Raw genomic sequence first — 72,089 nt, 5'->3', positions numbered from 1 at the left:
GCACTGGCAGAAACTGGCTGGCTCACCTCTATGGCGTGCAGCGTGCTCTTAATAATCTCCCTAGAAGGTCTCTGGGTGGGCGGACCCCATACGAAATGCTCTTTGGCATCAAGATGTTCGTCCCTGACCTTGACGGTCTAGACTCGGTGGTTCGCGCCACTTCCTTTGACGCAGATGAACATTGCAATGTTTTACAGAATCTACAAAAGACGAGAGACACTCTTGCAAAGGAACATTTGCCCTCCACATCGGATGATGCGTTGCAGATCCCGGTAGTTGGCTGGCTACCCCAAGTTGGAGAACTGGTTCGAGAGAAGATCGACAACAAGAAAGAGTTTGGTCCCTCCTATCGAGCTCCGGTCCCAGTGCTTGGAGTGAAGGGCACAAGAACAGTCATTTTACCACCACTTCCAGGTCGTAAGGAAAACAGGTTTATTTCTATTGACAATGTCAAGATACACAGAGTGGCCGATTCTTCTTAGCATGACACCGGCTGTTTCCTGTCCTTCCATTGTGAGAAATTCAATTATGCCCACTGCTTCTAATAATGAACCTGAGGTGGCCATCGAATTACCTGCTGTTTCCAGTCCCTTATTGAATAATTTACCAGGAACTAACCTTGATGAGACAGACTATACATACCCCACTGATTTGTCCATGCCTGACCTGCAAGCTCGTTTAGCCACGGAATCGAGATTTTCATTTGACTCTGCTTCCCTTGCCTCGAAAAAACCCTCTAAAATTGCAGTATATGCTAGCCTGTTTAAAAAACATTTTTTGATACCTCCTTGGATATACATTTGGCTGGTCCTTTTTTCAGTTTACCTTTTTATGTCAATTGGTTTTGTGTTTTATTTTTTTCGGATTATGAATGGACACTATGTCGAGGAGAGAACTTGCATTACTCATTTGAATGGAACTTTGGCCCCACTTTCCTCTTCACATTCTACACACAGATTAAAAAGAGACTTGACTTTGGTTAACATCACAGCGTGGCCTGTTCTGGATGGAATCGCGTGGGATGCAGTTCGTTTTCAGATTCATGGCCCAACGGAAGTCGTTAATGTCCCTAATGTACTAAGAGTTAATATGGGGGATGTGGTGAAACAAAACATTCGTTCTGATGATTGGGATGTTAATGCTGTGGAAAGTTTGTTTTCTGATTTGAAATATTATGCTGCTTTTGATGCTGAGGATTTATATTTAGAATCTGCTAATTATGGTGAATTGTTCTGTTACCAACATTATGGCAATCACTTCTTACACAAGACATCTTCCCGAAGGGATGCGGTTAATTTTACTCAGTGGGAACATTGCCCAGCACCAACACAAGGGAGTTCAGAAACGTTTCTTAAGAAGTATACTTATTTCACTGACTTTAATCAGTCCAATCCCGAGTCCTTTTATTTTAAATTTCACAAACAGCCACTGTCCAAGGTTCGACTTACAAATACAAAATTGTTATATTCAAAGGCCTTCCTGGATCAATTAGTTACAGGAGGGTATGAGTTATGGAAGGATACCATAGACCTTAAATCAGTTTGGGGCTCAAGGGCCTGGCAGGTACAAGGCACTGAGGCTTTGCACCGTGCATGTCTCATCCCAAATCATATGTGGTTTTTAAATGAAACCATTTCCCAGACCACATGCTTTGGTTTGGCTACATCTAAAAGGTTAAACACCCCGTCTTTCCCGGAGTTGGAGGAATATGAGAATTGGAGTAATTTTACTAAATTGTCCATTAGAGAAATACAGGCTCTGCTTCTGAATTCCTCCTTTAACATTTCCAGTATGAATCCCAAGGGTTGGCTGCTTTGGCACCGTAGTGCTGATTCTTGCCAAAAAAGATTTTTAAATATAACTGACGGGTTTAAGACTGTTAGATCTGATCCCCGTTTTGATTTGAGTCATACTGTCACCTCTTACTCTGTGGGCAAGTTGTGTCAAGCTTGGCTGAAACATTCAACTTTACCTGCGGTTAAGTATCACCTTTCCAAACTGAATGCAGACGTGGATTTGAATGATTTCATTAAAGGCCCAGCTAATGGCAGGTCGAAAAGATGGTTATATGGGGTTTACAATGAAATTTGGAAACTCTCACAGATTGAGGCTGCTTCACGCCTTAGGGCTATTGATCAGGCGAATCTTGAGAAAGTGCTTGCAGTTGTTGACAATAGCATTAACGTGCTTTCCTCTAGAATTTACACATTAGATAATATTGTGTCGTCTGTTGTTGATATTGTGCATGATGAAGTGTCTGTATTATACCATGGTCAAAATCAATTACGGTCAATCATGCAGTTTGCATGGACACTTCAGACTCTGAAAATGGGTAAAGTTCCCTGGGGATACATGAATGTTTCCTCTTTATTTGCACCGTTTAATTTGACAGACAAACAACGCTTGCTTTCAATGCGTGATGCTTCCTTTTCTATGCTACATATTGAAAGGTTGGAATCTTTACCTTTTTCTGTGGCAGAAGCCACTGCTGCTACGTGGCTTATCCACGGTTTAATAACACTGCCTTTTGCTTTATATAAGTTTTCAAATTGTATGAAATATGTGCCAATAGGTCGTTTTGAACCCTTAGGTAGCGGTTTTCTTCATGAGGTCTGGTCACTCCCATACACATACAGATGTTTCAAGGATGAACAAGAAGTTTATCTAACAGGGGATGAGTGTACTGAGACGCCAGATCATTCTTTAATGTGTAGACACATACAGTTACACGGTTCATGTAACAAGGACAGACCGAATATGGCTTGCGTTTTACAGGGCACGCCAGTTCCTGCTATCATCCCCACGTTTAAATTGTTAGAGAATGGTAGTTATTTAATGCTCAATAATGAAAACTGTTGTGGTTTAATTAAAGGTATAGCTTTCATAGTAACGGTTAGTGAGCGAGTTATTTGCTGCAGAAATGTTCTTTATCCTCCCACACGTGAACATAGGGAGTCTTCCATTTGGCCACAGATACCGACCTTGGGAGCAGAATTCAGCGGCATGGCTAGAATAAGAGCTCTATTGTCCCAGAAAGAGGTGGCCTTGAGCTCGGCCCGTGAAACTTTCGTGCTTCACATTGCTAACACCCGTACGGAGGTTCAGGCTCTTTTAAACACTGATTTGCCTTTGCATTTCGGAGCCATGGTCCGTTCTATCTTTAACGCATCCTCCACAACGGGCCTAGCACATTTTTTTAAAGTTGTTAGCGGTGGTCTCGTGACTTCCTTTGAGAAGATTTTTGGAGTCATCCCTGCCTTCTTCCATTCTATTTTTTCATCCTTATTTGGAGGGTTCCCGTTTTTGCTTGCATTAGCGGCTGGCGCATTGGTGGTTTTCTGCCTTTTTAAATATGGATGCCCTTCCTGTGCAAGACCACGCACAGCTACTACTGACGCGGTTTCGCAACCGCATGCTTGATTACTATGGCACACTGCCGTTAGCGACTCTAAGCACGGCGTTTGGATTATCTTTTCGGTTCTCCTATTTCACCTGTGTCCAGCCTGTATTTCGCTGTCTGACCTGTGATTTCCTTTGGGCCATTGATTTGTGTCTCTGCGGACCAGCATCTTCTGACGTCGATTTTGATCAACTGATGAGTCCTATCATTGCTCACGAGTTGGTTTGTTCTGACGAAAGGATTATGGCCTTGGCGGTGGCACATGGACTAATGGGTCCCTGGGATGTGTTGTCAGCAGCGCAAAATTTCTTGGAACTAAGTTTTCTTGAGAACCCACCGAGCTGTCCTCTGATGGTTATAGAGGATCCGGTGCTGGAAGATCACGTATGTTCCTTTCATCTTTTAAATTGGATGGCTGAACTGTTTTCTGATGAGGACAGTGACTTCCTCCTGGAGGCTGTTGCAGCTTACTTTTCATATACGATCTTATCTTAGACACTGCCTCAATTTGACATGCTGATTGATAGCATTTCCTTGACTTTATTGACTTTTGGTCAAGACATTTTATTTTTCCTTGCCTATTGGCTTGAGCCACATTATATTTGTGGGCTATTTTTTTTAGCATTAATTTTTATAATTGAATCTTTATTCATGCTCGTTTATAAATGGATTCTGCTCTCATGTGATGGCACTTCTGTTACCTTATTTAGTCCGTTCTCGGATCATGGGGGGGTGTTGTATAGCTCCTATATATCCTTATATCGTGTTAAGTTAGCATAGGTACATTTGAGATTTAAACGCCATTTTTCCTTTCTTGCAACTTCTGCACACGACCCTTAATTGTTGACTTAGCTTTCAACCTAGTGGTTTGCCGTGGTGTATGTGAGAATAATATGTTATTGCTCTGATATCAGTCTTGTTTAATAAACCATGTCTGCACGGAGAGTGCTGAAGTTTCAGGAGCAACACGATATGGAATTGTTATGAGGTCTGATCTCCACGCTTTCATAGTCATAACACAAGTGCAGCCTTTGCCAACTTGGGCTTGAGGCGGGATTGATATTGCTTTGCACGAGAATTGTTAACACACTTGATGCGGTGCACATGCAGAGAGAGCTGGTGTATGCTGATGTGATTCCTTCATGCTAGGACACTAAGGTATGGGCCCGCCCTAAAACAACCCAAAGAGACCTTCTTAGATAATAATATAATATATGTGTTAGGGAGGGTGAGATATAAGTGTTGTTAACTCTTATTCATTACAGCATGTTAACATGCTGTCACCATTCGCTTTTTATGTCTTAGTAACTATGCTGATAATTTTGCTACTGATAATAAGTATACTTGTATTATCAAAGATACTGCGCCTGAGAAGACGGCATTAGTAAATAAACATTTCAAATGCACATGTGTCTTCTTTACTCCATGATCTGGTTTGTAATGATAATATAACGAAAGAGTGTTCATGAGTCCCACGTACCCTGAGGTACTGTAAGTTCATGTTCTGGTTTGTCTAAACATTGGGTGTTTGATATGTCCAATGAGACACTGTAGCTAGCTCGGTAAGGGGTGAGTTGGTTGCTAAGGTAAGTTTTGGAACATCCTAATTTGCCGAGGTTCCACTCCTCTGTGCACAGTTCTGTGTGAGTACAGAAACCCTGCAACAATGGATTGAGTGGGAGAGATACCAATACCAAAGGGAGGGGTGAAAGTTTTTTTTTTTTTTTAAGTTTTAGGACATGGCCAGTGCTGGCAAAGCCATAGTCCTTTTATTTGTTATGGCAAGTGGAAATAGAGGAAACACGAACAACGAATGTATGAGAGGGTTGGTAACAAGATGGACAGCTGGAGGAAGGCAGGAGGGACAAGCAACAAGGCAGACAGTGGGTAGGAACAACCAAAGACAGAGGGGCAAACAACAACATGGAGAGTCCAGGAAGGCGTCAGACAACAACACGGACCGTGAATGGAGGCAAGCAACAACCCTGTAAGGATAAGCAACAACATGGAGAGGGTAGGGGCAAGCAACAACACAGGTAGTGCTCGTGGCAGGCAACCACATGGACAAATGGAAGGGGCAAACCACAACATCAACAGTGGTAGAGGGCAACCAACAACACAGAGGGGGACTAAAGTACAAGGGTAAGAGAAAGCAACACCAAAGGAGAGAGAAGCACATGCGGGAGAAGGCCTGCAAAGACACACACTCTTATGGACTACTTAAAAACAGATTTTTTTTATTTCAAAAGTGCAAGTAGCGGAAGGATGCAAGTAATTGGGCCATGCTACAGGCGTGAGAGAAATCAATGGTAAGCAGTGGGCAACAGTTGCTTGGCATATAGTAGCTCACAATGATTTTCACTGATTAGAAGTAGATCCCACTACAGAAAAGGTTGGAGACCCCTGGCCTAAACTGTGAGTGCTGTACAGTGATGTGCTCTGGGTGCTGTAGCATAGTGGGTGCTGAAGCATATCTGTGCAGGTGTTAGTATGCGTTTAGAGTATAGCGGGAGTGGGGGGCAAAGTACCGTTATGAAGACTCGGGATGAAAGAGTGAGTGTAAGTTTTGAGTTTATTGCTGTGGGCGCTGTAGGATACTGGCCGCTGTAGCATACCTGTGTAAGTAGTGTTAGTGTGCGTTTATTCTGTACATGGAGTGTGAAACAAACTACTCATCCCTATTGGTCTGAAGAGTTGAATGTAGTGTTTTAGGAAGCAGGAATAAAGGAATAATTGTCAAGAATATAATGCAGAATGTTGCAATGCCAGAGAAGGAAAATGGTAAAATGAGTTGTGTCTAAGAAAGTGGTTGTGTGTAATAAAGGGATGGAGTTTGAAAATTATATAGAAAATGTCTTTATTTAAGTGCCATAATTGGACCCACTGGTGCAAGAGCTAGCGTATCCAGCTGATGCAAAGTTCAACCACTTCTGCTGTATTCAAACATAAGCTCCGGCATCGGTGAATTGTATATTACATTTTACAGTCGCATCTGAAATAAACAATAGCTATTACACTTGAATGACTGCATTCAATAAAGAAAATAAAGGTAGGATACGATTACCACATGTATCGTTTAAGAAAAGAAAGAAATAAAAAAGAAATTGCAAAATGTAGTCATGAAACGTTTTATGTACCTTGGCAGTGCTTTTTTGTAACAGAAAATTATCAACAGTAGAATAGTTAGCAATCTGTTGTACAGTAGATTCAATGTGGTGCATGTCAGAATTGGTACTAGTTCTACCCACATTGGAACTTTGAGGATGAATACAAACATTTCACTTCTGAGAAGCACATTCAAACCGTACATTATTGTCTTCAGCTGTTAAAAAAAAAACATTCTTGTGTAGATAGCTAAGGCATCCAGCTTAGACAAACTCCAATCGGTTCTGCTGTAGTCAAATCGAAGTTCCTGCATCAGTGAAATGCACATTGTATGTTACAGTTATATGTGACCTACAGAATAGCTATTAGACATTAATAAATACATTGTATAATGAAAATAAAGGTAGTTTATGATTACCACACTGTGCCAACCAATTCCTAAACAAAGTCGTCTTTTTACATTTTTATCGGCAGGTTTTGAGCAGAGGCTGACTTTGAGTAAAATTGTGTGAAAGGGCTTTGTGAATAACAGTCAGGCAGAGAGGTGAGTGCACAAAAAATAGACATAGTTTCTAAATGGGTGTCGGGTTTAGGTTAATTTTGGAAGTAAATAGCGTATTTGCATAGGCCATACATCACCCATTCCTGGTTAGACTGGAGACGTAAGGGGCAATAATGAGGATAGAGTTCAAATGTCTAAGTATACTTAGAAAGTTATATCAAAGTAGTAGGATTGAAGGCCCACATGCATCAAAGTAGATTGCATTCGCAATCGGTATTTTTCTAAGAAAACGGCCGTTTGCGAATGCAATCTACCAGTCTGAGATGCATCATTTTTTTTTTGCATTTTCTGTATTTTAGAATTCGTAATTGACTCTGCGAGTTCTAAAATGAGTCGCAATGGATGCGATTCGTATCTTAGAAGGAAAAGTCCCCATGCATCATTGTTAGGAAGATGCAAAAGCTGTGGAAAACGCAGTTTGCATTTCTAAAAATAAGAACAAGTCAGAGATGGTGTTATTTTTTCGCTGCCATAGGAAATCTTATGCTGTGGGCGTTAGGGAAGTTGTGTAAGCAATTCCAAGGGACAGATTGCTTATTCAAATGGATTTAATAATGTGACATGTCATATCATGGGCTGTTTATTTGCGACCTCTGACCTTTTGGTGAAGTTACATGGAAATTGTGTGATATCTAAGAGAAATCATCGTTTGCACACATTTGTGTGAATTTTTAAAATGTATGTTGGTGGATGTTGTGCCCATTCAGTTTTTGGATGTTTGCTGCTGTAAGAGAAATCATTTTTATTTCTGTAAGTGTGTAGTTAACATTTAAAATGTTGTTGTTTTTCCACATAATATTGTGCAATACTGTTTGAAATCCATATTAGCCTGCACTGTTATTCATTGCAGACCACATGTTGTGAAGGCCTTGCTGATTGCCTGGTCCACTACATAAGGCAGGGTTTTGCTGCTTCCACTGTTGCTGTCTGTCAGAGAGCAAACAGGAGCCTTTCACAATGGCAGCACTTTTCTTCCTTGCGCGTCGCCATAGATTGAGAATAGGTGCAGGTTTGAGGGGAAGGCAGATAGAAGAGAGAATTTTTAGAGTTAGGATTACCTTGCTTGGTCAAACTGAAGATCAAATTTATGATAGGTACCGGCTTACTGGTGACTTAATAATTGATTTAATTAATGATTTGGATCCCATGTTGCAAAGGGAGACTCGCAGGACAAATGCTATCCCTACTCATGTTCAAGTCCTGTGTTGTCTACACCTGTTAGCGTCTGGTTCTTTTCAGGGGGTGGTAGCTATTGCTGGTGGTGTATCCCAGAGCTCTCTGTCCAGATTTTTCAATTCTTTTTTGGATGCAATGTTAAGTAGAATTGGTCATTACATAAAGTTTCCTTCTTCTCAACAAGATTTACAGAGAACTAAAGTGGATTTTTATGGTATGGCACAATTTCCACATGTGATTGGATGTGTGGATGGGACTCATGTACCTATTTGTCCTCCCTCAGAAAATGAGTACATATACCGTAATAGGAAAAGTTTTCATTCTCTGAATATTCAGGTGATATGTAACTCCAAGACCATCATAACTGACATAGTGGCAAGTTACCCAGGGAGTGCCCATGATTCTTACATTTTCAAACATAGTGCAATACATGCCAGACTTCTAGCAGGACAGTTTGGAGATGGCTATTTGCTTGGTAAATATTTTTTTTTCCATTTCAAATTTACAACTTTCCCTTCTATCACACTTACCAAGTAATACATATCTAAAGTAAGTGTTGTTTTCTTTTGGTTATAGGTGATAGTGCCTATGGAGTTAGGTCATACATATTGACTCCATACCTGAACCCAGCAAGTAGAAAGGAACAACATTACAACCAATCACATAAATCAACGCGTAATGTAATTGAGAGAACTTTTGGTGTGCTTAAATCAAGATTTCGCATACTACATAAGACTGGTGGTAGTTTGCAGTATAATCCAAAAACATGCTGTAAAATTGTTGCAGTCTGCGCTATGCTACACAACATGGCAACAGAGAGAGACATACCTTTGGAAGAAGAAGACATGTTACCACCAAATGACAATGATCCCCAGCAACCCCCAGCAAGACAACATGGACCAGAGGCAGCAGAAGGACGGATAAGGAGAGCAGAAATTACACAGAATTATTTCTGAGAAGGTAACATGCTTTATTTTTATTTCTCCATACATAATGAAATTCTGTTGAATGTAACCAAAAACAAGTAAGGAATTTTCAAAGTAAATGTCTTTCATTATTCAAAAAATGTACCAGACCTCTGTCTCAAAAAATTATCTTGCTCTCAGTCAATGATTAAATGGAAACATTTTTACTGGAAAACCTCCATTGAGAAATAACTTGCTTTCATACTATTTTTTACGCCCACGAACACCCAAAGCCTTTGAACTTTTATTTCCTTCATCCATCACCATCTGGCATCCTTCCTTAGCAAATCTAATACTCCGTCTTGACCCAGCAAAGGTCCCTTCTGGTGGATTAACATTTTTCCCACCCATAGCACTGTCATCCTTTGGTAAAGTAATTGCAGGTATATTACCACTGTTAGAAGCATGCTCTAAGGAAAGCTCTCTCACCATTCCCCTTGTTATTGCAACAAAAGAAGCATTAATTTTTTCATGTATTTCTGCATTTTGCTTGCAAATTTTGGATGCAGAATTTGAAATTCTTGTTAATAGTCTGTTCTGAGCATGTAAGCTTGTCTGTTGCCTAAGGTGCCTATGAACACTTTGCTTATGTTGCAATTTCATGACTGTGCAAATTGATTCCAGAGACTTTGCTATACTATCCATTTTTCCTACAGTAGCCTCTTGGCTATGTTTGAAATCATCAGCCATCTTATTTATAGTGCTGTGCATGCCTGCTATGTTTTTGCACATAGACATCATTTTTCCTTTCATAATTCTAATGTCTTTTCCTTGCAGACGCTGTATCTTTAATATTTTGTCCTCTACAAGACTTCCAGTGGTGGACCCCTCCTCAAACATGGACACTGTTGAGGTTCTTGGACGCCTTCTATAAAATTGACTTTGCCTCCTTCGCCTACTAGGCCTGGCATTGGTGGCTGTTGGTGTGGGGTCTGGTCTTGAAACTGCATTTGTTTGAGTACTTTCCTCCTCTGATTCAGTTTGCAGTAATTGGCGAACTCTATGCCTTTCATTTACTGTCTCATTTGCTGTAGATGTACTTGGAATGTTGGCATCCTCATTAATTTGAATGTCTAAGTTACTGAAATCTCTTAAATCTTGCTCAATTAATTCTTGAAGCAATTCTGTTAGAAAAGTGAAAACAGATATTTAGAGTGGAAATTGTTTTGCTGTGATTCACAAAGAAAATAATTTTGCTTGATGGTTATTCTCTAAATAAATTTTGATTATTTACTAACATATCTGTGTTTCTGTTTTTCATTTGAGAAGAAAAACTTTTAAATTTCATAAAATGTTATCAAAGAACTACATTAACCATGATGCATTGCTCTAAGCAATCTAAGTTCCCTTTCATGAGGCAAGTAGTGCTCTAAATGTAATTTTCCATGCTTGGTAATGTTGCAAGAATCTTCCATCTCATGCCTTTACTATGTTAGATGAAAACCATGTTATTCATAAACCCTCTTACATTTTTAAACACATGTTAACTTACCTTCAGAGGGAGTGATGAGATCAGACGTGTCTATGTTCATGACACCAACAACTGCCTCAGTCAAAAGTGTCCCTTCTACAAGGTCTTCCAAAGGGGTTGTTGGTATGTCCTTGGGGGGACCACCTCCAGTTTTGTTTGCAGATTTTACTCTTACAGCAATCTTCTCCTTAGCGCGACTGCGCAAGTCATACCACCTCTTCTGTAAATTGCAGATTTCCCGGTGAGCCACTCCAACTGCATTCACCTTGGACTGAATGTTGAGCCACACATTCCTTTTCACAGCATCAGGCACTTTATGAGACAGTTTTCCAAATAACTGTTCATGCCTGTCAGTCACCTCCTCAATGAGAATTTCAAGCTCTTTTTCTGAAAATTTCACTTTCCTTTTCCTGGAGGGCCCCTCTGCCTCTTGGTTTTCCATGTCCTTCCTTGTGAAAAGCACAGACTGCAGCAAAAGCAACCTTCCTCCCAAGGCTCTGAGATCAACTGCCAGAGCTACATTCAAAAGAAACCTCAGGTGTCCCTGATTGCCTTCTTTGGCTTTCCAGTAATCAGAGTGCATCAATTCATCAACTGTGCTGTTTTCGCATTTTGCGAAATCGCAAAATGCGATTTCGCGTTATGCGATTTCGCAAAATGAGGAAAAAAGCGCGATTCGCATTAAATTGCGATTTTTTGCGAATCGCAAAAAAAATGCGAAAATGTTCATGCATACCATTTTGCGATTTCTTATTTGCGATTCCTTAAAAATCGCAAATAAGAAATCGCAATCTCCCACTTTGATGCATGTGGGCCGCAGTGTATTATAAAAATTGTAAAGGAAAAAGTAAAAAAAGATGCAAAAAAATCATTCAAGAATAATGTGAGTTTCTTACAAGTCTTGGAGATTCCAGTCCAGAAGTTCTTCAGTGGCTTGAGATGCTTAATGTTCCAAGACGCTATTGTTGCCATCATGTGAGAAAAGGGAAGCGATCCAATTCATATCCTCTAAGGGGCAGTAATGTTCCTCGAATGTTGGATCGGTAATTTGAATGGGCAGGCAATCTGCAATTTTGTGAAAGGTCGCACGTTGCAGGAGATATTTCGCGGGTGCGCATAAATCCCATTCCGCTGCGATTCCTTTTTGCATTGCATTTGCCATTGCTCCGCTGTCACGTTCATTGTTTTCAAGATATTCCATTACCTGCTGGATATCTGGAGCGATTGTTGAGATGTTGGCAAGCAATATATCCATTTGCCAGTTGAATGGGCAAGTTTTGCAATCAAACGATGTTTGTAGGCATATTGCATAAGAGTAGATAAATGTTATGTTGTAGGTAGCTCCGATAATAGATAGAGGCAGGTAGCCGAAAAGTTTTTCAGTTTTTTTACAGTATTAATGTAGCTTGGCTTAGAAGCGTATTTTGTCTGACATAGTTGTTACCATAGAGAGCGTAGCCATTTCTAGAAGTAGAATTAGTAGTAGGATGGCCGCAAAGAGGGCGATAATTATGGGCACTGTTCCTGTTATTCCAGAGATGATCGAAAGAATGTCTGAATGTAGTCTGGTATTAAAAAAAAGAACAGTTTGAAAGTGTGTTAGAAGGCTGTAGGAGACGGTGTTAAAAAAGTGTGCCAGACCTTGAGTGTGATATGTGTTGAAAATTGTGTAACAATTCACAAAGTGTAATTGGCGGTTCGTATTTAAAAGGGACTGTATTTTATTTGAAGTTCGAGGTATCTGCAGTCTATAAATTTCTTTTGCAGAAGTGAGGGAGACTTCTGTTCTGAACAAAGGTGCGTTTAGTTTTGTTTGTTTCTTGAAATGTGTTTTCAAACTAGGAATTAAAGGCCAAGTTGAAGTTTGAGAGTTAGTTTGTGTGGGTGGGAATAGATATTGCCACAGGAAGTTACTGTGTTTGAAACAGTAAGGACATGCGATATGCCAGCTCACATTCCGTTGGAGTGTATGTTATTGAGAAGCAGATAACTGTTGTTAGAAAGTTGTGTGAATGTTGGTGTGATTGTGGGAGTTGGCGTCCTTTTAAGAAAGGATGCAAGATTGGTGGCTGTACGCTTAGAAGCGTTGTGTAGTTGGACATTCTTGGATAGTAATGAATGACTGCCATTGTGGTCGCACTATTCACCTGTGAGAAAAACATTTGTATGCTCTTTAAGACAGCGATATGTAAATGGAATAAACCACTGCTCATGAATAAACGCGCTACCTTATATAATGACATTCAACATGACAAACAACATGTGCACGTAGCAGACACAATGACACTACATACTGTGGTAACCGTGGCTAGCCATGTATACAAACTAATTATGGCATGGCACCTCTGCCTCGCTATGCAGAATGTGGGGAGAGATGAGAGCAAAGTATGTGCGAAGGTGGCAAGTCATTCTCGATTATAAAAGTATACAATACAAAGTCTTGAGGGGATGTGCCGGACAGATTTGAGTGTGCAGAGCACAGACATGTACATGTCAACATACACTGATGGTCTGTTGAGTGAAGTGGACAGTAGATGCAACCATGATAGTACAGTCAGTAGGGAAGATTACGGAATGGTAGCGCGTACGAGCCTCCCCCCCCCCAATGTTTAGGGAAGTGGGCTGACTCGGCGAACGCAAGGCTAGCGTAGGGTATGAATAAAAGGCACATTTCTTTGGGTGTGGTTCTCTTTGGATTGGCGAACGTGTCTGCCAGGTCTGCGCAGCTTCCACCGCCACGAGGCTGACGTTGTGAGCAAAGGTGGCTGCGTGAATGATGCTCTCAGCGTGCTGGTACCGAGAAACTGTCATGGTCGCTACAACGCATATATGCCCCACAGTTCAACGTTCGACACTGCTGTATGTGAAAGAGGGCCCACCACATGCCAGCGGAAGGTCCTGGACCGAGGTCTGCGAGCTTGGAAGGCTCCTGAGATTAACGCTGGCTACCCTGACAGAGGCACACAGCGCCCAGCCTGAGGCCCAGGAGCGTGGAGTGCTCTGTATAATAGTAACACAGTAGTCCGACAGGTGCCGACAGTGGAACGGTGTTTTTGATACCATAGTGGACGATGCTAGAACTGTATCTGAGAGTGGAGATGAAGGTACTCCTTACGACCAAGTGCAAACAGATCTGGGTCCCAACCGTGGAACGGTGTCTTGATCCCACAATGGACGATATTAGAACTGCACCTGAGAGTGGAGATGAAGGTATTCCCTTCGACCAGCTGCAACCAACTCTAGGTCCCAACAGTGGAATGGTGTTTTTGATACAATAGTTGGCGATGCTAGAACTGTATCTGAGAGTGGAGACGAAGGTACTCCCTTCGACCATCGCAACCAATCTTGATTCCATAATGGATGATGTCCGATAATACCTGCTGCTTGCTTTTCACAGAACTCCCTCTGTTGAGGTGCATCACACTGTGCTTCTGTAGCTAACTGCTGTATAGGATTATTGGGCTTTGTTGACTGTAGTTGCTGGACTATAGCACGGTACAGCAGGTCCGAACAATTAAACGGGGTCTTGATTCTATGATTGAGGATGTCAGAAGTTAAAGTCTGTGATGATTTTGGTGTACCCCCTCCGATCAGGTGCAACCAACTTCAGGTCTGAACAGTGGAACAGTCTCTTGATCTCACAATGGACAATGTTAGAACTGCATCTGAGAGTGGAGATGGAGATACTCCCTTTGATCAGCTGCAACCATCTCTGGGTCTCAACAGTGGAACGGTGTCTTGATCCCATAATGGTTGATGTTAGAACTGCATCTGAGAGTGGAGATGAAGGTACTCCCTTTGACCAGGTGGAACCAACTCTAGGTTCCAACAGTGAACATTCTGCTTGATTTTTACAGAACTCCTTCCGTTGCGGTGGATTAGACTCTGTGCCTCTGCAGTTAACTGCTAAACATGATTATTAGGCATGGTTTATTGCAGTTGCAGGAGTACACAGCGGTACAGCATGTTCGAACAGTGAGAGTGGCGATGGAGGTATTCCCTTCTACCAGCTGCAAACAACTCTAGGTTCCAAAAGTAGAACAGTGTGTTGACTCCACAATGGACGATGTTAGAACTGCATGTGAGAGTGGAGATGAAGGTACCCTCTTCGATCAGGTTCATCCAACTCTACGTCCCAACTGTGGAACTGTGTTTTGATCCCACAATGGATGATGTCCGATATTACCTGCTGCTTGCTTTTCTCAGAAGTTCGTGTGTTGAGGTGCATCACAGCCTGTGCTTCCATAGGTAACTGCTGCACATGATTATTGGGCTTGGTTGACAGTAGTCGGTGGAGTATACTGTGGTACAGCCGGTGCAAACAGTGAAATGGGGTCTTGATTCTCTGGTTGAGAATGTCATAAGTTAAAGTCTGTGATGATTTTGGTGTACCCCTCTGATCAGATGCAACCAACTCCGTGCATCTGAATCCAACAGTATGTGGCTGGGAGTTGTGAATGACCACTGGATTTGGTGTAGACTGCGGTTCACAGGGTCCACAATTTAGATTGCGTGTTGATTCTTTAATTACATAATCCAGTAGTTAAGTAATTAGAACGTCTATTGAAACATAGACAGTATTGTTTTAGTATAATTGCTTCAAGAAGTTTTTTTTATATCAGTTACAGGTTTAGTGAAATGACCAAATTGATCTTGCAAGTCCAAAGGAACAGTGAATAGTGTTGACTGTGGAGAGATGAAATCCCAATTCGAATTGTTTTGATTTATTCATTGTAGAGATCTCTGTAATGTATGCTGTTTTATTTTGTAAAGAGAGAGTGAGAAAAAGTATTGATGGTTGTGTGTGTGAGTACTGCTTTTAACTAACAATGCAGATTGTAGTGTTCACAATTCAGATCAAGTTGCTATTGTAGATTATGCAGTCCTGTAAGAGAAGAGATTGCTGTAGTGTGCTCTGTCTGCACCACTTATACGCATCATTGCAGGCTCCACACACATTTTCTTTGCTTCGTGTATTGCAAACTGTAGAGCTCAAATCAATGCTACGTGACTGTGGGCCCTTTCTGAGCACTTTCTCTGGCCTATACGGCAGACTTCAGTGTTTACATTTGACATTGAGTCGATATTGTAGATGATGCAGCCCTGTAGGAAAAGACATTGCTCCAGTGTGCTCTGTCTGCACCACTCATACACATCATTCCGGGCTCTGCACACGTTTATTTTGCTTTGTGTATTGCAAACCGTAGAGCTCAAGTCAATGCCACGTGGCTGTGGCCCCTTGCTGAACGCTCTCTCTGGCCTATACTGCAGATTTCAGTTCCACATTTGACATTGAGTCAGTATTATAGATGATGCAGTTCTGTAGGAAAAGACATTGCTCCAGTTCGCTCTGTCTGCACCACTGATATGCATCATTGCAGGATCTGCACACGTTTTTTTTTCTTTGTGTATTGCAAACTGTAGAGCTCAAGTGAATGCCAGGTGGCTGTGGGCTCTTGCTGACTGCTCTCTCTGGTCTACACAGCAGACAGCAGTGTTCACAATTCACGTGGCTGTGGGCCCTCACTGAACGCTCTCTCTGGCCTATACTGCTGACTTCTCTGTCCACATTTGACATTGAGTCGGTATTGGAGATGATGCAGTCCTGTAGGAAAAGACATTGCAACAGTGCGCTCTGTCTGCACCACTCATATGCATCATTGCAGGCTCTGCACACATTTTTAGGTCTCGGACTAGCGTCCCACGAAGTGGGCGGAGTCCGAGATTTTATGTTTTTGCAGTATAGGGGCTTGAACTCACCCCTCTTTTCCATTGGCTGGCCTCGTAAATGCTGGCCAGCCATTGGAGGAGAGGGGCGTCACTCAGTTCATGCCCCGTGTTGACGCAATTCGGGGGCGTTTTTGTCTCTTTTTTTAAGCCCTGCCCCTTTTCTAGTGATGGGCGTTACACCCTCCCTCTCGCCGAGGTCCCAGTCTATTTCTCCTGTAATGTACCCTTTGCTACCTCTTGTATTTTGTTTGCTCACAATTGTCACTTTTGCCTAATGTAACGTAACGTCTGCTTTTGTAACGTGTTCACTCGTCTCATGGATTATTTCTGTTCCTATTGTGAAGCGCTCTGACCGTGTGACTATTGTGAAGCACCTGCAGTGACCTGAAGGGGCCGCCGCGCTGCCCGTGGCGACCCGGAAGTGCTTCTCTCCAGGACCCGGATCCAGACCTCTCGCCGAGTATACTCAATAACAGGACAGCACGGTAGCCATTTTCTTTGATCGCATTATGGTACCCAACTACGCCCCAGCGGGATTTGCCACTTTGACAGGCTTTCCCAAAACTCTGCATTGCCGGTAATTGTAGTTGCTTGTTTCAAATTACAGGTTTAACGATTCCTCTGACACGTCACTGCCTTGTTCCTTTAAAACTGACCTGAGGCAGTTCACCGATGCCCTTTATTCGGGATCTCAGGCCTTCGGGCCTGCGCCCACAGGAACTAGCTAACCCCTCTCCACCGGAGCTACTAATCACGCCGATTACTCTTCCGACCAGTTCAGCACAGAGAGTCTACAAAAACCAAGACAAACACACCTTCCTGCTCTTCTTTAATGGGCGGCGTGACCGCACAGCGTTCTCTCTACTTAACAGACTAGAGAACTAATAGAAAGACGTGGTTTATTTCCTGTGAACTGAATCCAGGCGCACGGGACCGACAAATCTACGCAAGCCGGGCACTCACGAAGTCACTTTCAGTTAGTGTCTTTCTATTTTTGAGCACGTGCAGGTGTATTGTGCTTCCTCCCAGTGGTTTTCGAAGGAAATAACTTAGTTGGAAATAAATATCTGGCAGCAAACAAAACAACCCCAGATGGTCAAGTACACTCAGGCGGTCGCGGTGAAAACCTTCTCAAGACCCCCTGAGGTAGCGCTCATCATGGAAACCACACTAAAAGGTTCCATGCACGCCATAATGATGACGCTCGGCAGCAAGCGAAGTACAAACAGGGCAGTAAGACATAAACAGTTTGAATGTAGTCTGAAAAGTGCAAAAGGCGGCTCTAGTATGCGTCATCCAAGAAGCCAGGAAACATTCACTTTTATTTGAAACATTTTTATAAGGAGAACATTTGCTGCAGAAAAGATACATACTGCGAATGGTATCTCAAGACCTTTTATCAACTCTTTTATCGCGGGAAGACAGGAATGAAGCACCAACTCCTTTTCGTGGCTCTTCTCCATCGCTCTCCGCGCAGCCGTGCGGGATGTTCTGCCTGAGAGGTAAGTGCTTCTAACACTCTCTTTGAAGTGCGCCGAGTCGAGTCCATACTGAGATCGCAACCCCAAACAAAAACACCGGACAACACAAGGGGCAGGACCACGAACCATGAGATAATTTCCCCTCTATTACGGGGGCCTTAGAGCACAATTGAAAACTTATCACCGCCTCCCCCCTCACCCCCAGCTTAGATTCTGACACCATTAGACCAAACTCTGCAGCCTACGAAGCAATGAAACACTCCCACAATAAACAACACTCTTTGACACCCTCATATTAAACTTCCTCATCTTATTACCCTTCCCCAAGCCCGAAACTAGATTGCAGCTCCATATAACCACATATCATATGATGACAAGACATCCAACACATATATTCTAAGATCAGACTTTTCCAGCTGGACACTAATCCTGTGCTTGAGACTACACCCCACCAAACTGAACTCCATATCCTTATAAAACACCCGGTATGGCAGCATCATACCTCACATTTCTATACCAAACTCTCACACTGTAACTTCCACATCTGCCATAAATGCCCAACACCCTAAAACCATTCTGCTCCCAACTTGACACCACTCCCACCCTGAGATCACAATCTCACCATGAGACCTTAACCTACGTCAATCTTTGCGGAACACTATCTGAATGCTGTATTTTTCTCTCTCCTGATATATAGCTGCAATTCGTGATACCTGATATATAGCGGCAGTTACATATAACACATATATTTAATGTCCAGTATTGCAGATATTTACGTAAGGGTATTTGTAAATACATATAAATATAAATGATTTGCCTTCATTCGGGCTAAGTCTATAAAAATCACCATATCAATACAACGCGAAAACAAACAAAACTGTCAGTGGATTTCCACTGCACGTAAATGCCTGGGAAAAAGTTATCTGCGGTTAATTTGATCGTTTTATTGGCCGTAATTCGTCTCCAGTTTATTCTAGTATTTCGATGCAATTCAAATATTACGAAAATAATATAGAAAAAAGGCCAACGTATTCATAAATACTTTCATGTATTAAGTAGTATTTGATGTTTGCGTTCATTAGTGATTTATTGTGATTAGTGTCAGCAAAATGGTGGAAAAAATAGCCAATCAGCAGCTTTCTTCTTTCTTAGAAATGAATAAACTGCTTCGTAATTCCCAGACCGGCTTTCGCTCAGGGCAGGGTACAGAGTCCGCCCTATTAGCAGTTGTAGAGGAGGCAAGGTGCATTCTAGATTCAGGGGGATCATCGTTTGTGATCCTCCTGGATCTGAGTGCTGCGTTCGACACGGTGGACCATAAGATCTTAATCCATCGTTTGAGCAATCTGGGAGTGTCATGTACAGCGCGGCAATGGCTCACATCTTTCTTGGAGAATCGTACCTTCCAGGTTTGGGAGGGATCAGCACGCTCCAAGATAACCGCTCTCGAGTGTGGGGTCCCACAGGGCTAATCACTGAGCCCTACCTTATTCAATGTTTATATGGCCCCCCTCGAAGATGTAGTGAGTCCATTTGGGATCAAAATAGTCACGTACGCCGACGACACCCAACTGGTCGTCGCGCTCTCCCAAGAAAAACACTGCGCGGAAAACCTTCATACCTGCCTCTCAGAAATCCACTCGTGGATGAATGGCTCACGTCTCAAATTGAATGGGACTAAAACAGAGCTCATGTTGCTAGGCCACCATATAACATCCCTACCAAAGTCCATCTGGCCTGCCTGCCTGGGACCTGCCCCAACCCCAAAAAATGAACTAAAAAGTCTGGGAGTATGGCTGGAGCAGGACCTGACATTTAAGACACAGGCAAAAAAGACAGCGGGCACCTGCATAGGGTTACTCCGTTCGGCTCGAAAAATACTCCCCCTACTGCCAGAACTCTCAAGGAGGCTACTCATCCAGGGTCTGATTTTATCTAGACTGGATTATAGTAACGCTCTCCTCCTGGCAGCCCCTGAATCTACAATTAACACTCTTCAACGAGTCCAGAACTCAGCAGCGAGACTCTTGACTGGCACCTTACGCAGATCGTCAGCCAGACCGGCACTCAAAGCCCTTCACTGGCTACCAATTCGTGAAAGGGTCAAATTTAAAGCCCTATGCATTGCTCACAAGTCCCTACATGGGAATGGCCCCCCTATCTTAGAGCATTTTGTTCGCCCATACAAGGCCACCAGATCGCTCCGCTCCAATCATGCCAACTTGGCAATTGTCCAGAGAGTTAGGCAGACGCGGACTGGGGGTCGCCGCTTCTCAATGAACTCAGCGACCTTGTGGAATGCTCTTCCACTCAGGATTCGGATGGAGCCGAGCCAACCCGAAGTTCCGAAAGCTCCTCAAACCCTTCCTGTTTCCCCTAGACCCCTAGCCGCTGGCACTGTCCCCGGTATCCCTTGTTCTATAGCGCTGGGATGCTCGCGGGCAGCCATGCGCTTTATAAATTTAATTTAATTTCATTTGATTTCAATTATATAAAAACACGCCTATAGTTTGCGAGTATGGAGAGAGATAAGCAGAGTGCAGTAAGTGAAATATGCGTGCTTTTTTTTTTATTTACATAAATGAAATATTTGTAGAACCGCGTCAAACCGCCCGCGACTTAGCCCAACATAAAAGTGGGGGCAGAAACAAGCAGAGGGCAAAAAAAAGATATATGTACAGGGTATATAAATTGTCCATGTAGACATTACTTTTCAAAGACCCTTTAAATACCACTTTGACATTGCGGTTATTTTGTATTTTTTTGTGGCTAAAAGAAAAGGTAAAAGAGAGAAGAAAACAGGCTTTTGAAGTTCATGAGAAGTATCCTATGTAAGGCAGGTTTTCTGATATTGATTGAAAAAAGTCTTAGGTAAAACAGCACTTTTTAGGTTCTCACTATTTTACAGCCAGTCTGGGCCTTTTGTATGGAAAATCGATCTGCTGAAATAGCCGCGGTATTTGCTCGAGTTGATTGCTGTAAAATCGAGAAATCCATAGTCAAAGCTCCAGTCTAACATAACATAACAGGAGCCTGGGACTGTGGGGGGAGCGTTGGTATTTCTGCAACACGCACCCCGGTCAGTAAAACAAACCCGGGCCTGGGACAGTGAAGGAAGCGTGGATATTTTGCCCACACGCATAGAGTTAGATTTGAAAGTCCGGAAGAGCTCGCACAATGACTTTTCTGCGCATCCGAAGTTCTCCAGGGCCGGCTGCAGCTCGCTACCCCCCTCTTGAAGGCAGAGGCACAGCCCGATTCATGCGCCCTTTCATGAACCCTATGCAGCCTGTTTCATTCTGCTTTGGGGGATGAGGGGTCTTTTGCTTATAGCCCGGCGAGTGTGCGTCTTCCTGGAGTATAAGGCTGCCTGCTAATTGATTTAGTATTGGAAATAGTCAACGGCAGGGCCGTTTGTGGCTCTGTCTGTGTGTGTGTGGCTCTGTCTGTGTGTGTGTGTGGCTGTGTGTGTGTGACTGTGTGTGTGTGGCTGGCTGGCTGTGTGTGGCTGGCTGGCTGTGTGTGGCTGGCTGGCTGTGTGTGGCTGGCTGGCTGTGTGTGTGTGGCTGGCTGTGTGTGTGTCTGTGCGTGTGTGGCTGTGCGTGTGTGGCTGTGCGTGTGTGGCTGTGCGTGTTTGGCTGTGCGTGTGTGGCTGTGCGTGTGTGGCTGTGCGTGTGTGGCTGTGTGGCTCTGTGTGTGTGGCTGGCTGTGTGTGTGTGTGTGCCTAGCTGTGTGTGTGTGTTTGGCTAGCTGTGTGTGTGTGGCTGACTGTGTGTGTGTGGCTGGCTGTGTGTGTGTGTGGCTGGCTGTGTGTGTGTGGCTGGCTGGCTGGCTGTGTGTGTGTGGCTGGCTGTGTGTGTGTGGCTGGCTGGCTGTGTATGTGTGGCTGGCTGTGTGTGTGTGGCTGGCTGTGTGTGGCTGGCTGTGTGTGGCTGGCTGTGTGTGGCTGGCTGTGTGTGTGTGGCTGGCTGTGTGTGGCTGGCTGTGTGTGGCTGTGCGTGTGTGGCTGTGCGTGTGTGGCTGTGCGTGTGTGGCTGTGCGTGTGTGGCTGTGCGTGTGTGGCTGTGTGTGTATCGCTGTGCGTGTGTGTCTGTGTGTGTGTCAGTGTGTGTGGCTGGCTGGCTGTGTGTGTGTGGCTGGCTGGCTGTGTGTGTGTGGCTGGCTGTGTGTGGGGTTCGCTGTGCGTGTGGCTGGCTGGCTGTGTGTGTGTGGCTGGCTGTGTGTGGGGCTCGCTGTGTGTGTGGCTTTCTGTGTGTGTGGCTCTGTGTCCGCGAATACTCTCTACTACTCTCTAATGCTCACCTATTGCCATTGTAAATGACAATACCATTTATTTATGTTTTTAAAAATGTTTTTAAAAAATGTCATGAGCAATGCCTATAGCTCTACCTTTAATAATGCCGAGACCATTGCATTGTAAATGCTTGTTTTTTAGTTTGTGTATTGCAAACTGTAGAGCGCAAGTGAATGCCATGTGGCTGTGGGCCCTTGTGACCGCTCACTCTGGCCTACACTGCAGACAGCAGTGTTCATAATTCAGATTGAGTCGGTGTTGCAGATGATGCAGTGTTGATGGCAACAGATATTGCTCCTAGTATGGCCTGTCTATAGCATGCATTATTGGTGGCTGTGCACATGCTGAATGCTTTTGATGTGGTTATGTGAGTGCAATAGAACTGATGGAGCCTTTATGATATAATCTTTTTGTGTATTATTTCAGATCTATTGATTGTGTCTCAGTATACCACAAGTTGTTGTTCTTTTACGATGGAATTATTTCTGTATTATTTCACATCTACTATCCCTACCTTACTGCAGCATAAATTATTGATTCTTTTAATATTGAATCTCTGTATGTGATCCAATGATTACTGTTGTAGTTGATGCTAGCAGCAACCATTCCCTGAAGGCTGGTTTACACTAACCGCACACACATCCAGCATAGACGACACTGGATATGTTACCATGGTAATAAAAAGGAGTCGCGCGTATGCGCCCATATCCACTTCCACTATCTATCTGTGTCCGTGTGTTCATTATCTATGCATGATACTGTCTCTGGGCCATACTATATTACGTTGTGTTGTGGACAGCGTATGCAACCATGTTACCTGTGGTACTGGAGAACATTTCGGTAATGTAACTTTTAGGTGTATGTGTATCATAGTTGGAAGGCTACTTTACAGAGCATGAATATTAATGAAAATGATGGTTGCATATTGTGTGTAGTGTAAGATGTGTATATTGCACAAAGTTTTGAACAAAGCTCTCTAAGCAGAAGAGGTGTGTCTCATGAAATGCAGTACAGATATAGACTAAAATGTGTGGCGTTTTCAAACTGTTACAATGGGAAATGTTATGAACTAATTAAATGCTTTTTTATGGTTACATGGCAATCGCGCAGCCAGTACGCAATGAGACCGCACCCGATGAGATTTTGAGAAAATATATTTACCTCTAATATAAGTTTATTAGAGTTAGAAGTATATAACTGTTTAAAATATTTTTAATTATCGCTTGCTCTCATATACACTTTAAAGTTTTTGGGATATAGTTTTGAGACAAAAAAATGAGAGAATGGTGTATGTGGCGCGACATTGTACGTCTATGATGGAACACAGGGCGAGGCAGCGTGCACTCGTCACATACGCAACACGCAGCAGGCGCGACCCTATACATGCATGACGTAGCGCGCGGCTTAGTAGTGCGTACCCGTCGCATTCCAAAGTAGCACCTGGCGCCACCTCATATGTACATGTTGTTACGTGGGACGCGGTGCCACAAACTCGTCGCATACGAAATGCGCATCATTTAAATGTGGTGGATAGGATTCGCGTGTTGATCGAGCTTGGTAGATTACTGGCACGAGACTATAGTTTTCTCAAAAAAAGTAAAAGATATACATGTTTTGTGGGGGCGATATAAAAGATTACATCATTTATAAAGTTTATAAAAAGGATGTTGCAAAATATTAAAAAACAATTTGAAAAAATATAGGTTTTGTAAATATTAAAATATGAAATTAACATTTAAAAAAACTTTGAAATTCACTGAAAAAACCATAGGTTTTACAGATGTTATAGTTAAGAATTAGCATTTAAAAAACCTTAGAAATTCACTGAAAAAACCATAGGTTTCAGGGACGTTATAGTTAATTGGACATTTGACTCATAAAAAAACAGAGAAATTCACCTGTTATAGTTAGTTGAGCTAACTATAACTCGCCCGTCTGCTGATGACGTCACATATTACATCACTCATTATATGGTCAGTGACATCACTCATGACATGATGACATCTCCAATGACATCACTCATGACATCATCCACGTGATAGTCTGACAGACCTCTTCACACTGTAATATAACCTACAAACGCTACAATACGCTAAATACAGACTACCGTTTTGAAAAGCATAGACACACCAATACCAGATACTAGATTTCCATCCACTGATTCCTATCTATATATTGTGAGCCAGATATATACTGATACAGTCACTCATACATGGTGTCACTCATCATTACATCAGTATAATATCCACTCATACACGTATATATACATATACACAGTGCTACTGATCCATAGAGTTACTCACACATCTATTCAGTCAAGCCAAAAATCAATCATAAACCCAGGTACTCACCTATGCAGATATATACACAACACCTGCCTTATTAATACACACATCACTTTCCTTATTTATATAGATACTTTCACATACTTACTCTCTTATACAATCACTAATACATGTATACATTTGTCTATGTAGACACTCTTCCAATCACTGTCTTTCACGTAGTCAATTATATACCCCAACACTCACATACAGTGTGTAAAAACATATATATTTACTCACATATATACAACTGAGACATCAATTCACTAATCAACACACCTGTTCACACAGTCGGCTATCTAGACAGCCCTTCTGAGATGCACTTTTGAATCTATAGAACTAGTGAATCGGCCATTCAGACATGTATACACAAATTCAGACACCACCCACGTAGGCACTCAGACCCCATACAGATACTCATACAGTCAATGAAAAACACATATACACACTGATGTAGCTACTCACCAACCCACACACCTGCTTACACACCAAGGGAGACATTCACACAGTCTAGTCCCTAATCCATGCATTCAGTAACATACATTCAATCAGTGACTTATAGAGTCAGTCATGCATCTACTAAATAATGTATTCAGTCACTTTTACATCGACTTATTCTTGAATAGATCTTGGCATTGATATATATGAAAAATATCTAAACTTTACAGATATGGATGATATCATCAGTGATGTCATGAGTGATGCCATTTGAGCGGTTATCAGTGATGTCATGAGTGATGTCACTGACCATGTCATGAGTGATGTAATATGTGACGTCATCAGCAGTGCATTGGAGGCGCGCGAGTTATAGTTAGCTCAACTAACTATAACAGATGAATTTCTCTGTTTTTTTATGAGTCAAATGTCCAACTAACTATTACGTCCCTGAAACCTATGGTTTTTTCGGTGAATTTCTAAGGCTTTTTAAATGCTAATTCCTAACTATAACGTCTGTAAAACCTATGTTTTTTTCAGTGAATATAAATATATATAATTACCTATATATAAATAAAAATTACCTACTGGCGGTCACCGGTTATAGATATAGATATATACACCTGGCATCATTGGCATGGTTTCCCTTGACTTTTTGCCTTCATACTGCCATGACTACCTGCCAAGTTAAACCTCTTGCCAGGCCTAAACCTTCCTTTTTTAATGCACATGTCACACTAGGGAAGGCCCTGGAAACCCAGAGGGCAGGGTGAAGTGTATTTAAGAAGCAGGATATGTACTTTTAAGTTTTACATGTCCTGGAGGTGAAAAACTCTTACATCAATTTTTCACTTCTGCAAGGTCTTTAGCTTCCATAGGATGACATTGGAACTACATTATTACATTTTATAAGCATCCTAATTTGAAATCCTAAGTAATGATGAACTTGGGTTTTTTAAATTACAATTCTGAAAATGCCACTGTTAGAAAGTTGGCATTTTTTTTGCCTTAGCCATTTGGTGCTACAGCCTGTCTCTGATCACATGACTGGGTGTATTTGGCAGTTGGGCTTTGTGTATTCCACCTAGAAAACCACACACAATGGGAGCGTAGTGGTGACTGGATGGTATGGAGGAACTAGACCCAGACTCAATTACACCTGAATAGGCTATGTCCTGTCCCCGCACAAAGGGCGGCCTTCTCCCTGTAGTTAGTCTGGAGCCAGGGCTGACAGGTCAGGGCATCTGTGCACTTCAGGCTTATCTTTGAAGTCTCCCCAATTTCAAAGGCACTACTGGGTATTAGTACTGGACCACCACTTAATTACACTTTTGGACCTGTGGATACTCTGTGAGGGAAAAATTACTGTTCTGCTGCTGAAAGGACTGCCACTCAGCTGCACTGCAACTCTGATGGACTCATGCTTTCCTGTGCTGGTCTGCTCCCTGCTGACCTTTTGCCTGGGTGAGAATGAGAAGGACTGGACCTGCATCACTTGAACCCAGAACCCAGTGTGAGTGCAAGGGCTAGTTGGCTGGCCTCCTGATCTAAAGCCTCAGGGACAAAACAGGTCTTCAACCATCTTACGTCTGCATAAGGGCTCTGCCAGCTGTGAATCTACCCTGCCAAGTGGTGTCTGCCTAGTCCTGGACCCTTGGAAGTGGGCTTCAAGTGCTTACCAGCAGAACCAATGCATCTTCTCTGCTGAGTGGTGAATTCTCTAGTTGAATCGATGCATCTCCACGGCTGACCGGCACATCCTTGAACAGACCAATGCATCACTGCTGTTGCATGGATTAGGCCTGGTGCAGAAGTACACATCACCCTTGCAGTCTTCGGAACTGACGCATCGCAGACAGCGTGGCACATCTGCAATCCAGGTCCTCGCATCTCTTGTCGACGACAGCTCAATGATGATGCCAGCCTCTGCATCACAGAATTGCAGCTCATCAGATTCAACGAATCGCCTCGGCTGCTCGTCGCATCCTCAATACCGGGACTTTGCATCGCAAGCCCCATCGACAAAATCCTCGATGATGACACAACAGAACCTCGCATCACAGCCTTGCCACATCACAGAACTGATGCATCACCTGGGCTTCTTTGCCGCAGATCCACCCAACGCTCAGCAACCAGGATTTAAGGTACTTTGTTCTGCTGGCCTAACCTGGTCCCTGTAGCCAGCCCGCACTCCATTGCAATCAGCCTGAACTTGTGACTTGTGATTTTGTCTCGGTCCAGTGCGACCAGATATCCCTTGGTGGCACTTTATGCTTTTTGGCTCAAATTAATCATAAAACTTACAAATTCAATATCTCTGACTGGATTTTCGTCCTTTTGATCTTGTTTTATTTATTAAAACATAATGTCTTTTTCTAAACCTGGTGTGGGATCTTTTTGTGTGGTGTTTTCACTGTGTTTACTGTTTGAAATGTTGCACAAATACTTTACACACTGCCTTCAAGATTAGCTTGAAATTAATTTAAGGTTTGCCTGACTCTTACCCTGACTAGGATTGTGGTTTCTGAGTGACCAGGAGGACATTGACAGTTGCAAATACTTGGAGGAGGCAGCATTAAAGATATTGAATGACAGCAATACAAGTGCAAGAAGTGCTTCTGCACAAGCCGGCAGCTCTGGGCAAGCGGTTGATGTTTCGTCAAGATTAAAAAGATTGGAGAAAGTAAAACAGATGGAATTATCTATATGGTGGGAATCCAAATAGTTGCCGAGGTATTTGGAAGTCAAGCGTGTCCAGAGAGATTTACGCATTTTAATAGCCCCCATTTATGAAGATCCCAATACTGATATGCCGCGCGAGTGGGCAATTTTAATAAAATAGGCCGACATAGACCAGAAAAAAATCCTGGAAGAAATTGAAAAAATCCACGCATCTTTAACCAATGAGTCTGATCAAGCGCAAATCAGTAAATATTATGTTGAGCTGAAAGAACGCTTTTGCAAACTGGAGGAGTCAATAAAAGCGAGAAAGGCCCATAAGGTTGCATGCAATATAATGGATTATGACGATTGGTAAATCTGCACCTTTGCCAGAAAATTCGATAACCTACAGAGACAGAGATTGACAGCAATCAACAAGCCAATCCCTGAGGTACACTCAGAACAGAGTAGCCTTGTGAGTTCTGAAATGGACACTGATGCTGATGAAGGATTGAGTGGACAGATGAAAGGTCCAATTCCGTCTGTCATCTATAAATTGAATTTTTTAAGACAGGACAGGAGATTCAATCTGCGGCCAAGGCAGCAAACTCAAAACCCAAAACCTCCAAATGGAAGAGGTAGAGGAGCAAGAGGAGGAAAGGTGTTAAGCAAAGAAGAGCCATTCAAGAAAAAGAAGTGGAGCAAGAAATAGAAGAAATGAGTCATGAAAATGAAAACTCCATTGTCAATTTAACGGACATTGTCCTCTCAGACCACGATAAGAAGATACTGAAATTAGGATTATCCTTTTGCCTGGAAACAAATCTGAACTATGTGCAAACAAGAGTTGACTTGTTCAAGTCTATATGAATGCCGAAGTTGAAAAAATATTTCATGCTACATCAGAAACCAAAACAACAGACAAAGACAATGGGTAAAGTGCAACAAGGAGGTCTTTCAGTTGATAATATGAACTTAAAGATGGAGTTTAGAGAATGAAAGCACAGGAGCAGTGGCAATATATGATGAAGAAATCTTAGCACAAGAGCAAGAAGTGGATGTTTCAACAGGATTTAGACCCAGATCCTGATTTACATCAATGACCGGGAGAGATGCTATTGATATTTATAACGAACTTGTGATTAATGAACTTAAACATTTCACACTCATATAAGCAATAAAAACACGTTACCTCGCAAAAGCAAAAGAAATATCATGCATTGATTAACAAGTTGTCTAATAATGATGAATGTATTGTTAGGAATTCTGATAAATGGGGCAATATAGTCCTATGGGCCACAAATATATATCTGGCTGTGTCTTACAAATAGCTCAATAATATAACATGTTATATTAGAGTAACAGAAGATGTTCTGTTGGCAACATATAACAACTACAAATCAGAGCTACAAGTTGATCATGAGCGATGCTTGACTAGCCAAGAGGAGTATGTTTTTGAAGATTAATAACCCCACTCCACCTGTGTTACATCTAAATCCGAAGGTGCTTAAAGATGCGGTAAATCCACCGGGGCACCCCATATTTTAGCAATAGGAAGCACATTTGAAAATACTTCCAAATATGTTGATTCATTTCTGAACAGCTTTGTTAGAACTTTCCCATCTTATATTCAAGATACAATCTGATCAGGGAATAAAGATTCTGGTGTCCTTTGTGACCACTCCAATGTGTAAAAAGTTGTATTGTGTATTTTAGACTCAGTGAATTTGGCTTTTAAAGCAGAAATAGATAATAGATTTGCACCAAACACAAGTTTTAAAGGTGAGTGGATCCAATAGACGGAGTAAGAGTCATAATTGCAGAAAAATTATCGATAATTGAAGAAATTGAAATTCCCTGGGTAATTCTTCGGATAACTTGATTGTTGAGTTTAAAAGCAGATGTAATTGAGTTATACTTCGCTGGTGCCGTTTATATCTGGTATTTAGAAGCTGTTTTTCAAAAGAGTGAATGGCCGAAACATAAGAGTTTGATATTTGTTTTTATTTTACCCACTATTTAGGCCAAAGTAACCAGTGTCTTAAAAACCGCCGCCTTAAGGAATTGTGGCTTATTAAACATCATGGTGCACAGTGTTGTTACACAAACATTCTGCCCAACAACCCTTAGGAACAGCAACAGAATACACAAAATGCTTGTTTTTACAAAAACAAGCCTGTGTGAGATTAAGTAAATTGCCCAGAATCACAGTATGCTTAGCCAATGCTGGGACTTCTTCCTCCCCCATCCATTATGGCCTGCATGTTGTGGCATGGTGGAGAGGGGGAAACACTGCTGCTGGGCCGGTACGACACATGGGGGGCCGAGGTGTGAATGCCCAAGGAACACCTGTCCCCCAGCCTGGCTCAAATTGAGGGGAGGGTGTGGCTTCAGTGAAGATGGCCCAACAGATGCTGCTGTACTCTCCCCCCCCCCACTTATTCTGTGGGCTGGTTTACTGAGGGCCTATAAAAACCAGCCCAGAGGTGACCCTGAGGCACCGGCCTATCACCCATTCCGACCCTCAATAGGGGGGGGGGGGGCAGGGGTTGGGGGACAGTGAACGCAATATTGAAGATCGGGGAAAATACATGTCTGTTGCACATGGTACAGCCCTCCTATATTTATAAAAAAGTTGTCAAATTGAAAATGCATTTCATTCAGGATTTCAGAATTTCCACAGATGGGTCAGTCATATAGCCAATCTCATTGTAATCAGATTTAGATCCGAATTGCATTGAGACTTGTGGAACCACCTCCCACATTCAGTTGATTTCATGAGTTGCAAAAGGGACATGTTGCTTTGAGAAGTGTTTTGCAACAAAACTCCCAGCTGCCTGGCACTGTTTTCTTTGTGGGATTTGCATTGTTTGTTTCCCTTTTGCTCGATAAACAGTGCAGCCTGGGCTATAATAAGCCACATGGGTGCATGGGTAGTCCATATGTGTGCGGGAGCTCAGGTTGGTGCATCGTGAGCTTTTTGCATGCTGAGTTCTGGAGGGGTCCCTTTATATCTTGGAAGAAGAGTCTGACTCTTTACCCGGAGTGGTCTTCACCCTCTTTTAAAGCATTCCTCCCAATTATTATCCCAGCAGCTACCCACGTGTGCATTTCATTCATATTGCTAATGCCAACATAACCAGTTTTGTGATTTTTATGGTAAATTAGAACCAGTTCTCGTTCTGAATAAAAATGTGCACCGTTTGACCTTTAAACTGTATTGTGCCTCTTGTGATTTTCAAATCCTGCCCCCACCCCTCAGGGCTAAACCCCACTATAACAGATAACGTGTTCTCTTTCGAGGTGCTTTCTTGTATCAGGTTAACCACAGTCCACGCGTTTCTTTTAATTTTTGTCAGATTTAGTGTGATATTTAGCCTGATAATCACGAGGCGTATATTGGATTCATATACGACACCTCTTCCTTTGTTTTTAGTATCCCGCAATTATTTCTGTCATCCAGATCTTATGATGAACATGCGTTCTTAAATGTTGCCAAAAAATTATTTTTAGGTTGTTACCTAGAGGTTTATTTAACTTTGTTCCCTTGAATTTTCACTTGTCAATGTAGTGGCCTGTGGAGTGATTAGCCACCTACATTGTTTGTATTTCTAAATCAAAATCCAATGCCTCCTAGATATCCCTACATGCTTTCTTGATGTCAACAAAAGCAAACCGTATCTTGCCATAGAACATTGCAAGTAGGGCATTTCTTAGCACAAGAGTGTCCAACAACCAGATTCGCAGCACATTTTCGGGACTGCTATTCAGTAGGGGAATACGTTTAATTTATTTTATGTAACTTTATGTGTATGTCCTGAAGATCTGACTAATTTGGGCCTTCTCAATCGATGGTTGACACTCCTGTTTTAGCAGATGCCGACTGTCAATCACTGACACATCTGCCATTACTGAGTCTTTGCTTCCATACTTGGAACTGTGTTGGCATTGCTGCTCACTATGTGAGATATTTTGACCCAGGTAACTAGATGATTTTCTGCACTGACAGTTCTGCGCCCACACTAATTTCTAAACGAAATAGTACGCTTAATCTTGTAGCCCCTGAGTCTCTTTGCCCCAGTGAACACACGACAGAGAAGATATATTACCGTCCATATGCATATATACCTTCCATGTACTTATGTATCTTAATATTTATTTCCTTACACCAAGGTCAGCATCTCCAATGCACTACTCTTTATAACACACTGTATACCTCTCTCAATATATCCTCTACCTCCACTCTCTGACTTTTCCCAAACCCATTTCTACTACTATGATCCCCAAAATACCCCTTTCTAGACTATTTGCTTGTAAACATCCCGCACATGTGGGCGGGCATCTGGATTCCCCAGTATTTATCCAGATAGGGTGCATTTGTGCTTGCTTGCTGAATTCAATGCATGTGGCACTTTCTGGTACATCAATAGTAAAAACAGCTGGCTTGGGGCACCGAGTACAAACTGTAACCCATGCTGCCCAAATGGGGCTTAAACCCCAAACTCGAACCAAACAGCCAGCCCATGCTAATACTCCTACCCCGCTGCCTTTACATAAATACATAGATAATTTAAATTATTTGTTGTTCTCTGACAGCAGCACATATGGGAGGAAGTCAGACATGAGGAGTACATGTATATATATTGTAATTGTAGAAGGAAAACAAAGATTTCATGGTGGAAGAAATGCATGGACAAAATATGCTAATTTGCATGTTTTGCAGAGTGACTGTCCCAATGGTAACTGGGAAGACTGCAAGCCGAATTGCTGAACATCTTGTCTCCAAGGCCCACTTGAAATTGAAAGAGCCACCTAATAGAGACAGCCTATGCCAGATGTCTCTTGCTGAGTCAATGACACACTTCAAAAGAAAACACGAGGAAGAAAAGAATTTGAAACATGATTTTGTATGTACCCTAGTGCAATCTGTAACCAGTTTACACCAAACCGATGAACTGATTGGGAATCCGTTCCGCATGCATGCACTTGATTGCAAAACATTACCAAATGCAACACAATTGTATGAAAAATACCAATCAGATGTGACCCTTGCAGAGACTGAACATATTTCAGAGTTACTCTAAGGAGATGTAAAGATCTCTGTTACCATGGATGAAACTCCAGAGATGCGTGGCGACCCAGTAGTGGCAGGGCTAATCACATTTTGTGATGCAAAAAATTGGATGGTTCAGATGTACTTTCATGGCAGATCTAGATGTATTGGAAACAAGCAACGCAGTTTCACTTGGAATGCTGCTGCAAAAAGTTCTTACCAAGTTTAACCAAGATTGGATTGATATTGTTTGTATTTGCAGCGATTCAGCTACGTATATAAAACGTTCTGTGATGACCTGCCATAAACAATACCTGAGCTGAAATGTTTCCCTGTAAGAGATCATTGCCACTTGCTAGATGTATGCTGAAAGTATCTTTACAATCTTCAGAGTTAATGAAGAATGCTATTGATTTTGTAGTCCATTCAGGTGCACTGTTTTATTATGCGCGGGAACTAAAAGGCAAATATTTCTCATTTTGGAATTTGTGTGGCTGTAAAAAAAAGAGTCATCCCAACTGTGTCATTTAGTCGGTGGTTCTGAGTCCTAGAGACTGTGAATGCTATATTATATTTGTGGCGACCGTTAACAGAATTTTTACTTAGTGATGATGCCAAAGGCAAGAAATGTGAGGATCTCCGGCCATATTGATAGTGATGTGAAAATAAATACACTCTTCTGCATTCCTAGATTTTTGCAGAAAAACATGACTGCAGTAGTAGCCATAATCAAACAACTAGCGTCTGAAAACACCTTTGTCTACCAAGTGTTCAGCATAATTGGTATAGATGTGAAAGATCTCCTCTAGAGTAGGCTGGGCGACACTTTCAGTGACTCACCACTTAGTAAGCAAAGAAATGTTGAGGAGCAATTCAGGAAATTTTATTTTACAATGCATGAGAAATAGATAGCAATGATGCATAGAAATGTCCCTTCATCAACCATGGCGTTTGCAGTCAATAAAACCTCACTGTGGTACATGCACAAGTGCTAGATCCCTTCCGTAAACGGAAACTTTCTCCAGACTTTGAAAAGTATTGCTTCATTTTGGCCTGCTTTATTAACTCTGAGGGCATATGCGCTCAGTTCAACGCATATGTTGCAGAACCTGTCCCTGAGAATCTCAACCTTCAGGTGCACCAGTATTGGCATGGAAAGTTACGTCAGTGGCCAGAGTTGGCAAAATGTGTACAGGCTGTTTTGGTGTTGCCAGTCTCAAGTGCCAATGTAGAGAGGGCCTTTTCACAAATAAAAGTTTACATGTGAAGGAAAGAGAGAGTGCCCATGACAAAAGACTCACTAAAGAAATATTGTATGTTGAACTATAATAAGTTTGGCTCGTAAAAATATATTAGGACCTCGTATACACTCTACGTACACTGTCTATATACCATGCATCGGTGAAGAAAGCAAGCAATAATAAAAGCGAAGCGTTCCATAAACACCAGTAAAACACTGTTTCTGCTGTTTTTTATGGTGCGAAAATGAGTAACCACTGAAAAGCACTGTTTTTTAGGGTATTGAAATCACTGGAAACCACAGGGAAAAAACCCCACCAGAATTTACCAAAAATAGAAACTGAAAACAGGAAAGCCTAATCATGTTATACACTGGTGTTGTTTCATTGATGACCTCTTTTGGTCTGGAAGGGAACTGAATCGAATGCTAGAAGCTTCCTGGGTCAAAAAGAGGTCAATTACTTGAATTTACAATTTACTAGTAAAATCAGTGCACAGAGTGTGAATTTCTTAGATCTGACAGTGTATATTAAAAATAAAAAACTAGAAACAAAGCTCTTCAGGAATAATACATTGGGAATATGTTGCTACAAACAACCAGTTTTCACTCATAAAATGTGAACAGAAGCATTCCGTATGGGGAATGTGTGAGGGTGAGGCGGAATTGTAGCAAAACCAATAGTGAGAGCATAACTTTAAAGAGTCAATTCAGAGCATGTGTGTACTCCAAAGGATGTATTGAAGCAGCAGTAACAAAAGTAAACAAACAGTCAAGAGATAAGATACTGTTCAAGACAGGCAAGATGAAGAGAAAACATCATAGGGAGGATACACACTTCAGGCTGATAACATTCATCAAACAACAAGCTAGAATAAGCTGTATCTTGGGTAAGTACTTGTACCTCATAAAAAATTACCCTATTTTGGGGAAGGTGGCACCTCGTAACCCACAGTTTACATTTAGGAGAGCAATATCAATGAAAGAAGCACTAGTGAGTAACACCTTGAAGGACACAAAAAAAGCAAAACCAACATGGCTAAGTAGGAGGCTTGGTTTTTTAAAGTGCTCCAAATGCAAAGAGTGTCTTCATGGGAAGAACACGGAGACGTAAAAATCACGCTTGTCCAACAAAATAACAAAGATAAAAGGTAAATTTACATGCAGAACAGAATTTGCTATCTATGTGCTGCAGTGCCCATGTAGTCTGCGGTATGTAGGCAGTACAATACTAGAGGTACACAAACGTATATTACAGCACTTGTGAGCCATCAAAAATGGTGATGACACCTACCTAGTAGCACGCCATTTTGAAGTATGACATGATAAGAACACAAAAGGTTTGCCATATTTTGTAATTGATGCAGTGGCTGCCAATATCAGGGGAAGAAATAGAGAGAGAAAGTTAAGGAGGCTGGAGTAACGCTACATTATAGAGCTCGATACCAGGACACCAGGAGGCCTTAACATGGAAGAGGATCTTTATACTCACTTGTAACATGTCATCATATTCGATAAGTGTTGGAAATTGCCCTTTTTGCAGGGTTATCCCCAAACTTTTAGCTTCTTCCTACCTTGTTTTTCTGACCTGTGGTTGTTGGCTATAGGACTCTGGCACTTTACCACTGCTGATCAGTTCTAAAGTGCATTTGCTCTCCCTGTAAATTGTTATTGTGATTGGTTATCCATGATTGACATATTTGCTTTACCTTTAGGTCCCTAGTAAAGTGCACTTAGTGGGCCAGGGCGGGTAATTCAAATGCTACTAGTGGGCCTGCAGCACTGATTGTGCCACCCACATGAGTAGGTACAAAAGGGGGTGGTGATGGACGGAGCATCCCAACCAATCAAACACTCACACCCAGTCAACAGATATGGGTTTAGTCCATCACCGTTCTTTAGCCCACTCTGCCACCCCAGTTCAGACATGGCCATATGCAAATCAGTCTGACCCTGTGCCTCATGGGAACAGTCCAGCCCGAACTGCCAAGCCATGCCTTCCCTGGACCGGAAACAAGCTTCCGAGGACCGGTTTCTGGCATTTCAGCTGTCTTCAGCCCGGCTTGCTTGAATCCAGTGGCAAAGTGAGCAAGGGACTCACGTCTGAGCATCCCCTGCCAACTTATGGCGAACACAGTGGTACAAAAGGGGGTGGTGATGGACGGAGCATCTGAACCAATCAAACACTCACACCCAGTCAACAGATCTCGGTTTAATCCATCGCCGTTCTTTAGCTCACTCTGCCACCCCAGTGCAGACATGGCCATATGCAAATCAGTCTGACCCTATGCCTCATGGGAACAGTACAGCCCGAACTGCCCAGTCATGCCTTCCCTGGACCGGAAACAAGCTTCCGAGGACCGTTTTCTGGCATTTCAGCCGTCTTCAGCCCGGCTTGCTTGAATCCAGTGGCAAAGTGAGCAAGGGACTCACGTCTGAGCATACCCTGCGAACTTATGGCGAACACAGTGGTACAAAAGGGGGTGGTGATGGACGGAGCATCTGAACCAATCAAACACTCACACCCAGTCAACAGATCTGGGTTTAATCCATCACCATTCTTTAGCCCACTCTGCCACCCCAGTTTAGACATGGCCATATGCAAATCAGTCTGACCCTGTGCCTCATGGGAACAGTCCAGCCCGAACTGCCAAGCCATGCCTTCCCTGGACCGGAAACAAGCTTCCGAGGACCGGTTTCTGGCATTTCAGCCGTCTTCAGCCCGGCTTGCTTGAATCCATTGGCAAAGTGAGCAAGGGACTCACGTCTGAGCATACCCTGCCAACTTATGGCGAACACAGTGGTTCAAAAGGGGGTGGTGATGGACGGAGCATCTGAACCAATCAAACACTCACACCCAGTCAATAGATCTGGGTTTAATCCATCACCGTTCTTTAACCCACTCTGCCACCCCAGTTCAGACATGGCCATATGAGTAGCCCTAAAATGGTGTCTCAGGCCTGCCACCGCAGGGCCTGTGTGCAGTCTGTGAACTGCCATGTTGTCCTGGCCAGTGTACACATTGGCCAGGCCTGACCCTTCCCTTTTCTTACACATTGGGCACCCCTATCGTAGGCCCAAAGTACCCCCTGGGCAGGGTGCACTGTATGTGAGAGGTAGGACATGTACTAGTGAGGGTAACATGTCTTGATAGTGAAATATTGACAATTTCCCTACAAACGTGTAGCTTGCTCACGGTTGACCAAATCAACCGTGTGCAAGCTACACGTTTGTAGCGAAACGCGTCGGAATGTATTTGTAAATTACGCTGGATAACGACTGCGAATAAAAACTTTGGGAAAAGACTAGTAGCCCTCGTGAGTGCGTGCTTAATTCTTCTGCTGAAGAGGTGTACACAATTAATTCAAGGCTTGGCTCTGCCGAGGAGCACTGCACCGGAGAACGGAGCGCCAGGGGTTTTCGTTTGTTTTTTGAGCCGGTTCGGTGGATATATATATATATATATATATATATATATATATATATATATATATATATATATATATATATCTGCTCCGAAAGTCCCCCTCCCCCGCCAGGGAAGGAAGCGGCCGCACTCGCGTGGAAGATTCAAAAGATTAGTTTATTGCACAAGCAGGATGCGTTTCGGCAGACGTGCCTTTTTTCCCCTGTGTCAACCTGGTTTACAAGAGTTGCCGCCATTTAAAGCATACAAACGAATAATTACAAATTTTTTTCTCTGTGAATTCATTAACATGAAAGACGGACAAAAACATCATTGTTTCTTTGGCGGCCATTTTGAAGTGGTTTTCTTAATAGACAAAAAGAGAACCATTATACTAATAATAAATTGTTATCCCGCAATACATGATTTGAAGTCCTTCCTCATGTCATTCATGAAAAATCATATAAACAATTAAGCCCTATATGGGCAATACCGCTTAGTTCATAATGTGTCAACAAAATTGAGCCCTGTATGGGCATGCTGATGATGTGTATAGTTCATACAAATTACCAAAAAATAAAGAAATCAATTTCCTCATTGCTATATAAGCATTACAACATTCCTATTTATCAAGAACATGGAAATATTTACATCAGTACTGACAGGAAAGGTATATATGCATGTCATTGGGTACATCTAAGAAACAAGATATTATTATCCAAGATGTATTGAAAGTTCTTCTTCAGATTTAAGACCAAATGGAATGACAGGAGGTAAATCAATGATATACCTTGATTCAAGCCTTCACAATCTTTGCAATCTATCGCCACCTCGCTCACTCACTGGGATATGATCAATGCAATACAATTTTAACAATGTTCGGTCACTGTTATGAACTTCGGAGAAGTGTCTCGCCACCGGATAAGTGGGATCTCTATTTTCAATAGCCCGTGCATGCTCAAGAATTCTCTTTTTGGCAGGGTGTTTGGTACTGCCAACATAAATTTTCATGCAAGGACAAACTAAACAATAAACACAAAAAGGTGTAGTGCAAGTCAAGAAAGATTTTATCTTCTTGGTAACCTTTGTACCTGGCAATTGAAATGTTTGAACCTTTGTGCTGTTCTTGCCTGCCTTGCATTTGGAGCATGGAAAGAAGCCTGTCATGGTATCTAATCTAGGGACAAAGGCAACTGGTTGATAATGACTCTTCACTAGGTAATCTTTCAGTGATCTGCTACGCCGGAAAGTTATCTGTGGTTGTTCTGGTAGGTCTTTACCGATCACCAGATCTGACTTAAGAATATGCCAGTTCCGGTAGAGTATCTGTCTCAGTCCCTCTGCTTCACCAGAAAATGTGGTGATGAATCTACTCGATTTTACATCTTTTTCTGTAGATTGTCTGCGTTCTTTCAGAAGACTATTACGTGAAATTTTCTTTACTTTTTCCAAAGTCTGATTTAGTAAACCACTCTTGTATCCCCTGACCTTAAAACGATCAATAGCATCTTGTGCTGCTTGTTCAAAATCTTTATCATTTGAACAATTTCTCTTGATGCGAAGTAGCTCCCCATATGGGATACTTTTCTTCAAAGATGTCTGATGACTACTACTTGCCTCAAGGGTCGAATTACCGGCTGTGGATTTTCTAAACAGCTTCGTACAGATTTTATCATCTTTGATAAAAAACTTGAAGGTCTAAAAAGGATACCATGGTTTGACTCATGTGCCCACTGAAGTGGAGGTTGAGGGAGTTGTTATTAAGTAGATCAAGGTATGTTTCTGCCTGTGATTTGGGGCCCTTCCATAAGATAAATAAATCATCGATATACCGATGCTATGCTACAGTGCAGTTCACGTATTCATTAAAGGGTTCCGCCCAGACTACCTGCTTCTCCCACCAGCCCACAAATAAATTTGCGTAGCTGGGGGCGAAGCAGGTGCCCATCGCGGTACCCCTTATTTGCCGGTAGTGTTGCTTATCAAAAAGGAAAATGTTATTACAAAGAACAAATTCTACAAATTCCAACAACATTTCGTTGTGTTCAGAGTATTCGAGGGATCTTCTTTTAAGAAAATACCGGACTGCCTGTATGCCCTTTTGATGATCAATGACAGTATATAGGCTGGTTATATCCAATGTGATCATCCATATGTCAGTTTCCCAAGGTATATCCATTATGTTCTTAATGAAATCAGTAGAGTCTTGAATGTATGAGGGCAATGTTCTGACAAAGTCTGCAAGGAAAGAGTCAATATATTGAGACATAGAGTCTGTTAGGCAGTCAATAGAGGAGACAATCGGCCTGCCGGGTGGTCGTTTGGTGTCTTTATGCACTTTTGGTAAGTGGTAAAATGACGATGTTACAGGACAAGGGCAAGCCAGAAATGTATGCTCCTTGTCATTAATCATGCCTCTTCCTGCCCATTTCATGAGCAGCTTGTGGTATTGATCAATGCTTGTGATGTAATCATCTCTGCTAATTTTTTGGTAGCAGTTACCATCTGACAATTGGCGCATCGCCTCCTGTGTATAGTATTCTCTTGTCATCACAACCACGTTGCCGCCCTTGTCAGAGGGTTTGAATATTAGCTGAGGATTATCCTGTAGTTCTTTTAAAGCTTTTTGTTCTCCTCTGGTTAGGATATATTGTGGGTTAGGCACGGTAGCTGTTCTCATTCTTAAGAGATCTTGATTTACTGCCTGTTCAAATACGTCAATGGTATCATAAGTCGAAACTGGTATAAAAGTCGATTTTGGTTTAAAATTCGCTGGTGCCGGTCTTTGTTTGATGCCAAGTCTTGTAGCTTCCGTCACATTCAATTCAGGGTCTTGAGAGTCTGTTGCTACTTGACTGGAAATGAGTTGCATAGCTCTGAGATCAATACCAGTCAATGTAGAGGGTTCCATTTGTGTACCAGATGTTGCTGCCAAAGGTAAGCGATTTTCACCTCTTAGTTTAAAGAATTTTTGTAATTTCAATTTCCGTGAGTAGAGATATAGATCAATACGAGTTTGGGTGTATTCCAATTTCTTAGTTGGGCAAAATGTCATTCCTTTTGTTATGTTATGTTATGTTATGTTATGTAGCTTTTATATAGCGCACGGCTACTCGAAATGAGTGTCCCGGCGCTTTCCACCTGCAGCTCAGAGTAAAAATAACACAACACAGCTAAAAATAAGGGAAAAAACAACAGAGGAAAACAATAAGAGGAATAGACAGTAAAAACAGACTAAAGATTAAAAAGCCAGGTCTTCAGGCTCTTCCTGAACTGGAGCAAATTGGCAGTGCTGCGGAGCGGAAGAGGAAGCAAATTCCACAGCTGAGGGGCTCTGCAGCTGAAAGAACGCCCTCCCACGCGGGCCTTCCTCACCCGCGGGACCACCGCTTTAAAGAGGGATTCCGAACGCAGGGAGCGGACTGGACAATGGAAAGCCAGTCTCCGCCGCAGATATCCAGCCCCTGATCCATATAGGGCTTTATGCATCAGAGTCAGGGATTTGAACTGGATCCGCTTCCTGATAGGCAGCCAATGTAGCGTCTGAAGCAGCCAGGAAGCTCAAGCTCGTCTGCGTAGGCCAAAAATAGCCCGGGCGGCAGAGTTCTGCACCACCTGAAGGCGCTGAACCAGGTAGTTAGGGAGGCCAAGAAGGAGGGCATTAGCATAGTCAAGCCTTGAGCCGACAAGAGCCTGCACAGTTATCCTCCTGTGCTCCTCAGACAGCAGAGGCAGAAATTTACAGAGCATTTTCAGGATTCCGTAGCAGGTGCCAGCCAGACCAAGAATATGAGTTCTCAGCGACAGCTGGTTGTCTAGTTTGACACCCAAATTCTTGGCCACCAGGGAGGACTGTGCCGGAGGGCTCATGTCGGACGGCCACCATTGCTGCCACTCCGGATTCAACACGCTGATCTTTAGATAGCTTATGTTGTGTCAAGTTAATGATGGAGAGATCTGCAGGTCGTGTCATTTCTTCAGGTTTCTCTGGCTGCGTGTTTGAGTAGCCATTCCAAGTTGTCGTCCTGTATCTGCCGCCCCTTCTTGTCTTCCTGTTACTCGGCTTTGTCGGTTTTGTGGGGCCTGTGATCTGCCTCTCCCCCCTTGTTGTCGGGAGTTGCGCATTAATTGGAACTCCTCTAAAAAACGCCCTCTACCACTCAAGGGAAATGTGGTTGTACCAGTGGTTTCCTCCCCTGATTGTTCTGTGTCTGTACTCGCAGCTGACTCAGATGTGTCTTTAGATTGTATATTTTTTAGTCCACCTCCTCTCAGGGCCCTGCATGGGGCATCGAATTTTCGTGCAAATGTAAGAATTTTGCCCTGTTCATAATCATTTGCATCCCGAATAAATTTCGTGTGTTTTCTCAATTTGATTTTTTCTTGATATGCAATCAAACGAATTTTCATTCTCTCACGTAGATCGGCTTTGTCAACCATTTCAGTGTTTGTATCAATTAGTGACTCAGTTTCCGCTATTTCCTGCAGACATTTTTCCCGGTCACTCCAGGCAAATTCAGTGAGAATCTTTAACATTCCAGCGCTAGACTCTGCAGTATACTCTGACCATTCTTCGAGAAGCGCAGGGTCCGGATTCTCATAGGAAGGAATAGTGTAAATGCGTAATCCGCGTGGTACTCTTTTGACCTCAAGATAACGTTTCAGTGAGGTCGCTCCCCACCATTTCCGCACTTCACGCTCCATTAGTCTTTCTAATTTGTTAAACAGTGTCTGTAGTGAATTGGGAGTTTCATTTTCTGTAGCCTTGTCAGGACGTTGCATTGGGCTGCATTTGAACACATCATCAGCCTCTGCATTCCTCGCGGTATCAGAAAACATTTTAATCTCTGGTTTAGGCAAAAGCTTGTATACAGGTTGAATGTGCGTTATTGCAAGCAAATATTAAGGTTGCTTTAAATCCACTCACTCCGGCTAATTATTATTCGAACTGTTCAAGTGTCCGTGTATGTATGACACGGTTTGGTAAACGGTAAATGGGCAGGCGTGATGAAGACTCACCCGCCTGATTATGGTCCCGAAATTCCGTGACGCTGGGTTGTTCGGCTTATAGTGGTGCTCCGACGGCAAAAACCAAGCTCCTTTTTCCCACCTCAGCCGAGGTTACGAGCACTCAGGAGTGGGTGCGGTCCAAGACGCGGCGGTGGCTCCGCGAACAAATCTGCACCGAAAGTTCCCCTCCCCCGCCAGGGAAGGAAGCGGCTGCACTCGCGTGGAAGATTCAAAAGATTAGTTTATTGCACAAACAGGACGCGTTTCGGCAGACGTGCCTTTTTCCCCTGTGTCAACCTGATTTACAAGAGTTGCCGCCATTTAAAGCATACAAACAAATAATTACACATTTTTTTCTCTGTGAATTCATTAACATGAAAGACGGACAAAAACACCATTGTTTCTTTGGCGGCCATTTTGAAGTGGTTTTCTTAATAGTCAAAAAGAGAACCATTATACTAATAATAAATGGTTATCCCGCAATACATGATTTGAAGTCTTTCATCATGTCATTCATGAAAAATCATATAAACAATTAAGCCCTATATGGGAAATACCGCTAAATTCATAATGTGTCAACAAAATGGGTTTATATATATATATATATATATATATATATATATATATATTCTTCAGAAAAACTCCACCAATTATGGAAAGATGCAGGACACTCGTAGTTCAGTGGTATAAGATTTATTCCGCAGATGAAAAAGTAACGACGCGTTTCGCCAATACGGCTTGATCACGCTCGTCTGCATGTAAACACAGCCATTTTTTTATACATCCAACACCCTAGTGCATAGTTACCAACTTGGAAAATAAGCAGCCATTTTGGAATGGTAAAATGTTGATGGAAAACATATGCTAACCCGTCCGGGTCGCAATTCCTGACATTGATATATTTCAAAAACATGTAACATGAATTATGTACATATTAAATACAAAAATATATTAGTTGCTGTCAAAAGAGTTACGTATGATCAAATCACATAATTTGAACTCCCACAATGTTTTCGACATATCAGAATCTAGTAAATGCATAATTATATCATCATTACACATGTACTTCCAGATATCTTCCTCGGGAGAAAATAAATTACCAGCGTGAGTGATAGTATTTCATTCGCTGCTCAATAATCTTCCGCGCCATTGGTTAAACGTTGTCCTAGCTACATGCTGTCAACAGTCGTAATGATCGACTATGTGAGAAAAAATGCATACAACTCTGCCCCAGTGGGCTGTAAACCTCCCAAGTGTTCAAAGTCACGTGAAATCATATAAACCCCAGTGGGTAATGTATTTCAAAAAATAATATTGCATTAATAGATTCTTCCAATAGAGTCCAATATCTTCTGCTAGCCCAAGTTGTGTGAAATCTAAAAACAATACAAAGATTGTGTTAAAATCAAGAAGACTACGGATACATTATTACAATAGATTAACTCTAATCTGAATGTGCACATATATTCATTCATATAAATGTACGGCCAGTTCTTCACTCATATTAAATCCTTTCGGAGTAAGACACTCGAAATCCACAATATATTTTGATTCTAGTTTCCTAAGTGACAACTCGCGATTGCCTCCTCGGATCCCCAAATCAACGCTGTCAATAACCACTAACTGCACCAATTTCTCATCCTGCATGTGTTCTGAGAAGAAATGTCGCGCTATAGGGTATTGTCTGTTGTTGTTGCGTATTGCGCGAAGGTGCTCCAGTACTCTCTTTTTGGCCTCATGTTTGGTACTTCCCACATACCATTTATTGCATGGGCAGATGAGCACATATACACTATAGGGTGTGTTGCATGTTAGATATTTGCGTATTGTGAAGGTCTTACTAGTAGTGGGCACAAGAAGAGTCTGGCAATCATGACTAAATTTACATGCTTTACAGCGTCTGCAGCATTTAAAGCCAACATCCTGATTAGTTGTACTCGCTGATGTAACATAATTTCTACTTAATTCATCTCTTAATGATCTACCTTTCCGGAAGGTTATTTGTGGGTTGTCACTCAAATATTTCTTGAGATGTATGTCAGTATGCAACACATGCCAATGTTTCTCAAATATTTTACGCACCTCACGTGCTTGACCTGAAAAAGTAGTGATAAATCTTACTTGGTTTACATCATCCGATGTAACTCTCGGAATTAATAATTCGTCTCTGGTTTTCAGTGCTACTCTTTCCTTGGCAGTGTTGATCATATTAGGACTATACCCCCTATTCTGGAATCTCAGACACATTTTCTTCTCTTCATCACGAAATGCACTCTCGGTACTGCAATTCCGTTTGGCGCGGAGTAGCTCGCCATACGGAATGCTGTAAACCAAGCTACGGGGATGGCAACTGTTCGCATTTAAGATGCTGTTACCAGCAGTTTTTTTGCGAAACAGCTTGGTGACCAGCTGTTTGTTCTCAACCTCAACAAGAACATCGAGAAACTCAAGCTTTACATCACTGATATGTTCAGTAAATGCAAGATTCAAATTGTTGACATTTAGTTTCTGTATAAAAAGCTTCACAGATGTCTCATCACCGTTCCAAATAAAGAAAATGTCATCTATGTACCGCAGCCACAGGGCCACGTTGTCAAAGTCTGCCATCTCACTGACAACCTGCTCCTCCCACCAGCCCATGAATAGATTCGCATAGCTGGGGGCGAAGCAGGTTCCCATGGCTGTGCCCTGTGACTGACGGTACAAGATGTTGTCAAAGAAAAAAAAATTGTTTCTAAGACAAAAGTCAATCATAGATATGATCATTTTCGAGTGTTGCAAGTACGAGACAGAACGTGTCCTTAGAAAATGTTCAATGGCTTTCAGTCCCTGCTCATGAAAAATACTCGTATAAAGGCTTGTCACATCTAGTGTGACAAGAATAAAATGATCTTCCCAATGAATTCCATTTATGGCAGTCAAAAAATGGGTAGTATCTTTGATGTACGATGGGAGAGCGACCACATACGGTCTAAGGTAGTGGTCGATGTATTTTGATGTATGTTCCAATAGTGACCCAATTGAGGATACAATTGGACGGCCTGGTGGAACTAGGGGGTCTTTGTGAAGTTTGGGTAATAAGTATAACATGGGGGTTCTAGGGTGGGCACAATATAGATATTGAAATTCCTCAGGTTCAATTAATCCCACATTTTTCCATTCCAACAACAGATCCCTGAATGTTAGATTAGATTTCAACAGATCTTCCTGGTTAGTTTTGCAGTAACACCTCACATCATTAAGTTGTCGTAGCCCCTCATTAATGTACTGAGTTTTGTTAAGCACTACAACGTTTCCACCCTTGTCACTTTGTCTAATGACAATACTCCCATCACATTTCAATTCATCAATGGCCAATAATTGGCTAGTGGTAAGATTTTTCTTTCTGCCCGGTATTTTTTGGTAACGTAATTTGGTCAAATCATGCAAAACACCTCTTTCGAATACATCGATGGCATCACACTGAATTAATGGAAGAAAAACAGACTTGGGTTTAAATTTAGTTCCCGGATTAAGACCCAAATCAGTCCCCCATGTGTCCCATTCCGAAGTATTGTGGGCATTGTCCGGGTCGGAACTCATAACATGTAATAGTTCCATATCATTCATGTCTAAATTACTGGCAACTGATGTCATACTCACAGATTCGTTGCTCTTGGGTTTCGTTGCAAACCATTTCTTGAGTTTGAGCTTTCTTGAGAATAGAAAAAGATCAATGCGTGTTTCTGCAAAATTCATATTAAGAGACGGACAAAAAGATAAACCAAAAGCCAAAACTTCTTCTTCTTCCTGAGTAAGGATCCTGTTTGATAAATTCACAACTGTCATACTTGATTCTGTTGACGGCTCCTTGTTGCCATTCCCATTGGAGCATTGTTTCCTTGTGCACCTCCTCTTTTTGGCTTGTTTGTTGCGGTAGTTCCTCCTCTGTTTCCCCGTCCTCTGCCCCTTGGGGATCGTGTTTCCTGGAACATTTCTGTCCGATTTTTGCTTAACATTTGGAATTGTAATAAAAAATTCGGATTTCTGGTATTTTCCACTGTTACATCTTGATTTACTTCTCCCGTCGGGGTATCAGAGACATTGCCATCTGAGATATCACTTTCTACTACCTCTTCCCTTCCAGCCGATGATGGTTTGGTTATTGCTAGACCTGTTTTTTTGTCAAATAAATGATCATACTTTTTTTGGAACGTGAGGGTTCGTCCCGCTTGGTAATCTTTATAGTCTCTGATGAATTTGCGTTGTTTTTTAGCTGTAATTTCGCTTTCCAACTTATCCATTCTCACCAGTAATTTTTTGATGAAATTTTCCAATTCATCTTTAGTCATCATTGTGCTGATTTCCAGTGTTAATTGCTCAATCTCTAATAAGAGTTTCGCTCTATCTTTGATGGCATACTTGACCAAAATTCTCATCATGATCATGGAGCAGGCGGCTGAGTTGTCAGACCATTCCTGTAGCATTTCTGCATCTGGATTTTCATAGGTTGGGACTGTAAACACTCTTAATCCCCGCGGTACTCTTTTTACTCCAATATATCTTTGTAGGGATTCCGCTTCCCACCATTTTGACAGTTCTTGTTTGTACAGTCGCTCCAGTTTGTTTAGTTTAGATTGCAAGTTTAGTTCTGTTCCCATACTCGAAACAGTGGGTCTTTCATCCATTGTATTGGCATCATTAGTGACGAACAGTTGGTCCGCAGTCTTCTTGCGACGAGCATCTAGCTCATCTGCCATAGTAAGAACAAACTTCTTTACTGAACTACGTGCAACTTCTGCTGTGTACAGAAAGCACTTTGTAGTATGCTCCCAACTTCGGAATTGGCGCCGGCACCGTCAATGCTCAGTCAGACAGACCCGGTAATCTACCGAAATTTCGGTAGATGTGCTCGGAATTCCGGATTACCGGGTCTGTCTGACTGAGCATTGACGGTGCCGGCGCCAATTCCGAAGGGGCAGAGGACGGGGAAACAGAGGAGGAACTACCGCAACAAACAAGCCAAAAAGAGGAGGTGCAAAAGGAAACAATGCTCCAATGGGAATGGCAACAAGGAGCCGTCAACAGAATCAAGTATGACAGTTGTGAATTTATCAAACAGGATCCTTACTCAGGAAGAAGAAGAAGTTTTGGCTTTTGGTTTATCTTTTTGTCCGTCTCTTAATATGAATTTTGCAGAAACACGCATTGATCTTTTTCTATTCTCAAGAAAGCTCAAACTCAAGAAATGGTTTGCAACGAAACCCAAGAGCAACGAATCTGTGAGTATGACATCAGTTGCCAGTAATTTAGACATGAATGATATGGAACTATTACATGTTATGAGTTCCGACCCGGACAATGCCCACAATACTTCGGAATGGGACACATGGGGGACTGATTTGGGTCTTAATCCGGGAACTAAATTTAAACCCAAGTCTGTTTTTCTTCCATTAATTCAGTGTGATGCCATCGATGTATTCGAAAGAGGTGTTTTGCATGATTTGACCAAATTACGTTACCAAAAAATACCGGGCAGAAAGAAAAATCTTACCACTAGCCAATTATTGGCCATTGATGAATTGAAATGTGATGGGAGTATTGTCATTAGACAAAGTGACAAGGGTGGAAACGTTGTAGTGCTTAACAAAACTCAGTACATTAATGAGGGGCTACGACAACTTAATGATGTGAGGTGTTACTGCAAAACTAACCAGGAAGATCTGTTGAAATCTAATCTAACATTCAGGGATCTGTTGTTGGAATGGAAAAATGTGGGATTAATTGAACCTGAGGAATTTCAATATCTATATTGTGCCCACCCTAGAACCCCCATGTTATACTTATTACCCAAACTTCACAAAGACCCCCTAGTTCCACCAGGCCGTCCAATTGTATCCTCAATTGGGTCACTATTGGAACATACATCAAAATACATCGACCACTACCTTAGACCGTATGTGGTCGCTCTCCCATCGTACATCAAAGATACTACCCATTTTTTGACTGCCATAAATGGAATTCATTGGGAAGATCATTTTATTCTTGTCACACTAGATGTGACAAGCCTTTATACGAGTATTTTTCATGAGCAGGGACTGAAAGCCATTGAACATTTTCTAAGGACACGTTCTGTCTCGTACTTGCAACACTCGAAAATGATCATATCTATGATTGACTTTTGTCTTAGAAACAATTTTTTTTTCTTTGACAACATCTTGTACCGTCAGTCACAGGGCACAGCCATGGGAACCTGCTTCGCCCCCAGCTATGCGAATCTATTCATGGGCTGGTGGGAGGAGCAGGTTGTCAGTGAGATGGCAGACTTTGACAACGTGGCCCTGTGGCTGCGGTACATAGATGACATTTTCTTTATTTGGAACGGTGATGAGACATCTGTGAAGCTTTTTATACAGAAACTAAATGTCAACAATTTGAATCTTGCATTTACTGAACATATCAGTGATGTAAAGCTTGAGTTTCTCGATGTTCTTGTTGAGGTTGAGAACAAACAGCTGGTCACCAAGCTGTTTCGCAAAAAAACTGCTGGTAACAGCATCTTAAATGCGAACAGTTGCCATCCCCGTAGCTTGGTTTACAGCATTCCGTATGGCGAGCTACTCCGCGCCAAACGGAATTGCAGTACCGAGAGTGCATTTCGTGATGAAGAGAAGAAAATGTGTCTGAGATTCCAGAATAGGGGGTATAGTCCTAATATGATCAACACTGCCAAGGAAAGAGTAGCACTGAAAACCAGAGACGAATTATTAATTCCGAGAGTTACATCGGATGATGTAAACCAAGTAAGATTTATCACTACTTTTTCAGGTCAAGCACGTGAGGTGCGTAAAATATTTGAGAAACATTGGCATGTGTTGCATACTGACATACATCTCAAGAAATATTTGAGTGACAACCCACAAATAACCTTCCGGAAAGGTAGATCATTAAGAGATGAATTAAGTAGAAATTATGTTACATCAGCGAGTACAACTAATCAGGATGTTGGCTTTAAATGCTGCAGACGCTGTAAAGCATGTAAATTTAGTCATGATTGCCAGACTCTTCTTGTGCCCACTACTAGTAAGACCTTCACAATACGCAAATATCTAACATGCAACACACCCTATAGTGTATATGTGCTCATCTGCCCATGCAATAAATGGTATGTGGGAAGTACCAAACATGAGGCCAAAAAGAGAGTACTGGAGCACCTTCGCGCAATACGCAACAACAACAGACAATACCCTATAGCGCGACATTTCTTCTCAGAACACATGCAGGATGAGAAATTGGTGCAGTTAGTGGTTATTGACAGCGTTGATTTGGGGATCCGAGGAGGCAATCGCGAGTTGTCACTTAGGAAACTAGAATCAAAATATATTGTGGATTTCGAGTGTCTTACTCCGAAAGGATTTAATATGAGTGAAGAACTGGCCGTACATTTATATGAATGAATATATGTGCACATTCAGATTAGAGTTAATCTATTGTAATAATGTATCCGTAGTCTTCTTGATTTTAACACAATCTTTGTATTGTTTTTAGATTTCACACAACTTGGGCTAGCAGAAGATATTGGACTCTATTGGAAGAATCTATTAATGCAATATTATTTTTTGAAATACATTACCCACTGGGGTTTATATGATTTCACGTGACTTTGAACACTTGGGAGGTTTACAGCCCACTGGGGCAGAGTTGTATGCATTTTTTCTCACATAGTCGATCATTACGACTGTTGACAGCATGTAGCTAGGACAACGTTTAACCAATGGCGCGGAAGATTATTGAGCAGCGAATGAAATACTATCACTCACGCTGGTAATTTATTTTCTCCCGAGGAAGATATCTGGAAGTACATGTGTAATGATGATATAATTATGCATTTACTAGATTCTGATATGTCGAAAACATTGTGGGAGTTCAAATTATGTGATTTGATCATACGTAACTCTTTTGACAGCAACTAATATATTTTTGTATTTAATATGTACATAATTCATGTTACATGTTTTTGAAATATATCAATGTCAGGAATTGCGACCCGGACGGGTTAGCATATGTTTTCCATCAACATTTTACCATTCCAAAATGGCTGCTTATTTTCCAAGTTGGTAACTATGCACTAGGGTGTTGGATGTATAAAAAAATGGCTGTGTTTACATGCAGACGAGCGTGATCAAGCCGTATTGGCGAAACGCGTCGTTACTTTTTCATCTGCGGAATAAATCTTATACCACTGAACTACGAGTGTCCTGCATCTTTCCATAATTGGTGGAGTTTTTCTGAAGAATTTAATGTGGCTGGCTGGTAGCTTCATGCAGGACCGCCCGTGACAGCTGACCCCTTCTACCAGCAATAGTGGAGTTCATATATATATATATATATATATATATATATATATACATATATATATATATATATATATATATATATATATTCACTGAAAAAACCATAGGTTTCACATCAGTTATAGTTAGGAATTAGCATTTAAAAAACCTATAAAATTCACTGAAAAAACCATAGGTTTGACACCAGTTATAGTTAGCTAGAAATTTTACTTGCATAAAACCAATGAAATTCCCACGTTATAGTTAGTTGGACTCACTATAACTTGCGCGTGCAATGCACTGCTGATGACGTAACATATTACATCACTCATGACATGGTCAGTGACATCACTCATGACATCACTGATGACACCATCCAGTGAATGTGTGTATTTTTAAAAAATAATTATGTGTTATATATGTATATGTAAAAGTTGATGGAAGAATAAATGTTTAAATAAGTGTTTACATGGATGTTTTAAAAAAAAAAAAATGATTGGTTAACTGGCTTATTAAGTGTATCTTAGTGAATACATATATTAGTGAGTAATGTTTAAATATTTAAATATATGGAATAGTGTTTCACTTTGTGTATAAGTGGCTGCATGGGTTGGTGAGTAGCTACATGTGTAGGTATATGGGTTATTAGATGTTTTTCTTAGTATCAGTATGAGTGTTTGTATGGTTTGGTGGGGGTATTACTTAGCACATAGATGCATGAGTGACTGACTCTCTGTTTGTATGTGTTTTGAAGACAGCATATGTGCAGGACTGTATGGGTGGATGAGTGTATATATGTGTGTGTTAGTGACTGAATGACTGTCTCACTAGTGTCTTTATCAGTAACTACATATGTTTTAATCTAATATATGTGAATATTGATGTATATAAGTGAGTATATGTGAGAGTAAGAAATTGTAAGAGTTCCTGTTTAAATAAGTATGTGTTTCTATAAGTGATTGTTTAAGAGAGTAAGTATGTGTAAGTTTCCTTAGAAGTAAGGTGGTTGTGTGTGTATGGCTGTATATGCAAATAAATGGATGTTCAATAGTTTATTTGCATGTGTGAGTATGTGTGAGAGTATCTTTTGGATGACTGTCAGTGTGTAACAGGATGTATAGGTGTATCACTACATATGATGAGTAAGTATATGTATGAGTGACTATATAGAACTGTTGGATGTGTATATAGATGGTGGAATTATTGAATTGGTTGTTGTAACTGGTATGGGTATCTCAATTTTTTTGAAAATTTAAGTTTCTATTTTTGAATGTGTGTTTCAAGGGTTACATTACAGTGAAAAGAGGTCTGTCACTCTGTCACAAGGATGGTGTCATCAGTGATGTCATGAGTGATGTCACTGACCATGTCATGAGTGATGTAATATGTGACGTCATCAGCAGTGCATTGCACGCGCAAGTTATAGTGAGTCCAACTAACTATAACGTGGGAATTTCATTGGTTTAATGCGAGTAAAATTTCCAGCTAACTATAACTGGTGTCAAACCTATGGTGTTTTCAGTGAATTTTATAGGTTTTTTAAATGCTAATTCCTAACTATAACTGATGTGAAACCTATGGTTGTTTCAGTGAATTTCATAGGTTTTTTAAATGCTAATTCCTAACTATAACTGGTGTGAAACCTATGGTTTTTTCAGTGAATTTCATAGGTTTTTTAATAGCAAATCTCTATAGGTATGAAATGTAATATTTTTTATAATGAATTTTATATTTTATAATTATGTAATACTATTTTTTTTATGTATATATATATTTTTTTGCCCCGGAGCGCTCCCGGGGCGCGTACCGATGCGTCACCGGTGAGCGCATTATGAAATGTAATATTTTTTATAATGAATTTTATATTTTATAATTATGTAATACTATTTTATTTATGTATATTTTTTATTTTTTTATTTTTTTGCCCCGGAGCGCTCCCGGGGCGCGTACCGATGCGCACACCGGTGAGCGCATTGTTACGCCGCGCCCCGGGGCGCGTACCGGTGAGCGTCCCGTTATTGCCGCGAACGAAAACAACATCGTGACGTATCGCGTAGCCGCGTGATGCGATATATGACGCACGGCGTAAGCGCACCCGGATGCACCCGAGCGCATACGATCGCGCAACGTAAGCGCCGCCGGGGCGCGTAGCGTAAGCGCGTCGGGTCAAGTGATCTGAAAATAACACTTTTCATTGGTTCAGATCAGTTTTGTTTTCCAAATGATGAAATCCCGGATCGTGTGACTTGAAAATAACACTTTTCATTGGTTCAGAAAAGTTTTGTTTTCCAAATGATGAAAGCCCCCACCTTTTTTCCTCATTCTCACTTTGTTCTTTTAGTGAGGAAGACCTGCTTTTTTCTTACAGATATGGCTACAGTAGTATCAGCAGCTGGAGCATCTGCCCCACCACCACCGCCACAAGGACCACCAGAAGATTACATTGGTGGTCAAGATGAAGAGGAGGAGGAGGAGGAAGAGTAGGAAGAGACAAGGCAGTTCCTGCCTGAAGACAATCCCCCATACAAACCAAGAGAGCACTTCATATGGGAGTTTTACAAAATCCCAAGGGGTTTCAAAAAAGTAAACGCTGCAAAAGTGACTTGTCTCATCTGTGGTGCTGTGCTATCCAGGGGGAACCCTACAAAAAAATATTCCTTTGGGAATCATACTATGATTCGGCACATGCAGCGTTTACAGCCTAATAACTATTCTGCAGCAGAGGTGAGGGAACTCTGCAAAAACCTATGTAGTGTAGTTCCTATCATCCCAATAGGCTCTGCGCATTGGAATAATACCTACAGCAGTAAAGGCCTAGGCCAGACGTTAACTAGGTCTACTACTGTCGATACTAGACTTAAAGTTTTGGGTTTGCCAGCTTAGCTCAGAGTTCACTAGAAACTTTCTCGAATGTTCAAGGAGGACTTAACTTCCCTGATTAGACAAGAAGGGATTTAGTTTCTGACAACCATAGAACATGACAACTTTGCTCTCCCCTAATCAAGAGTAAATCTCGAGAGTCGTGTGAACAAAAGGCAATTTATTTTACTCAGTCAGTACGTGCATTCTTAGTCTCATCAGAATGTAGAGAAAAGGAAGAGACGGGCGTGTTCAATAAAAAGGTGTTATTTATTGATCAGTCTCTTTTCTCATACAAGAGAAATGGATCGATATTATTGCAATACTTATAGTTAAGTAAAGTGCATACATTAAAAGCAATAGTATAAAATAATACTGTAAAAACATTGATATGGTTTCTAAGCCATAAGATGTTTTAAAATGAATAAAATATATTACATACACATATACACTTGACTAAACGTGCTCAACTGGTGTTTCTAGATACGCCTACCCCGTGTACCTGACCTAAGCCTAATACGTGGGCGGGAATAGAAAGTTACAGTTTAAGTTAAGTTTGTTTTTGCCAAGTGAATAACTAAAGAATTCTCTGTGAGGGGTTATTCAGTTCTGTACCTGGAAGTTAGGATGAATGAGGAATGGTATCTCTCTCTCTAGTCTCGATATTCCAGGCTGCCTGCGAGGGCTACCGGGAAACGCCGGTGCTGGAATTCTCGGCAGGAGAAAGCAGCTTCTCTCAGCGCGTCAGGAAGGTGGGGCTGGGCCAGCGGGGTCTGCTCTGCTCTTCGCTTCGGCAAGTATGGCTGCTCCGTCTCGTCACCACGCGTGTGTTTGCATAGGGCAAGATCGGTAATATTTATACCTTTAAGGTGCCGAGATTGACGTAAGGATGGACATAAATACGTCAATAAGGATGTCATACGACTTGCTCGTTAGCACATTCTTTTACTGAAGTTCTCGGTGAAATCAAAACAATGGCCGCAGGGTTTTGCCCAGGTTGTCATAGGTTTGATTTGTTATGAGAACTCCGTATGCCTTATCAGGGGCTGGAGGAATATCGCTTGTCTAATTAGATCGCAAGCGTTATGACCTAATCAGATAACACGTTCCTGTGCCGTAGTGTGACTGCGTCAGATAACGGTATCTGCATCATGGGGGTTTTCTGCCTCATGGGCTGACTGCTAGTTAACTTGTTGGTTTGTTTAACTAGAATAGGGTCAGGAATAGGGGGATCGATTCAGAACCTATAGGAATACATGACACCCACTCCACGCTAACTATGGACATATTTACTAATCTAGGCATAGTATAACATAGTACAACATACTATAGAGTAGTGTGTATACCTTACCACCCCAAAATACATAAATGCATTTTGAAATTCTTCAAATATACGGAAAATTTGCAGACATATATATTGTATGCACTCAAGCTGTATAATAATGCTAAGATAATCACGCATTTGTATACATTATTGCTTATTTGGTATATGAGAATTACACATGAAATGGTTTCTTAAATACAGAAAAAAGTTTCGAGACCATTCCATCACAGAATAAAATATTTGTGAACATACCAGCGGGCAGCTAAAGTCTATAAAGTATCTAAAAATAGAAATCTTAGTTCTTTAGGAATAGTTTCTTACTTTAAGCAGAAGATAAGTGTCCCGAAAAACCGAAAAAATGAATTGGGGCTTCTGAAAGAGTTGCTGTCCGTGAACTGGAGTGAAAAATAGTTCATGTGACTTTATTATTTAAATTTGAAGGCCGAATTCAGGGAACGCCGTGTGCGAGCTTGCTCAAAAGTCTCTATTTCTGTTCGGGTGAGAACATCATATCATTTAGGCTTTCGAAAAAACTGTCAACAGCTTCCTGGGAAAGTTCCACTAACTCGGAAATAGGTGTAATCATGCATTCTTGTGCATGATTGTCTCCATTGACATTCTGATTCGCATTGCTGACAGAAGGTCGTACCTGTTCGATGCTGCTTTCATCTTGAACTTCACTACCCATCAATCGCAGTGGTGAAGCCTCCACGAATGCCGTCATCAGGATTGGTAGCCTTTGAGGGCAGCACAAAGCATGAACCTTGATCGGGCTCAACAATGTTTCTGCATCCATCGGCGCATCCGATTGTAGCGTCAGACATGTGTCTAACACGCATTCTTCTCCGCATGCAGACACCTTAATACAGGTAAAACACATCTTTGCCACATTGGTCGAAATGATAGAAACCAAGTCATATTTAGGTCTCTAAGCCGGGAGAGTCCCAGGATTTTTGATATCCGGTCCCGGTATCCAATGGCTAGGATTGTTTCTTCTCTTGTCGCCAGAGTTTTGTCTGTGACATGGGTTGCCATAACGAAAAATAAGGACTAAGAATAGGATTCCTGCAATTAGTCCCAGGATCAGGGGAAGTCTGCCAAAAATCGAATGGACGAAATCTGGAAAAATACCCAGTATGGCTTTGAATGGTGTTAATGCCATTGAAAATACTGTCTTAAATACCTTTGAGACCCCATTGGTATCAGAAATATTTAAGATTTCATTCAGGATTTCCGCGAAATGTACGGGGGAATTAGTTGATAATAATGTATGTATCTCTGCAGTCGTCCTTGCGACTTGTAGATCATACGTCTCTTTTGATGACGAGATCCTGGTAGGCGTCTGAAGAAGCACTGTTTTCATTCTGCTTAAAGTATCTATTCGAATAGAAGTAATTTTCAAATCGGGCCATGCCCTTGCCTCCCTGTCTGGGAAGGAGCTGGGGAACAACGAGCGTCCACAGCACTTGACCTTCGCAGTAGTAGTTACTAGATAAGGAGTCCCGGGCATAAGACTACAACATCTGCGGTCTACAATTAGAATGTAACTCCCATTATAGAGTCTTTGAAAGAATGGTTCTATTTCTGTTGCAGGTGCGCCTTGCTGGTGACATGAAAGGTTGTATGAATTCCCTTCACAGGCTCCATGCAAACTAATTCCGTTACACAGAAGTGTGCCACTTAGTGACATCGCACAATTGTTGCCACTAAGAAACACTTTCTGTCCTTTATTACTGACACATGCATGTGAATAGGGCAGGTTCCATGTTGTTTTAAGGTACCCCTTTCCCAATTTCTCGTACATGCCAGCCTGTATATATTTTTGGCAGTATTGAAACCTGAAGGTTGAGATTGGAATATTTATTATCCCATGCATTATCCATTCACTGACAGGTCGTTCTGACATTGTCACTGGTAATCTTTCGAGTTTTTCAATGCTCAAGATTGTATAATCAGCACCCTTTTGTGCCATACTGATTTGTCTATCAGTAAGGTTAAAGATTTGGAATGATGACGTTGTGTAGATTAGACGCCAAGGCACATAGCCTGAACGCAGATTTTGTAACGTCCAGCCAAGCTGTACAATAGAACGCAATTGTGACTGACCGTGTTGTAATAACAGTAAGTCTTGCGATAATATATCGATTGCTGAAGACACAATGCTGTCCAAAGAAAAAATTCTGGAGGACAGAGTCATTAACCCATTGTCCACTACAGAAAGTGATTTTTCCAAATGAATACGGTCAATTTCCCGTATTCTCTCTGCTGTTTCAATTTGAGTAACCTTCCAGGCCTCATTGTATGCTGCATATACAGAGGCTGCTATGAAACGCTTTTGACGCTGTTTGCGTGGTCCCAAAGTGAAATCACGCAAGTCAGCACCATCAGTAAGTAAAGTTAGGTGTTGCTTAATTTCTGCCAGTGTGGAAGTTTGTAGCCATTGAAGGCATAATTTGCCCACACTGTAGGTGGTTATTATCCCTGGGTGATGTCTTTGAGGATATCTAGGGTCTGGCCTGGTCATTTTGAACCCATGTGTTTTGTTCAGGAATCTGTCTTGACAGTTATTAGTATCTGTGGGCCAGATCAACCACTGTTTCCAATCAGGATGTGTTCTGTTTTGGTTTAATATATGGTTTACGTCTATCTCTTCATCTGTGTCAGAGTTATTGCTAAACATTGTTGGCTTTGGAATAGACGGTTTATTTAAATCTTTGATTTTGGCTAAGCCAAGACAGGTGGTCTGTTGAACAGTGTCATTTAAAAATATCATTTGTTCTGGGATCATGCAGGCTCTAAACAAAGCTTCTATACCCTGTACTTGCCAATCTTTTGTACCCCAAACACTTTTCAATTCAACATTTTTGTCCCAATAATCAAATCCAAAGGTATTCATTTTTCCAAAGAATGAGTCTGAATATAACAATTGTGTGTTGGTTATCATGGTCTTGGTCCCTGTCTTATTTGATAATTTAAAATAAAATGCTTCAGCATTACTTGTGTTAAAACCTGAAAAATATGAGTATTTGTCATAAACGGTTCTTGAGCTCCCTTTTGGAGGTGTTGCACAATGTTCCCATTGATTATAGTTTAAAACATTTCTAGGTTGTGCAGATCTATGTAAAAAATGGTTACCATAGTGGTTATAACAGTACATACTATCATAATTTGAAGAACCCTGCAAATAATCATGTTTGGTAAATTTAGCAGACATTACTAAATCAGACATCATATTATTAATGCTTTCGAAGTCCCAATCATCAGCAAATGAGTTTGGTTTTACAAAGTCACTCAAGGAGATCTTAATTTGGTGTGGATATTTCAGGATCTCGACCGGACCATAAATTTCATAGTCAGTGTTGTCCCAGGCTACCCCACCAGGTATCGGATTGGCTGTGAAGTTGGCTGAAGAAAGTTCTCTTTTCTCGACGTGTGAAGATGTGTGTGGTTTGAGGATCAAGTTGATTTTCTGACTTGCTGTGTCCATTTTTGCATATTTTCCCTCAATAAAGCGTCCCAATGTTAGTATCATGATGAGCCAAAGTATGAGGATAAATGCACCAAAACCCACCCAAAATTCAATCCATGAGAAATCAGATATGTTTCTTTCAGTTGTTTCAAAAGTTCCTTAGCTTTATCTTTAAAGGTTTTTGATGATGGCTGTGTCTTTGATTCACTGAAGCCTTCAGAGGAATCATCGAAGTTTATGAAGTATCCAGATGCTGTTCTGTCAATTGTTCCAATTGCTTCAGGATTACTGTTTCTTACATTTTCACTTGGTACTTCATTATAGATTGGTGTGTCTCTGCTAAATGTTTTTATTTGGGTTTTCAGAGGTCTGAGTTCTATTGCATTGTTGCATAGTCCTTGTTGTTCTTCTGTAGGCGTTTCGAATGTGATGAGCCTCTTCGTTAGGACCTCTGTACTGGTAGCAAACCTTGGTGTTCTGCTACTTATTGGGAGTCCACTTGGCCTACTGTTTGTTATCGGCCACATGTTGTGGTTTTACCAGGTCGATGGATACAACTCGGTTCTCCTTTTTACCAGCAAGTGGCGGTAGTACAACTGATCTTGTCCCGTTGACAGACAAGACAGGAACTGCTTTTCTGTAAGAAGGCCCAAATTCCTTCTTTACCGCGGTCTTCTCCCTGACTAGATCCCCGACTTTAGGAATCCAGACAGGTCTTGCTGGGACAGGTGGTGGTTCTTCAGTGGTTGTTGGCTGTTGTTTCAACTTTATGTTGCTCAGGTCTTTTCTTGTTTTGTTTAAGTCCTGCAAAATAGCCAAACGGTCTTTGATATCAAAGCTTTTTTCTTTCACCACTGAAGTCTGACTGTCAAGGTCAGAGATAATCATCCTAGTTCCGAATAATAATTCGTACGGACTGAATCCCTTCAGAGAATTTCTTGGCAAGTTATTTAGACTACGTTGGACACTTATTAGATGTTTGACCCACCCAGCTCCCGTACCTAATATCCTTTCCGTTATAGATTGCTTTATGCCTTGGTTTTTTCTTTACACCATCCCGTACCCTCAGGAAGGAAGTGAGAAGATTCCCGCTGGGCTATGCTCATTTGGCCATGTTTCCCCTCAGGCTGGAGGGCTAGAGTGAAAACAATGGTCAAACGTAGCATGCTCTTAGCGTATATGCCATTTAGACTCGCAAATCTTTGTATAACAGTCCGGACGTCAGCCGAGTGCTGGTGATCTACATTATAAGTGGAACTAGCCTGTATAAGTTAATCGCAACCCTTCCTTATTACTCCTGATTTTTCCTGGAGTAAACCGACGAGGTATTAACCTGTTTCTCTCCCCACTGCGATCTCTGTTGCAGTTTGGGCAGTTTTTTACAAACATGGTGTGACGCAGGCTCATGCCTGGCCACCAGTACCGCGATTGTAATTCTTCCAGAGAATCTTTTAGTTTGAGGTGTCTGAGACCCTCGCCCATATGTGCGTCGGCGATTAACAAGTTTCTCCTGTCCATGTTTGGAATCACTCTATCCCCCACTCCAGGGATTCGAGCAAAAGGAACATTGTTTGCATCAGTTATGTATGAGTATTTTACTGGAAAGCCTTTAGGGAGTGGTTCTATCGAATCCTTTTCTGAAGCGCTGACAGCTTGTAATATTTCGCTGTCTATTTTTGTTTTTGACCGGGTGACGGCAGCTACGGAAGCCGTTTGCACAGCTGCCTTCGCGGCCTCATCAGCCAATGAATTCCCTGCAACGTGAACGCCATCACGTTGATGACTCAGCGTATGTATCACGTGAGTCTTTGGTAGTTCTTTTTGTAATAGAACTACTTGTTCCCAGAGCATTTTATGCTTGATTGTGCCACCTTTCGCATCCCTGAAGCCATTCTGAAGCCAGATCTGCAAGTATTCATTATAAGACTGAACGCAATAATACGAATCGCACACTATGAGTGTGGGGAATTCTCGATCGGTATTTTCAAGCGCCATCTTAAACGCCAGTAGTTCAGCTCGCTGAGCTGTACAATCTCCTAGAGATTGTGTTTTAGTGAGGGTTGGTTTAAATTTTCCTTCGTGCCAGCGACCTTTGACAATTGCGCACGCCGCACTGTAAGCTTGTTTACCCCCTACTGCGGGTTGTGCTGATCCGTCTGTATATATTATACAGCCGTATTGTTCTAGAGGCAGAATTTCGGTCGGCAGAGGACATTCAAATTCATATTGGAGAAATTCTTGTGTTTTTAAGTTGGGATCAAATTCGTATGCTACGTCTGTTGCAGCAAGAGAGTTAGCCCATTGTATCCATCTTGGATGGAGTGCTTTAGCATTCGGAATGCTTGCTTTTGTTACAGCCTCTAAGGCTGGTATCGGTGTCACGATTATTATTCGTTTACCTTGTGCCAGGGCTAGTTCTTTTGCTATAGCTGTCTGTGTTGCAGTTAGAATTTTTTCCGTAGGGCTAAATTTCATTTCAGCCTTAGTGTACAAGTGTGATTTGAATGCAATTGGTACCTTTTCTCCCTCATTAGAGGTCAGGTATGTGAATCCGCATCTTCCTGGGATGACTCAAATCACAAGATTGCGTGTGTTATCACGTGTTTCTAATTTTGTTTTAATTAGCATGTCTGTTTGTAAGGATCTCAGAATTTCTGTGTGTATTTGAGTCCAATTGGATCTTTTAAAATCTGGTTTTATCAGATCATAAAGGGGTTTGACCCTTTCTGCGTAATTTGCAATGTATGTTCTTCCGAAATTTAGGAAGCCTAGAATCGACTGTAGGTTTTTTAGTGTTCTAGGTGCTTGGATTACGGCACATTTCTCTAGGAAATTGTCAGCCAGGCTTTTGCCTTCACTTGATAACTCATATCCTAAGAATAGGACTGTCAGATGGGCAATTCTGGATTTTTTAAAGTTGAATTTGTAACCCTCTGCTGCGAACCCAAGTATTATGGTGTTCACTCTCTTCAAGTGAGTCTCCAAGTCATCATCTGTTAAGTAAATGTCATTGACATAAGATAATGCTTCATCATCATATAGTTGTAGTAATTCTGTTACTCTCGCTGAGAATACCCCCGGGCTGTTCTTGTACCCCTGGGCTAACCGACAGAATTGTTTTTGAGTGCCATTTATTGAGAATGCAGTTAAATATCTGCTCTCTGGTGCTATGTTTTGACAAAAGAATCCATTAGAGATGTAATGTTGTTTTGTATTTTTTGCGCACTATGTTATTCATTAGTGCAGCACTGTGTGAGTTTTGCACTGCAAAAGTTTTGCAACATGTGTTAAGGTGTCGGTAATCCAAAACTAGACGATATGAATTGTCTGGTTTGGAGACCGGAAACAAAGGGTTGTTCATTTGTGAGGTGCAAGTTTCAATCACCCCCTGGTATTCTAGCTGATCTAGTATTTCATTTACCTGTTTTTTAGCTTCTTGCTTAATTGGGTACTGCCTTTGTGCAGTTGGTTGTGATTTTAACTGGATTTTGTGAGGAGGAGAGTCCTCATCCCATCCTACATGATTTTTATATAAGGCAGGAGCTAAAGCCACTGCCCATTTTCTGGCAAGTGTGTATTTTTTATGAATCGGGATATGATTCGAGAAGGCAGGCATAATTACTTCTTCGCCATGAGGGCACTCCCTTACAAACTCTGGTGGCCAGTCTTTTTCAGCTAGAAGGATGTCATAGCCCTTGGAGAGATTATCCCAAAAAAGTCCCCTTATTTTCCTAGTCTTATCTCCCTCTATACGCAATGTTATTTCGTATATTTTGTGAGGTTTGCTAACTCTGGTGTCAGCAGTTTCCACTTGAAGATATTCATTCGTGTCCACTGTCTCCAGATGATTCATAAGGACTTTGCGCTGTCTAGCATTGTCTGAGCCCACTCTCCGTTTTTCAGTTGTGTCCTCAGTATTCTCGGCATTGTTAACTACCTTGATACTGGCTACCTTCTTTTTTGGAAATTGTAATTTCTTTTTTAGTTGAGCAGGTTCCTTGTCTTTGGACTTGGTGTGCTCTTCTCTTTGTTCTGATCGTCCTCTTCTTTCCGATTTCTGCGAGGAAGTCTGAAAAGATTGAGAGGGACGTGTATCAATGTCTTGATATCTATCAGGTTTTTTAATATTATCCCTATTTCTAAGGTTATATCTTTTCCCAGAGGGGTGACTCTGAGGTGACCTGTGTCTTTGGTTCGGAGATTTCTCTCTTCGCCTAGGAGCCCTTCCTCTGGACTGGAATTTCTTTTCTTTAGGATTGGATTGTTTGTTTCCATCCCAGTTCTTTTTTGGTGAATTGTTATTAAAAAATATTTTTTCTGGACTTTCAGTCAGTTGTGGTTTTACTGGTATTCCACCTAAACTATCTCTACCTAGTTCCTCATAGGATTTTTCTATGATTCTGGCAATTTCAGCTGGTTGGTCTGCTATATCTGTCTCTTTTAACCTCTGGCGGATCGCCACGTTTGCTGCTTCTCCCTTTATGTTGGCTAATAATATAGCCGAGACCTGCTTGAAGTCTTTTAGTAATTTCATACCAAGAGTTAAAGCGGGTTCAGGTCCATATTCATCTTGAATTTGTTTTAGCACATCTGGTATTACCGAAATGGATGGAACACCGTGCGTTTTTGTGTAGATGGAAGCAAAGACTGTACCCCAAGTGTCACAGTCCTCAATGTGTGGTGCGATTCCCATTGGAAGGCAGATAGTCAGAATCCTGTGCTTTTCTAGCGGGGTGGTGTCAGGAAACACCGCCTCTATTTGGGTGATTTTTTGCGCTAGCCAGAATGGTATTTGTTCCCGTTTAGCCGGTACTTTACCTAGACAGGATTGGATGTTCTGTGGTGTAATTTTATTTGTGTTCCCCTGGTGAGGGGTCAGCTGTGGAAGTTTAATCGCTGGCTGAATTGTTGATGTCCGCATCACATACTGAACTAATTGTCTATGAATTTTTATTAATTGTTTTAGCTGTGTTAACAGCTCTGCTGCAGACATCCCATTGATGTCTGGATGTGGTGTGTATCCGGCTAGGACCGGCCACGTTGCTCCTGGTCTACCTAAAGGACCGAGCCTGGTGATGTGATTGTTATGTTTTAGGGCGCCATCAAATAAGAGCAAATGCTCTTGAAATTTGAGTGGTACTTCCACCTCCTCGAAAGGAGTGTACTCATTAGGAGGTTCCTCTATTTTGTAATAGTGGAAGTACTTTGTTACAGCATTTGCTGCTGGAAAATGTATCCATGAATAGTATACCTCTGTCTGCCGATATTCGTGTGCCTCAATTACAAATATGACTGTGCCACCTCTAGGTGTCAGTCCATTTTCTATAAGTTTCAGGGTTATAGATCTCCTTTTGATGACCGGGATGAGTATTATATCCCCGTCCGCATCTAGTGCTGCAGCATCAGCCGCTGCGAGTTCAGGTGCTAATCTAACTGCCTCTCTTTCTTCTTCATTGTCTGACATTTTACTGTCCTGAAGGTTATTTCTTTTGTTTGCAGATCAGGTTTCTTATGGAAACAAAGATTAGATGCACAATATTTTGGAACAGTGTATCCTTCAACGTTGACTATACCAAGAACCATACATAGGAGTTCCCTCCTGCGAGGTCTGGCGGATATAACCTTTCACCCACTCCAGACGTCTTTGGAGTATTTGGGAAAAGGGGTCTGAGTGAGAAAGCACGACTGAGTTACTCTAAATGTCTTACGTTAGTTTTATCGCCCTTTCCAAACGCGTTGGGCGCCATGTAGTGTAGTTCCTATCATCCCAATAGGCTCTGCGCATTGGAATAATACCTACAGCAGTAAAGGCCTAGGCCAGACGTTAACTAGGTCTACTACTGTCGATACTAGACTTAAAGTTTTGGGTTTGCCAGCTTAGCTCAGAGTTCACTAGAAACTTTCTCGAATGTTCAAGGAGGACTTAACTTCCCTGATTAGACAAGAAGGGATTTAGTTTCTGACAACCATAGAACATGACAACTTTGCTCTCCCCTAATCAAGAGTAAATCTCGAGAGTCGTGTGAACAAAAGGCAATTTATTTTACTCAGTCAGTACGTGCATTCTTAGTCTCATCAGAATGTAGAGAAAAGGAAGAGACGGGCGTGTTCAATAAAAAGGTGTTATTTATTGATCAGTCTCTTTTCTCATACAAGAGAAATGGATCGATATTATTGCAATACTCATAGTTAAGTAAAGTGCATACATTAAAAGCAATAGTATAAAATAATACTGTAAAAACATTGATATGGTTTCTAAGCCATAAGATGTTTTAAAATGAATAAAATATATTACATACACATATACACTTGACTAAACGTGCTCAACTGGTGTTTCTAGATACGCCTACCCCGTGTACCTGACCTAAGCCTAATACGTGGGCGGGAATAGAAAGTTACAGTTTAAGTTAAGTTTGTTTTTGCCAAGTGAATAACTAAAGAATTCTCTGTGAGGGGTTATTCAGTTCTGTACCTGGAAGTTAGGATGAATGAGGAATGGTATCTCTCTCTCTGGTCTCGATATTCCAGGCTGCCTGCGAGGGCTACCCGGAAACGCCGGTGCTGGAATTCTCGGCAGGAGAAAGCAGCTTCTCTCAGCGCGTCAGGAAGGCGGGGCTGCGCCAGCGGGGTCTGCTCTGCTCTTCGCTTCGGCAAGTATGGTTGCTCCGTCTCGTCACCACGCGTGTGTTTGCATAGGGCAAGATCGGTAATATTTATACCTTTAAGGTGCCGAGATTGACGTAAGGATGGACATAGATACGTCAATAAGGATGTCATACGACTTGCTCGTTAGCACATTCTTTTACTGAAGTTCTCGGTGAAATCAAAACAATGGCCGCAGGGTTTTGCCCAGGTTGTCATAGGTTTGATTTGTTATGAGAACTCCGTATGCCTTATCAGGGGCTGGAGGAATATCGCTTGTCTAATTAGATCGCAAGCGTTATGACCTAATCAGATAACACGTTCCTGTGCCGTAGTGTGACTGCGTCAGATAACGGTATCTGCATCATGGGGGTTTTCTGCCTCATGGGCTGACTGCTAGTTAACTTGTTGGTTTGTTTAACTAGAATAGGGTCAGGAATAGGGGGATCGATTCAGAACCTATAGGAATACATGACACCTACCCCAATCATCATCCAGAACCTCAACAACCAAAGAACCCACTCCATCGGGTCCCGAGGCAAGTGAGGTGATTCCAAATATACAAACAAAGTTTGGGGGATACAAAATTGTTTGTATATATTGTAACAAAACAATTAGTTATGGTCAGCAAAGCATTACACTAATCAATGTTGCTATGGATAACCACAAATGCCCAAGGAAAACATATTTTTTCCTGATTTTTTTGTGCTCCAGTTGAGCCATTTTCAATTCCCTGTTTTTTGTTTCTCCCCATAAAAAATACAAAAAAATATAAAACTGTTCAGAAAAGCCAAAAAAAGTGAAAAATGTTCAAAAAAACAATAAAAAAATATAAAACAACAAAAAGAATAAAAAAACTGTTCTTTTTAGAACTACCTCTAATTTATGTAAAAAAACTAAAAAAAAATTCTCCAGGGTACGCGTACCGGTACGTGCACCGGGGCGCGCACCGATGCGTGCTCCAAAAAAAAAAGAATGAAGGAGTGAGCATGAGGGAAAGGGAAAGAGAGAGTGATGTTAAGAGAAAGAGAGCTAGAGGGAGCAACACAGAGGGACTGTGTATTAGATTGTAAAACAGTGAGGGAGGATTAGAAAAGAGCAGTGACTAAGTAAAGAGGGGTGAAAGAGGGTGGATAAAAGTGAATAAAGGTAAGACATGGGGAGTGACAGAGAGAAAGGAGAGAGAGAGTAAAGGAAGGAGTGACTGAAAGGTAGTGAGTGAAGCAGCAAAGAAAGGTAAGTGAGGGAGTGTGGGTGAGTTGTAGGGAGTGAGCATGACGAAAGAGTATTGAAAGAATGAGGAGAGAGACACAGCGACGATAAGAGAGACAGAGTGAGGGAACGGAAGTGAGGAACTGTGAGAACAGACGGACTGAGAGAAGGAGTGACAGGAGTGAAGTAAATGATTAAGGGAAACAGAATGAGTGAGGGAGCAAAGGAAGGGAACAGAGGGTAAGGGAAGTAAAGCAGGGGGACTGAAAGAAGTTGAATTAGGGAAAGGAGTTAGGGAAAGGGGAGTAAACATGGAGGATAAGAATAAGTGAGGGAAGCAGAGTAAGGAAACAGGAGTGAGGTAGGGTGAGAGAATAATAGTGAGGTTAAAGCAAAGGGTGATGACAAACTACATTTTTTTAGTCACACTTACCATATAATTAATGTAACTTTAATTACATTTTTTTACTACACTTTGTATCTGTGAAAGAGAGATGAAAAAATAAGTTATAATTAGTAAAATATATATTTTAAAATAAAAGATACAAAGGAAGAGGTTAAAAATCATAACAGTGTATTAAGAAATAAAGTAAGAGTGAAGGACACAGAAAGAGAAATAAAGTAATGTAGAAGGACAAAAAGAGGGAAAAATAAATAGAAGGAGAGCAAATTACTAAGAGTAAGGCATATAGATTCACTGACAGAAAGAGAAGAAGAGAGAAATGAACTGAAGGTAAGAAAGATACTAAAAGAATGTGAGTTAGCAAAACTAAATCAGGAAACAGGAGTAAGTAAAAAGATAATGACTGAGAGGGAAAGGAGTCTAATTAAGGATGCATTTAGAAGAATGAGGAATGGAAGATAACTGAGAGTAAGTGAAGGAGAGTCATAGAGTGAAGGGATGAAGGGAGAGAGGATAATATAGAAGGATTGAGGGAAAAGGAGTGATAAAGTTAGTAGACAAAGAAACTAAGGGAAGGACTGAGTGAAGTGGAGTACAATGAGTGAGGAAAGGAAAATGAGTAAAGGAGCAAAAGAAGGAAAGAGAGGAGAAGAGGACTAAAACAGTGGTACTGAGAGAAAGTGATTCGGTGATGAAAGTAAAGAGAAGAACATTGAAAGATAGGAAATGAGGGGTAGTAATGGAACCGGACTAAAAAAAATGGGGTGAAGAACGATGAGAGAGGAGCAGTGAAGTTGTTGTAAGAGAAATGATAGAAGGTAGATAAACACAAGTGAACATAACACAAGGAGAGTGAGGGACTGAGGACATAGAGGTAGTGAACGGAAAATAGAGAGAAGAGGTAAAAAAAAGGAGCAAACAAAGCTAAGCGAGGGAGAGTGGGTGAGTTATAGTGATAAAGTGCAACAATACTGGTGAGTGAGTAAAGAGGAATTACTAAAAGAGCAAAAGAGGAAAAGAATGAAAAGGGAAGTAAAACAGAGAGACTGAAAGCTGAAAAGTGGTGCAAGGGAGAGAGGGGATGCAGACAGTTGAAATGGAAATGAGGGGTTGTGAAAGAAGTGCAGTAAACGAATGGGTGTGAAACAGAGTGAGAGAAAAGCAGTGTGAGTGAGTAAAGAGAGCTGAAAGAGAGAGGAAAAAGGAAAGTGAGTGTGAGACAATGGGAATACAATATAAATTACACAATACAAACTATAGAATAATTTATACAACATGTTACATAGTTTATTTTTTTGCTGTTCTCAGAACATATTGAATTTCACTAAAAACAGTGAGTTCAAACTATTCATCATATGACAGCGGGGAAAAAAAACACAATCAAAAAGATTGTGTTTAAAAAAACATATAAACTTACAAATCACATATGTACACTAATTTTTGATTCACTTACTTTTCCTTTAGGCCAAATAGTACATCATGAAGGTCCTTTACGTTGGAAGGTACTCTGCTGTTCTCTAAAAATTCCATTTCATCGACTCTCTAGAAAAAAAGCTCCAAGAACATCTGAAATATTTTTCAATGTTTTCATATACTCCTTCTGTTCAGTCATGACTCTTTGCTCATTCCTTCACCTTTCCTTAAGGCCAAATAGTGTCAGATGTATCAGTATATTTTCAAATTACTTAAAACAAACTCTAAAATTACCGTTTTCCCGACGTTCTGAAAGAAAGGCTAAAACAACATTTTCACAATATTTAAATATTCATAATTCCATCTCTGGCTCTCTCATGTTGAACATTTCCTATAATACTGATATCACTTACTATGCGATCCACTTACCATACCTTTATGAGAACTATCATTTTTATATCATCTTCATCACTTTTACTCACAATAGAATTTTAAACAGCAAACTAACTTTTATTAACTGCTCCCGTCTTCGTAGGGCAATTACCTTTACTTAAATTTTGGTTCTAAAAACACTAGGTATAAATTTTTTAAGTCAAAAGGCAAACGTTGTTTGAAAATCAAATGAGTGTCATTACAGTTAGTCCAACCTTTTCGACATTTTAAATAGCATGTGTAATGCCCTGATGTTGTTGAAGGACCATCATGATAAATAATAGCTACAGTTGCAAAAGTTCTTCCTGATATTGATAACTGAGAAGCCACGAAATTTTTAATAGAAGTTGTCAATTTACTTCCATCAGGTCTACATCGTTGGAACATTAAAATGACATACTGACCATAATTTTGTATAAATAATGTGGACAGCATTGCAGACTTACATTGGGTACATACCATATTGTGATCAGCTGCTTTAACTAGATTATTAAAAGGCACTGATTTGCAGTCTGGTAAAGTCAAATATATAAATCTTTCGGTGTCTATTGTAGTACTACTTGATAAACTACAGTTGTCGCAGTCATGCTGCCATTGATAAGAAAGGCTAAAAATATTTTTTATATCTACACCTTCATCTTCCAATACATCAAACACATACATTAAAAATTCCTGACAATCCTGCTGAATATTCTGTGAAAATTGATTTTGACCAGAACATATGTCTAGAAGATTTCGAATTTCTGAAACACTTTCTATTTTTGCTCTATCACTGCTACATTTCTCAAACACAGAATTCAATAAACAGCAGAATGTTTGATCCTGATTTTCAACAATCTGTTCTTGTAAATTTTGACGAAAAAAACAACATTAACCACTACATTAGCATAGCAGTTGACACCAGAACTGTTTTCAAACTGAAATCCAACAACATCTTCAACAGAATCCTTTTTCTTTCTGCTTACAATTACAGTTTCATCTACTTTTTGTCTTTTTGCTACTACCTCACTGCAATTATTCTCACTTCTTCTTTTTCGGCCTACCACATGTTTTTCAAACAGAGGATATTGAGGCAAATGTGGAGCATACTCTCTTCTTAACCTATTGTATTCTTTAACACAATCTAGATCTGCACAAATCTTTGTTTCATCACACTCAATCAAGTACAATCCTGATAAAGTTCTGACTCATGATAATGCCACATATGCCATACCCTCTTTAAACACAGAACTTCCAATGTTCACCAAAGCACTATCTACACTTAAACCTTGAGATTTATGAATTGTCACCGCATATGCCAAACAAACAGGACACTGTTTTCGGCGAACATATAAGTCTTTCACAAGCAAAAATCTAGCTGAACAACGACAAATTTGTTCTATTTCGTCAATGCCATCAAATTTAATTTTTAAAATTTCAATTCCATCTCTATTTTTGTAATTCACAAAATCAACAACATGACCCATTGCTCCATTTACCAGACCTCTTTCAACATTTAAATTCCTTCTCAAAATGATACGACAATTTAAACACACATTCAGAGTCTTTTCAAAACCAGCAGTTTTAGATATAGTCTTCTCTAATGAATCCAATTTTGATTTCAAATTTTCTGACAAAATAATTGTTGCTCCCATATGCTCTATTTTATCTATAGCTTCCAGTTTCACAATCTCTTCATTTTCTAACTTTAATATTTTGTTGTTGAAGATGGAACATTCTTTCAGAGTTGGCATCAAACATATCCCAGATTTGTTCTCGTTAATTTTCTTAAAAATATTCTCTGGAAGAATGTTTTCATTTGGATACAAATTTGAAATTAATCGTGCATGTAAAGCTTCTTTCCCATGCTCACTTACTTTCCCAATTCTTACATCTTGTAGAATATTTTTATAATCTTCATCCTTTGCCTGTCGCATATTTTGAAGTAGTTCTGCATATTTGAAATTTAACCATATATTAACGTTTCCAATGCTTCCTAGGCACTTCCTGGTATCTTCATGCGTGACCATTTTAAACACTGGTTGTCCTTTCACTGGAGTCAACTGCAGTAGATCTCCAAAAACAATAATGTGTTTCCCTCCAAATAACACATCATACTCTGTTCTAAGAATTTCTTGCATTCTCAAATGCACAAAAGCAAGCATTAGATTTGAGACCATGCTTACTTCATCAATGATAAGAAGTTTCATTTTCTTCAGGACTCTGGAAACTTCGGAACACGCATCTCCAGATAGCTTGTGGTATTGCAATTTGTTATCATGCTCGACTGGTAGCATCAGTAAACGATGTAAAGTAATCCCTTTAATGTTATGAGCTGCCAGCCCAGTTGGAGCAGTAACAACACAAGACAGCGGTGATTCAGTCCTTTTCTGCAGATAAGTTGCAATTGCTTTAATCAGAAAACTTTTTCCAGTTCGCGCTTCTCCACTCACGTACAGTCGGACAGGCTTAAATGATGTACATGAGCACTCTTTTTTCTCATGACTGACTCCATGTTCTATCTGTTCTGTGACTTCGTCATATATCTGTTTCTGCTCAAGGTTTAGTTGTTTCACCAAATCTTCTAAGTTAACTACATCATCTTGAACTTGTTCCATAGCTCTTTCCACCTCATCCATGGCAGTGGCAGCTTCATTTTGAATAATTGGTCCTCAAAGTGGATCCTGACTCAATGAAGCAGAACTCTGACTGTCTTGAGAACTGTCTCTAGCAATCTCTACAGCAATTGTGGCTTCCTGCTCTATTTCTTCGTTCAACATTTGCAGATAATTTGGAAAAACAGGACATTCTATGGTATCCTTGGTTGCATTAAAAGAATCTTCGTAACAGAGAAAATCTCCAAGTAGTTCCTCTTCTGTACGACATGGCTTAAAGAGTTGCAAAAGAGCTAAATAGTAAAATTCCCTTTTCTCTGGATTTTCGCAACTCAATTTTCGATGATTAATCAAATGGCCTTTTCTCTGCTTCACTAGACATCCTTCACACCCAATGACAGCATATATTCCATTATTGATATCGTCTCTGATGTTCCTCTTATAAATATAGTTTTGCAGAACTTCATACAAACAACTGTTCTCAAGATGACTACTTCTATTTGGATAGTATGTATCCAACATGTTTGTCTTCAAAATATCTGTACTGTTTGGTCTTTCTCCGCCAAATACTCAATTTCTTGTACAGATTTCAAAACTTGGTTTCGTGTTGTAGCAAGACCTAGACTTGCCCAAATAATTGTTCTAGACTTGGCGTAGAGACTTGCCGATGATAACCGATCAGAACATTCATATGCTCCAATTTCTCGATGCGACAACATCTTCAGACTGAAACTGTATAATTTTTTACTTATACTCTTTTCATGTGAAATGTCCTCCCACATTTCCTTCAGTTCTGTCTTTTCTTTTTTTGTGATGTAAGACGTCACATATCGAGCCACAGCAATAGAGTTGTCAGCAACGAGCTGAATATCCATGTTAGCATTCCACATGGACAAAATCACTGGGTTGTAGTCGTTGATGTACTTGGACTCTTCATTTCTTTTCAAATTGTATGTATTTTTTGGTGATTTCCTCGTCACAGTATGTCGCAGAGAAGACATCAAATTATTTACTCTTCCTTTAGAAATCACTGGTCGTGGAAACCCGAAACGACATTTTGTGTAGAACTTGTCCTTGTTTCTGAATTTTCGACGACAGTACTTTCCACAACGATGGGAT

Source organism: Lissotriton helveticus, chromosome 1_1, assembly GCF_964261635.1.
Source record: "Lissotriton helveticus chromosome 1_1, aLisHel1.1, whole genome shotgun sequence".
Taxonomy (NCBI): domain Eukaryota; kingdom Metazoa; phylum Chordata; class Amphibia; order Caudata; family Salamandridae; genus Lissotriton; species Lissotriton helveticus.
The sequence above is the reverse complement of the archived record's forward strand: the minus strand, read 5'-3'. Positions refer to the sequence as shown.